The sequence below is a fragment of the Mya arenaria genome, chromosome 10 (assembly GCF_026914265.1).
Source record: "Mya arenaria isolate MELC-2E11 chromosome 10, ASM2691426v1".
In the NCBI taxonomy this organism is placed as follows: Eukaryota; Metazoa; Mollusca; class Bivalvia; order Myida; family Myidae; genus Mya; species Mya arenaria.
In genome coordinates, this window is record NC_069131.1 from 73609516 (window position 1) to 73681604 (window position 72089).

Consider the following 72089-nt stretch of genomic DNA (forward strand, 5'->3'; position numbering starts at 1 on the left):
GTGTCATTCGCGTTGATTCTGTGCGTTTGGGCGGTTTATGTTTGAACTTTCGACAACTGGACTTGCTTCTGTAGATGTGCATATACACTCTGTTATGCACTCATAAACATAAACCCTTGTCTGTTCTGTTTTAGTGGTTTGTTTGTGGTTAGTGTATACCACGCGTAAAAGTTTACTAAACTTTGTATTTGTTTGTGCATTTGTACCTCACTGACTGGCATGAATTACTTTTATTGTGCTATCGCTCATGTTATTCTGAACCTGTACAAAGTGAACATACCCTGATGACTTAGTGCACATAATGTAACCTTAACTCGTGCAATAACCCGTACAAGTAGTATCACGCAACCTCTCCAATAAACATACCCTGATGACGTAGTGCACATAATGTAACCCTAACTCGTGCAATAACCCGTACAAGTAGTATCACGCAACCTCTCCAATAAACATACCCTGATGACGTAGTGCACATAATGTAACCTTAACTCGTGCAATAACCCGTACAAGTAGTATCACGCAACCTCTCCAATAAGCATACCCTGATGACGTAGTGCACATAATGTAACCTTAACTCGTGCAATAACCCGTACAAGTAGTATCACGCAACCTCTCCAATAAACATACCCTGATGACGTAGTGCACATAATGTAACCTTAACTCGTGCAATAACCCGTACAAGTAGTATCACACAACCTCTCCAATAAACATGGTTTGATAACGCAATTCAATATTCAGTAACTAATAAATTGTAAATAAACAGTTTCCATAGAACCAGATCATCACTTGTGTGAATAGAGTCATGGGTTATTCATAATCATGTTAGCGCATATTTCTTATACTTTTTAGCAGTTTCAACAAATAACACGAACTAAAGTTTTAAAACACCACCGGGCTTTGACCCTCATTGGTTGTACAGTCATCATATCTGAAAATCATAACGCGATGATGAAATACATGAATACGTTCATACCTATATTTTGACTTATACAAATGAATCATACACTTGCTAAAAAAAGAGAATAAGGTAGTTAGATAAATACCATTTCGTTTTAAATTAAAAAAGCTTAAATCAAGCGGTGTTAGTAACGATAAATACTTTATGAATGACCCTCGATGTATCCGCGTAACCGAGTTTCAAAATCACGCCATCTTATCATGGTATAGAGTTTTTATGCTTTAAAACCTTATTATTTACAACGAATTAAAAAAACAAGGTCGATTACAGTTTATAAAGTATAACTGTTATGATTTCGGTGAATATTAAGATTTTCTCTAGAAAAGAAACATTAACATTAGCTTTCCATTCTGACCTTGTCTGTCAAAATATTGGTTTCTCATTGAAAAACATTCCATTGCTGTCAGATAGAGGTAAACATTGTCATACAAATGCACAAAAGAACTTGTTTTGTAAAGAAGCATGCAACTATCCCCAATTCAATAACTTCCATGTCCTGTTTTGAGATCGTAGCGATTTTAAAGGCGTATTCATATTATCTTCGACAAAGCGAGTTTTGAGTGTATACAACGACTGTCATTTATTTATACTTTTGTTATTGTATGTTGTGTGGTACTGCATCACCCATTGACAATAACTAGATGTATTTTGTGGTATGCAATTTGAGCATTGAAATAGTTATTTGATTGTCCAAACACAGGCTTTTAGACATAAATATATGCCAATCAAGTCCGACGCATCCGCTTTAATTTCTGGCATTACATTTGGTTTTGTTGACTTCCTTACCATGGACCCTAAAACCGATTATCAATCTGCCTTACTTTTTATATCTTTTATATTTGCGATAAAGCCTTTCCAAAAATCATTTATCGAAACGATAGTTAGATTTTAACAAAGTTTGTTAAACATTACATTGAGGAGTATTTCTTCAATAGATGGATATTCATTATTTTCATTAGGCATTCCAAATCATCATTTTATAATATGAAATTCCTTATCAAAAGAAATAATGACATACTCTTCGGAAAGTTAATTCACAAAGAGGGTTAGTCTATTCGCAAAATTATCTCTTTGCAATAGATTCTCAGAACAGGAATTGTCGTTTCTGTACGTTTTTTAACACTTTTGTAAATTGGCTATGGACATAGCGTTCTGTAATCTAATTGGAAACATATTTAAAGACTATAAAACTATAAACAAGTTTAAGTATGTGTTCTTCCATAAATGTTTGAGATAAGTCCAGGGATTATACTGTAAGAAAACGATCATGCGTAACAATTTTTGAGAAAACAATATCATAAAAATGTCGATTTAGACCAGACTTAGGTTCGAATCTAAATGTGATACCCAAACCACGAAACCGATAAAAAATAGGTAACAATTGCGGTACGGGGATTTGGGTACGTTTGTCTAATACATTATTAAAAGACACACAAATACAACTACTGCAGTCGATGATTGATCAAGTATATGTATTACAGTGCACCAGAACCAGGTTTTAAAATTATCAGGCCAAGACATTTACTTAGTGACCGAATCGCTCGACAGATGAAGCTCGACCCACCAAACTTGAGAATATTAAAGCTGTTTGTGGAGGTTTGTGCTGTTCTTCTATGTTTCTTGTCTGTGATTTTGTGTTCTATGTCTTTGGCGTTTGCCCAGTCCCACTAAACTGGGTTTATGTTAAATCTTTTTGCCACTGAGCTTGTTTCTGTAGCTTTTTGCATACATATTAAGATGTTGCAACACAGATAACTTACTTTGAATTATAATATGAAAACCTTGCTAAAAATCAGAGAAAGAAGGCAAATAAGGCAAGATTTCAAAATAACAAACATTGAAATTAATAGCAAAACACTTAAATGTACCCTTAAAGTAATGCTTGTCTGGAGAAATATGTATTGAGTCCCAAAATGTCAGAGCACTGACGCAAATACGCAATTCAAATAATAGAAAACACAATTAAAACTATTTTTAAGGGATATTCACAGCATACGAAATGATTTACTTGTTGAAAGAGCTAAGCGTATATTATGTTCGGATCTACATCATATTGGAAACATGTTCGCTAATCATAACATATCCTGTCGGAGAAAGATGCAATACGAATGAAGAAAACAAATGAAGAGTCTGCTACTGTACAATACAATATTAAAATGCCGCAATCATGTTTTTATAGACATTATGCTGCGTTTGATATAATTTACGTAGTCTGTAGTTCTTCATTAGAAAAAAAAACATGAATGGAATCATGATGTTGATATTGCCCCTCTAAGCTTATGAAATAAATGTTTGAACAATTAAAATAAATCTTCATTTGCATTACAACCTGTGATACTGTGATTTTATCTATATTAAACATTACGTATTATTATGTTTAACATAAACAGATTTAACACATTACCCATGATTGGAAACCATATTTTGCTCATTTAATCTTTAACATCTGGGGCTTATCAACAAGTACATGAAGAGGAACGGTCGGAAACTTAATATTTTATTTTATTATCTTACCTTATCATATATAATCATATTTCATCATATCTGACCTTATCGTTTTATTTTATCTTATTTCATCTTATATCATCGTATCTTATCGTACCTTATCTTATTTTATATTTCTTTATATTTTCTTACCTGTTAATATTTATACTACAAATAATCTAGTTTAAACCAAATCATCTAGCGTATGAACAGCCATCATTGGTTGAACAAAACTGGCTCCCTACAAAGGGAGACATATTTAAGTAAAGACAATAAGTTTTCTCAGGCAAGTCGCATTGATTCATATTCAGCATAGTGGATAGTTATTTGTGTCAGTGTAAGATCGTAATATATTTCACGGGGTGAGCACCAAAAGCTGTATTTCACGAGTGGCGTAGCCAAGATTGAAATTTATTCTTTGGGTGATCATGAGGTGACATATATTACGAACAGTAAATTATCTTCTTTTTCCTCTGAAAATTCTCCACCAGCAAGCATACACAAAAATGTTTTTTCTTATGACATGACTTATCCGGTTGATACAAATGAACATTTAGAAACTGTCTATATAAGCTATTTTTTATGAAACCAATTGTTTTCTTAATCACTGGGTATACAATGATACAATTATGTTTGTACTTTCCAAATGCAGAAGCTTGGATAATCAAACAAAGGAGTCAGAAATATCTTATTCATTGACAAATCTGGAGCTCTGATATACTCGAGAGATGGTACTTTAATGCTTACGAGCTATTATTCAAATTAAATACTTTATCATGTAACATTACCCTATAAGGTAAAACCAAAAATATCTGTCCATGCAGTATGAGGCTGATTAACATAAACCTTTGCATAAATCTTGAAACTTGATAGTTCGAAAACAGTGTTAATATTTCTCAAAAGATTCGTCCATAAATTTTACTGACTCACAGTAGGATATTGTTACATATATTAAGTTATTTCAATAACATTGTAAAGTTATTAATGTAACAGCGTGAAAATGAACTAATCAAAAAGTTGCCCATTATGCTTTTTAAAGACATTTTATCTAACGAACATAACACATTGTTAATAAATTAAAATTAATATGGGGTAAACGTTTTAAATGTTCACGGCGTGGTATTAAAATACTTCTTAAACAATCTATTTTAGAGAAATTAGATTTCGACGCGCAACTTGTCTACGCTTCAATAGCAGTTCAAAGTTGTTTGAGAATTGTCTCTTCAAACTTGTTTTTGTACCTTGGTGATGAGCATAACTCATTCTCATTTGCAATCGCTTATGTATTTTTTAGTCTGTACAATGTAACGTACATATATGAGTCTACGTAAATTTTGCTTCAATTGGCTGTAAAGTATTCATGGCTGTAACGCATATTAAGCGCTGAGGATAGGAAATCACGTGATCAAGATCAAAATGTGGTTGCATCCTTCACCTAGTTTTTAAATCACGCCATCTTAACATGATCATTTAAAACAGACCGGGAAAAGAGGTTGGTTATAGCCATTTAAGAACTAAAAAAGTCAGTTTTGCGCATGAAAAGAATCCATCAATAATGGAAAAATAAAACACAATATGGCTTACTATACAAACTGACGATTCATATCAAAGTTGATCGTCTATTTTACAATATCGGTTTCACTGCGTAAATTCTTTCCTTTGCTGTCAGACAAAAGTTAAACATTGTCACAAATGAATGAACCAACAAATGAAATATGTTAGACGCCACAATCTATTTGTTATTCCTCGTATTGTCTGAAGGTATTAAAACTACGTTGTACATGGAATGATATTTCATGGAAATCCATTACTGCAAAAGCGTTCGAGGTCAGTCATTTGGAAAAACTTCGTTGAGTGTTGATCAAGTGTTCCGAATGCGAGACGAAAGTTGACACCTGACACGGCTTAACGTTTTCATTATGTTTGTTCAAGCATTCCCATATTCGGTTATGGCCTTTAAAGCTGCACTATCACAGATATACCGTTTGACAACTATTTTTTGTCTTGGCATATTTTTGCGCAAACCAATGATAAAAGATTGCTGACAAAAGATCAGATCAGCTCGAAAATTAATGGTTTATGGCTTAACTAACGGTTTATGAAATGCATAAAACATAAACTTATGATCTTAAATATAACATTCGGCGATCTAATTTTGTCAGCAGTCTTATATAACTTGTTTCCATGCATTTTCGCAAAAATGGGCTCGTTCCAAGACAAGAAATGAAAAGAGAAGTTGCTAAAGCGGTATATCTGTTAGAGTGCAGCTTTAAGAATGGCTATACTTGTTGAAATTCTGGTTTTGTGCTATTTGAAACTACATGGAACATGCCCTATGCATTAGGCATATACCATTCAATTGTAAAGAAAGCTGAATTGCATAATAGTGCCCTAGTAGAAACCTAACGGTCAAACACAAGAAATTATTGATGGGACATGAAACTAATGTAAGGGTCATGTAGCAAGTTTCATATCAATATCGTGAACGGTTCAGTAGTTGTGGGTATCATTACTCTGGAGTGGTTCTAAACTGTTCGTGTTCTTTTTTCCTGGGATCAGGCTCTTAGATTCTGCCTATTTCAAATTTAAACGAAATAGTGTAAGTTGCAATATCATGAAGATGTACTAATACGTAAAAATACCGCAACTAATGTAGCCTGGTGTATGGCTTACATTTAGATTATCGATAACGAATTGACAAAGGGTGAATTAGGGGTTCTGTAACCTTTAAATTGTTATAAGAGGTTCTGTAGAACTTGTTACAAAGATATTTATTTTATGTTATTATGCTATTTGTTTACATGTTTTATCCCACACCATACTAGTTTGTTTGTGCACATATTTATATTTCATTACTCTTTGCATTCAACATGTCAATAATTTTATATGTACAATCACTGAAAAGTGGAAATAAAGAGTAAATATAGGAGGTTTGTAATTAAAATTGGAAAAAAATAAGCATTTATTTGTATCATCGTGTTTGTTGCCACTAAGGAATTGAGAAATACACTTATTAATTATAAAACCAAATGTTGAAAAACTATTAAAATATTTAGATTATTATTAGATATGCATAGCTTTCTAATACTTATATTATTTGAAGGTTTATGCAGGATTTCACAGAATGGTAAATGTGAACGAAAAATGAGAAGACTATAATCTTTGCAAAGGCTTTCATGGAATGCTATATTTAGATAATGCGGTTACTGTGCTATGTCCTTACGTGATTATATGACATAATGGAATGTTTAAATGCAATACAATATCCAACAGGTGCATGCTATTAAATAGACAAAATGACAAATCCTTTTTGAGATTAAATTTATACCCATGATTGTTGATTTCATATGTTTTATACCTTTTAAGCTTATGGGCGCTGTGATGATTAACTTTAAATTTATTGAATCCATGTTCGTGCCCTAATTTCCAAGGCAGCCTATATACTTACTAATCTATACTTGATATGCGAAATGGGAAATATTTCATCCTGATTATCACAATCTATCGTTTTAAAGAGTCACAAAACCATAAAATTGGTCATGTGTTTCCGCTGCCGTTGAAACAAAATAAAACCTTGTCGAGGCTTGCCGAGATACCGGCCACGCAGCATTCCACAGGGTCGTTGGTAAAAGGTGACGTAGAAATTGAACTTTGTATATTTCACATTTGACGTTGTTAACAGACGTCGTCATGATGCGTAGTAACTTAAGATCTATTTGACGTCAAATAGCTCATAGCACCTTTAAAGATTTATTTTTTTATAAATAATCGGAACGTGTGTAACGGAATATCTAAGGACAAAATTGACGTAATTTATAAAATCAAATTGAAAGACAAAATGAAAAAGCGAGTCCATTCTTTTGACAATCAAAGGCCTGAAAGTGTCGAGAGACTGGGGAAAATAATTGAGGAGGTGATTGTGAGATGCTATTATTATAATTACGGCTGTGAAGTCTGTAAACAATAAGTGATATTCACTAACAATCTGTTAATTGACGTAGGTTGTGTTTGATGCTTGATATGAAAGCAATACTTCAGTATGGAAGCAGTTGTTACAGCATGTCTTGACTTACAATTATATATGCACCAAACCACTCATACAAACTCGCCACCATGCTATACATTGTCATGCACACCTCCATCTGCAAATACCAGATTGTTATTGCATATCAAAGGCATCTTGCAATTAATTACCTCTTCAAGGCTTCACGCCATTTAGCTTAGTTTCAACAATCAATATACTATTCCCCCAGGACGGCAAGGATCGAGTCAGCACTGACGACATCGGTAATGAAACATGCCAATTACAACAACAGAATTAGGGAATTTATCGCCTATTTGCACCTGTAATATTGCTTATGAAGTGCCTTTCTGTTCATATCTAAGATTAATATGTATATTCATTTACACACAATCACATGTGTATTTGTGCACCTCCCTTCGTCGTTCTTCCAAACCGTGACAATTTTTATTGCAAAATTCAAATCAAGACAGTTATATTAACTGCATGAAATGAAATGGATAATATTTGTTAATTAGTTGACGCCTTCATTAGTTTTGACACTCATACAATATTCTCCTGCAACCAGCAACCTCTTTGATTAAAGGAGAACAGTCAATCTATCCATCCATCCATCCATCCATAAACCCACCCATCCATACACCCACCCACCCATCCATCCATCCATCCATCCATCCATCCACCCATCCACATATCCAGCCAGCCAGCCAATAATGACATTTACTCAAGCGTGTTACGCTAAGCGCACACTGTAGACATTAGTGTTCAGATTATTATTTTTGTTTTTTTGGGGGGAATCGTATGAGTTTCGAGGCACAGTCAATATTCACGACAAGTAAAAGAAGTTTGTATATGCATATACATCTTAAATCGACGACGGCTGATGGTGTAAATCAAACTGTTGTAGTTGTACATAGAGGAGTTGAATTTCCGTCCGCCAAAACTAACTAACGAATTAGTATTTCTGTTGTTTTGTTATCATTCTTTTGTCTATGTAGAAATAGAATTATCGAATTCTTACCAACTCTTTGTTAGGTGGACCATAATACCTATTCCTATTTATCACACAAAGCCATGTTTTATCGGCATCGGTAAAACAATGGAATTTAAATGTGGAAAGGATGTTTTTGTCATAAAATGACTTTTTATTGGTAAACAGCTCTCTGATTGTTGCTGCGTCCTTTCATAATCCATTGCTTCTCCCTGCTACCTTTGGCACAACTACTGGATATCCTTGGCGTATTGGGTGACAACATAAGAATTCAAGGGTGACAGCAAGTTAGCAAGCACAAGTCATTAAGTACAACCGGAACCTAGTATTCTTACCATTAAACAAAACATGCTAAAGGAATAACTATAGCAGCCAATAAGTACGTCTATTTCTATCAGATACATTCAACAGGCTGATCACCTTTGCAAGATAATGAAAAGAAATGTACACCTGCTTAAAAATGAAAGCTGACAATCGAACCCCAAGATCGAAGTTATTTGGCGTTGTTAGATAATAGCCAGTATCCGGTCTTTTGGGGTCAGATCGTCTCTTTCTGGCCGGCCGGCCAGCCCAAAGAAGTTAAATGTGTTTGTTTTACCCGACGTTAGGGTACAATTTTGATCAAGCAAATATAGCAGTAATTGGGCGGCGCATGGGGATAGCCCGGGATGTCACTGAATGTTGGGGATCAATATTTGTCAAGCTGATCCAAATACTGAAGTTAGTGAGGGGTCTAGATGATTGCACTGTGGTAATACTTTAAGATTTCGGACTCCACCAGACTTATGAACGCAATGTAACCGAAATAACTTTATATCCTGTACAAAAGTGAAATATGCACACTGAAAACGAGGCGTTATCCAAAAAAAATTAGAATTTTCTCAACTTCGGTTGAGCACTATCCTGAGACAATCATCGCCAATATAAATGTTAAATATATATGTTTTCTTTTAACACAGAGTGTGGTCTCTAAACTTAGATGCACTGGGTAGAGTATTGCTGCTTTGTATCACAAGCAATACTATCCAAAACATGTATGTTTTTCATTTCCGATACAGCAAATCGCAGTTCTATATTATTTACTTGTATCGCATGTATCAATAAAACGTAATTGCCCATCAACGAAAGTTTACGGTTTTACAGATGAGAAATAAGATCTTAATTATTAAATTTGCAAACACATATGGTGTTAGAGTTGAGACCCTTTTTCATTTAAAGCGCTATGCATCAAATTCGGACCTACATTCAACCCTGAACACAATGTTATCCCCGGGAGCAGTATAGGTTATGCCATTTAATGTTAAAAACAATGAAAAGTTTAACACTAATGATACTATTTGTTGAAAATTATATATATTTTGAAATGTTGTGCTCCACGGAAACAAAAGAGTCTGGGGCTACTTTGGTAAGGTGATAGAATTAAAGTCTTGGAGCGGTTGAGTTTTTAACGAAGAATATTCTGAAGGTACGCAATAATCTCATAATTGCATAAATATCTTATTTAAGTGATAAAACTTTGTAACATTGGTGTTGCAAACATGTAAGTTTTTGACACATTAATACCTCTTAACATGTTTTGAAACCATTAAACGTAGAGAATACATTATCAAACATGAGCAATAGAAGGATAAAAACATATCGTTTGCATATAACGAGCAAAGCTTAGAGCTAAGATAAACTCAATATTTCATAAATATATAACTAAGACATAAATAATTCTGTTTTATGACTGACTTAAGTGAAATTCAATCTGAACTGGTTTATTTATTGTGTAAAAACATTTTTATAAATTACTGTTTTCATTTATTACTATTTTATATAATTTACTTTGCAAAGCGTTCAAGGTCGTTTATTTTCTAAAATCCGGTTTATAGGACGTGTATATGTCATCTCGTGATATCTGTGCAATACGATACCAAACATCAGAAACTGCTGCTGCTTACCGGCTCAACACGTTTAACCTATTTGATCTTTAAATGTCTTGGTATCAGTGTTTAAATTACGTACTTCACTTAATATTGCATCTTAGTGTGTAAATAATTAGTAATTAAACAACAATTCAATAAGTTGTTTAAAACAGAATACAGGCGAAGTGCAGAGAGCTATGCTGAAAGAATTGAACGTTGTAAATGATGATACAATTCTTCTCTCACACGAGGGTTTAGTGAAACTGTAATTATAAAGGCTTTATTTTGATTATCGCCCATTTAACGCAAACGAGTATGTGTGTAACCGTGTGTGTAAAATTTTAATTAAGTGGTTACTAATATGTTTTCCTAATTTTCCATTCCACACTAAAAAGTTAGATCTGCATTTCAAAATCATACCCATTAAACATTTCCATATTAGTCTTGAATGTTTTCGGAATTGGCGTAATACTATCATAACTTGTAGCTTAGCCAATTTGTTCGTTTTAAGTGTGTTTTTTTGACGATAAAAATTGAAATAAAACTTGAAAACTAAATAAATCTATCTCATTTCTGCACACATATTCTAAGTTCAAGGACTGTTTAGTACACTATGTAAATATTAAACATAACAAGTTTAACGTCCTCTACTGTCCATGAAGTTGTTAGTGGACAACTTTTTACCTTATGTGATCTGTTGTATTATTGTTGAATACATATTTTGTTACATAGCTATGAATGTGTGGATGGAAAAGTTTGACATTGGAACGTGCATTATAACAGAACGTGATCATCATCTGGGCCAAGGGCAAATGTTTGCAGTATCATCGTTCCTAGAAAGAAAACAATGATATTGTTTTCTAAAAATCAGACAAGGATAACTATCGAGTTTCATGAGATGATGTAAACATCCTGTGAATCGTCTTACAAAAAGAGATGGTTGCTCAACGAGCCATGCGAACTGCCGCCTATATATTCAACATCCCCGGTGTATTCGTCGCTTACCTAACTGATTGATACGCTAAGCAAACGACGATTAAAAGTGTAGTATATTGGAATACTTTATCATGTCAAGCGGAAAGCTGCAGGAATAAGTAAGTATTTTTTGTGTGTTTTTTCAATGAAAGTCGAATCTCTTAGATAAGACAATTAGGCTGTTTGCAGAAATGTTATTCTTATTAGTTACCTCAATTAAACAAGGCTTATGTAATACTTTTAGGGAACCTTCAACTATGGTAATATTGTCGTAACGCGCTTCATGAAATTTCAAATCTCGCCCAAGCCTTGTTTTCTTCCTGAACGCACAAAATACGAATTAATTTCTTTCATATACTCAGACTTTAACAGTTGTCATATAGATTTGATTTTTGTTGTTTTGAAACACTTCAATGCCATTTTCGATGCTTTTATTTACTTATGTTGCAGACAAGTCGATGCCATATACTTATAAACACTAAATGATTATCGAAAGACGAATGCCGACCATAAACTAATAAAGAAGCTAAAGAACTCGAATGGGATATTATCACGATAGCTGGTAAAATGGAGGATTACAAGAAAATATTGACAACACCCGGAAGCCAAAACTGGCTTAAGGGGTCGGTGGCTGTGAACATTACAAAGCAAGGACTTGCTTCGTTTGCTTGTAATGTTTGTGATGAAATTCGCACCGAAACGTTAAAAATAGCAATAAAACATCTTGTTCCTGACCTCTGTGAGAACTGCTCCATTGTTGAAGTAATACCGTGCGACCCTAATAACAACATTTGCAATGCAGGACAATGCCGTTTTCACAAGAGTCGTATGTTTCGTCCGTGCCTTATAATAAAATGTAATGATTATCGTAACACTGTTCCCGACAAAATCCATAAAAGGATGGATATAGGTTTAATTTGCAATAGCTGCAGGACAGTAGAAATTGTGCAGTGTAATCCAAGAAATAAAGTCTGCGATTCGGGAAGGTGCAAATTTCACATGGACCAAAATACGAAGATATTAATTCCAACAAGGCCATGCCCAAACAACATTTGTGATACGCTCCGTGATGTCATAGAACAGAAACACAGATTTGGGAAACCATCATGGAAGAATACTGATGCAAGGAAATGGTGTGTAAACGCGTGGGATATTGCCAAGTGCTTTATGCCCCCAGATGGCTACGCAGATGTGGACAATGAGGACGATACTGACTTAAACGGGATAATTAGTGTCTACATCAACTGTAAAGAATTTGAAAAGTATTTTACTGCTGACCTATCCCTTCAACCAACCCATCAACACAATCTATGCACCAAGGTACGTTCAATGAAATGCCTTATTCCTTACATCAAAGTTATAGCGCAATTCATTCTCTACATATTCTTGCCACTGTACTGTATTGATAAATCAAAGTGATGCAAAACATTCGTCAAATTTGGACCTTAATTATGAATTAGTATATAATACGTTACAGAAAACATTGAGATATGTCAAATAGTTCCATTTACGAACTTCCTACCTTAACCATACGTCCATTACTTAATACCCGTAGCTTTCGGTTAGTTCAATCACTTCATCTCTTTTGCTTTATGTCAATTTATTCACTTAATTCCTTTAGCCTTCGATTTATTTACTAATTTAAAACTTTTGCTTTCGGTCAATTTCCGCAATTTATAACTGTTGCTTTCGGTCAAATTACGCACTTTATAATTTTTTAGCACGCCCATTTTGCATTACGTATCGAATCTCACGCCAATGTACACATGTAAACTTGGTATTAATGTGTACAGTGCATTGAAACTTACTAACTGAAGTACCATAGAGTTTACAATTTATTTAAGTTTAGCAGTTATTTCGTGTTTTCCCATTAAAAAAGATTACTGGGTATTTCAACCTAGTAGAATTCATTCCTTATGCGTGATTGGCTAGTCGATGTTATCACGTGATATTACTGTGTTAGGTTTATAGCTTAATTATGTCACCCGAGTATAGTACGCCGTCTAACTCAGTGGAGACGTCATTGGACTGAATTTTGGCGACACGGGTTCGAACCCGGTCTCCGACACATTTTATTTTTTACATTTGGTACTTTTGTAGACAATTATGATGACAAAGCGTAACACATTCTATTAAATAATTGTCCTGAGATTAGTTATAGAAAAAAACTTTTTTTGGTGCCAATCTGGTGTACAGTCCCTTTAAGGTGTATGTATTAACAGTTAACGATGTACGCTATACCTTTATTTCACGAATATACGATAAACAGACGTTTTATCATTAGCGCACGACCATAACCGGTTCAAGTTCCTTAAGCTAGCGTTCGTAAAAAAATAACGAAAGACATTATTTCTTGAACTTACGCCAATAAATTGTTGGCGGACGTTAAAGCTTGAGTCCATTTAAGGTTATTTTCTTATACCATTATCTTACATCTGGCAACAGTTAGGTGGCCCTATAGCTTTAACCACGTTCAATTATGGTCAACGTATTATCATTAGCTGCGTTCATTAACGGTTAACATACCTTATACCTTTGGCTTTCGCCCATAAATAGTTAACGACGGGCGCTTTACCTTTAGCTTACATCAATATTCACAATATAATGATTCCCTTATGCAGGTCCGTGATGTTGGAAGGCATATCCGCCATGCTCCGAAACTGGAGGTTACTGACGATAAATTGAAAGTCTGGTTTACCGACCTGAAGGCCTTATTATCTGACCCAACATTTCACAAAGCAAATCCCCGCGCGCAAAATGCCATAGACCAGCTTGATAAGGTAAGACTTTGTGGAGTACATTCTAGATATAAAGGATCGCTTTAATGTTCGAAGTGTACGTGCACTTTGTGTTCTTCTTTTTTTGTGAATATCGGCGTACACATGTGGTTAGTAATTAATACATTCGGAGCTCCTCGGCCTTTTTTATCGAAACCAACCTCAGATGTATGCCGGGCACACCATTAGAAGTAGCTCGTAAAATTTGGAATTGTATCATTAATTTAATGTAGTGTTTTAGCTTGTAATTGTTGATCTAAGTTTATATTAAGGATTCCCAAGTTTTAAAGGCCTAGTTTATGGAATATTTGGCAAGATAATCCCCTTATGTGCATCTTTTGTTAATTGCACTATGTGTGAGTAGGGGCCAATTTCCTGTGTATTCGATTAATGGCTCAGGGCCATTTAAGGTTGACACTTTGAGAAAAGATTATCGCATTGTCTCACTTATACAAATAAACAATATTCATAGCTAATGTTTTCATTAATTAAACCGATTGGAAATACATACTTCACAAATAAGAGGTATTATTTTTAATTAGTAACATATTATATCCATTTAGATCCATTTTAAATGCATGCCACCGTTGTTATATCCAAATTGTGAAGCATTATGGTAAATCATATTAAAGGGTTGTTATATATAACATTACTCTTATTCTTATTCTAAGGCATTGTAATAATAAATGGTTATTATTTGAAGAAAAACAACAACACTAAAAGATAAGGTGTATTGTCTATTACTATAATTAAACTGCACAACTGGACACTCAGATCGGAAATCTGATAGGCAGCACAAAGCAATTAAGTTTAAGATCAATACACAAAGGTTGTGAATTATACACGGATTGGAGGTTGGGTGTGGGGGTGTCTGGTGTGGATCACTTATAAAGGCTTTAACTAGGTAACTGCTAAATCCGATTTCCGAGAATGTTTACCGTCCATATACATCCGAGGTTGTTTTCGAGGAAAATGGCCGAGGAGTTCCGAATGGAATAAATATAGACATATTAATTATCTTTACAGCTGGAGAGTGACGACTATGTGATTCCACTTTTAGACATCAAAACAGAACTTGAATGGCTAAAGAGGGAAGCAACAGACCTTGGTGACGTGCTTCAGAGCAAAACAGATGAAGGCGTCCGTGCTATACATCATGCTGAAAATAATGCCATTCAAAACATAACATCATTGAATGAATATGATCAGCCGTTATCTAAATCAGGTCAGTGTTTTTTTTTTTATAAAATTAATGTTTTCTGCAAGAAATTTTAACTGAATTTGCTTGCGTGCCTTTTTGCGTTCATACTACGGAATGCCGTTAAGGCTATGTGAATGTGTCGATTTGAAACGCGATACTCCATAGTACGATAAAGAAAACGCGAAATCAAGAAACTACAATAACGAAAATGCGACAGTTCGATGATTTAAACGCGACGGTACGATAATGCAAACGCGATGAAAATAATGCGATATACTATCGTGTTTTCATCATCGTATTGTCGCGTTTTCACTATTGTAGTATCGTCATTTCACGTTTTCGTTATCTTATCGTAGTATCTTACTGTCGCGTTTTCTTTATTCTATTATCGTGTTTTCCTTATCAAACCGTCGCCTTTTCATCATCCAACTGTAGCATTTTCATCATCCTACTGTCACGTTTTCCTCATTGTACTATCGCGTTATCCTTATCGTACTGCCGAGTTTTTAGCATCCTACTGTCGTGTTTTCATCATCATACTGTGGTGTTTTCATCTTCGTTCTGTCGAGTTTTCATCATCCTACTGTCGTGTTTTCATCATCCTATATTCGTGTTTTCATCATCCTACTGTCGCGTTTTCATCGTCCTACTGTCGTTTTTTCATCATCCTACTGACGCGTTTCATCATCCTACTGTCGCTTTTTCATCATCGGTCTGTCGTGTTTTCATCATCCTACTATCGCGTTTTCATCATCGTTCTGTCGTTTTTTCATTATCCTACTGACGTGTTTTCATCATCATACTGTCGCGTTTTCATCATCGTACTGTCGCGTTTTCATCAACGTACAGTCGCGTTTTCATCATCGTACAGTCGCGTTTTCATCATCGTTCTATCGCGTTACTGTCGTGTTCTCATCATCGTTCTATAGGGTTTTCATCATCGTACTGTCGTGTTTTCATCATCCTACTCTCTTGTTTTCATCATATTACTGTTGCGTTTTCATTGTCCTACTGTCGTTTTTTTTAACATCCTACTGACGCGTTTCATCATACTACTGTCGTGTTTTCATCATCTTTCTGTCGTGTTTTCATCATCCTTCTATCGCATTTTCATCATCGTTCTGTCGTGTTTTCATCATCATACTGTCGCGTTTTCATCATAATTCTGTCGGTTTTTCATTATCCTACTGACGTGTTTCCATCATCGTTCTGTCGTTTTTTCATTATCCTACTGACGTGTTTTCATCATCATACTGTCGCGTTTTCATCATCGTATAGTCCCGTTTTCATCATCGTACAGTCGCGTTTTCATCATCGTTCTATCGCGTTTTCATCATCCTACTGTCGTGTTCTCATCATCGTTCTATCGCGTTTTCATCATCGTACAGTCGTGTTCTCATCATCGTACTGTCGTGTTTTCATCATCCTACTCTCTTGTTTTCATCATTGTTCTGTCATGTTTTCATCATATTACTGTTGCGTTTTCATTGTCCTACTGTCGTGTTTTCATCATCCTACTGACGCGTTTCATCATCCTACTGTCGTGTTTTCATCATCCTACTATCGCATTTTCATCATCGTTCTGTCGTGTTTTCATCATCATACTGTCGCGTTTTCATCATAATTCTATCGTTTTATCATTATCCTACTGACGTGTTTTCATCATCATACTGTCGCGTTTTCATCATCGTACAGTCGCGTTTTCATCATCGTACAGTCGCGTTTTCATCATCGTTCTATAGCGTTTTCAATATCCTACTGTCGTGTTATCATCATCGTTCTATCGCGTTTTCATCATCGTACAGTCGTGTTCTCATCATCCTACTGTCGTGTTTTCATCATCCTGCTGTCGCGTTTTCATCATCTTTCTGTCGTGTTTTCATCATCCTACTGTCATGTTTTCATCACCTAATATTGCGTTTTCATCATCGTTCTGTCACGTTTTTATTATCGAACTGTCGTCTTATAATGATCCTACTGTCGCGTTCCATCATCGTACTGTTGCATTTTCATTATCGTACTTTTGTGTTCGTGTTCTCATTACCGTATTATCGTCTTCCGGTGCGCATGCGCATGTAATAATTTTCCCTCCCTGTGACAAAATGTCGGACGCAGAGGTGCGTTTCAGATGTATTTGCAATCTGCCACTATCGGAAATGTACAATCATTATAACGACCAACTTAATGTAAATCATTAAGGCGTTTAACAAACGCCTTGTTAACTCTTCAGTCGTTTGGAAAAACTAACAATAGGGCAGCGTTAGAGCGAATGACAAAGACTGAAGTAAAATGACGTTACGTCAAAATAACCTGACACAAGAGCACTTGTCCCTTTTTATCACTACTACTACTACTACAACTACTACAACTACTACTACTACTACTACTACAACTACCACCACCACCACCACCACCACCACCACTACAACCACCATCACCACCACCACTACTACTACTGCTGCTGCTGCTGCTACTACTACTACTACTACTACTACTACTACTACTACTACTACTACTACTACTACTACTACTACTACTACTACTACTACTACTACTACTACTACTACTACACGACTACTATTACTTCTACTACTACTACTTCTAATACCGAAAATATACGTTGTATTCTTAGAACATTATCGTCCAGAATGATCCACAAGGATTTGTTCTAAGAAAACGACATAATAATGAGTGCTTGCTAGTGACTGATTTAACCAATGAACCAGTAGAAGTTTGAAATCCACATATTTACAGGCGATGGCCTCAACGGCATTCCATATCGTACCGCATGGGCACAAGCTATCAACACCTTTTCATTTAATAAGATGGAATGTGTTGAATACAACATAAGTAGTAAAGTAGTAAATACACTTCAAAATAACTTTTGCATGGTTCGCTGGCTTCGCTACGAGATGATATTCCCGATATTCGCAAGTAAGGTCAAAAGCGCTCGCAGGGAACAATTTGTCAGGCCTTCTAAGCAAGTAATATTCTTTTTTTTGTGATTGAAGCCAATAAAATGTTTTCAATAAAGAACGCTTAAGATGTACTTTAAAAATTAATTGAAAAAAAATATAGTTACATACTTTTAATATTTGACCTACTTACTTTTAACATTGTTAGATCGTTTGACGTATTTGTTGAAAGGGGAGTATTTTGATTAAAGTGACACTTATATTTAAGATAAATACATGCACATGTATAACACACATTTATATTGAGCGATAAACTTTTAAATAACGCAATTATGGAAAATAATTATTACTGAAAACAAGATTGAAACGGTTTAATTAATAGCTGAAAACGTACAAATATTAATTGACTGGTGAGTCGATTAACAGTTATCAACTATATGTATTTATCGTTTTGGTAATCAAAACAGTAGCATGAATTACGTTACATCTTATTTGCGAGTAAGTATGGCCAATGGACTAAATGACCGACAAATAGAACTTCAGTATCAACCCATTAAAAATACGATCCTTTTTTATTGTAAATATTAGTTGCATGTAGCATTGAATAGTTTTGTATTGTTTCAACGTTTGCAACAAATGCATACATCATTCTCTCAAAAATCATTCAACTGTAATAAAAAATCATAAATATGATTACAAGAAAATAGTAAAAGAAGTCTTTATTCATGATTTATGGATCAATATCATCTGCATATCTGCAATGACTTAAGTACTGCGTCAAATAAAGCATACGTATCACAATATACACATTGACTGGACGACAGTAGTTAAGTGGTGTTTGTGATTGACACCGCAACATATTTATAAATGATATTAAAAGAAACCGTATCGCAATATAGCACGTTACGGATACATATATCGCAGTGTTCTTCACGATCGGCTTCTCGGTGTATCATTCCCTCCTTAATTGAACACAAAGACTGGACGAGAGCAGTCACGTGGTATTTGTATTTTACCACGGAAAGAGTCATTAAAATAACCGTATTGCTATATATCATGATACATATATCGCAATATACATCGCAATCAGTTCCTTGGCTTATCTTTCCAACCCTATTTGAACACAAAGACTGGATGAATGGCGTCACATGGTGTTTAAATAAAACCGATAACAGAATATTTAAAAAAACAAACTATTTTTATAATACGTATGTCATTCATTTCCAACGAACTTTACATGCAAACTTTTGGTGCCCTTTTGATGTTTTGCACCAATGGTCTTTCTTTAATTGAAGTGTATATATAAAACTTTTTTTTATTTTACAATACATTCATGTGTACTTAAAAATTTGTGTTGTGGGCAGGGATCTTACACGACATTAGTTATCATTGGCAAATAATGATCTGTTAAGCTGGAATACCTACACCGTCCTCTGGTTTCCATGATTATGATCTGAAGGAGGCTCTTATCGTGTATCACCGGGAAACCGACTGCTTGGTTCATTATTTTACATATCAGAAGGAAGCTCTAATTGTGTGTCATGAAGAAACAACTGTACACTAAGGCTTGGTTCATTATTTTACAGATCTGAAGAAGGCTCTTATCGTGTAGCATCGGAAACAACTGTACACTAACGCATTGTTCGTTATTTAACAGATGTGAAGAAGGCTCTTATCGTGTAGCATCGGAAACAACTGTACACTAACGCTTGGTTCGTCATTTTACAGATGTGAAGAAGGCTCTTATCGTGTAGCATCGGAAACAAATGTAAACTAACGCTTGGTTCGTTATTTTACAGATGTCAAGGAGGCTCATATTGTTTCATCGGGAAACAACTGTGTACACTAACGCTTGGTTCGTGATTTTACAGATGTGAAGGATGCTCTTATTGTTTCATCGGGAAACAACTGTGTACACTAACGCTTGGTTCGTGATTTTACAGATGTGAAGGATGCTCTTATTGTTTCATCGGGAAACAACTGTGTACACTTACGCTTGGTTCGTGATTTTACAGATGTGAAGGATGCTCTTATTGTTTCATCGGGAAACAACTGTGTACACTAACGCTTGGTCCTTTACTTAACATATCTGAAGGAGGCTCTTGTCATGTATCACCGGGAAAACAACTGCTGGCTAAAGCTAGGTCCTTTATTTTACAGGTCTAAAGAAGGCTCTTCTATGGTGTCAACGGGAAAAAAGCTGCACGTAAACGCTTGGTCCTTTATGTTACAGATCTAAAGAAGGCTCTTATTATGTAGCATCGGAAACAACTGTATACTAACGCTTTGTTCTTTTTTTACAGATCTAAAGGAGGCTCCTACCGTGTATCATCGGAAAAACAACTGCACGCTTACGCTTTGTTCATTATTAAATAGATCTAAAGGAGACTCTTATCATGTATCACCGGGAAAACAACTGTACACTAACGCTTTGCCCTTTATTTACAGATCCGAAGGTGGTTGTTATCATGTATCCATGGGAAACAGCTGTAAGCTTACGCCTGGTCATTTTCTTTTACAGATCTCATCAAGTTTTACCGGGAAGACAGACGCTTTCAAACGCTTGGTCATGGCTTAGATTTGGCAGATTCGGGACTTGAGGACATCTATATTCCGCCAAACATTAGTAGGGTTGATCTTCAGTCAATTCATAGCGACAAGACACCAAACGACCACACCACAGAACCTCTCGAGAATTTGAAACAGTTGTTCAGTTCGAAAGGTATCATATTTCTCACCGCAGACGCTGGTGTTGGAAAGACATCATTTTGTAAGTTTTTAGTTTTATCGTGGTGTAAGGTACAAGAGGAATCGGCCGATCTAAAATCGAATGTTAGTGGCACCCAAACCGTTCTTAGCGATATTGAGTATTTGAAAGAGTTCTCATATTTGTTTTACATCAATTGCCATAAAAACCAACGCGATACATTGGAAGATATCATTTTCTCGCATACGGTATCTGTTCATACAAAGTTAACGAAGGGTAATAAAGTCTTTGATGATATGTTATCTAACGAAAACGGTTTGTTCATATTAGACGGCTTAGATGAATGTAATATTATTTCGATAAACCGCCTAGCTTTGGATAGAAAGTATACTGTTCTCATTACATCACGTCCCTGGAAACTTGCAAATATGGTAATGCCAACGAAATATACACATTTGAAAATTGAGGATATGAAACAAGATTTGTCCACAAAACTTGTAAATTGTGCGAACGAATGTTTGAACAAGCATTCCGAAAACGAATATCAGACAGATGATTTCTTTAACGTCATTACAGCTCAAAGTTTAGAAGCTCACCTCCAAAATCCAATGTTAATACTGCAGTTGTTACGTATCTATCGCGTTAAACGCGGTAAAAATACGACATACCAGGAAAACGATGCAAAGTTAGTATCTGATAAGAAGGATTTGACGAACCTTGGTAAGACAAGATCGCATGTATACGCAAATATGATAGAAGTGATGCTACTTAGATCCGAGAAATCACTCGAGTATTGCAAGAACAGTGATCAAACACATACTCTTCCCGATTGTTTTGGTGAAGGAAATAACATGTGCTATGAATTAGCAAAAGTACTTCACGATATTGGCAAGTTGGCTGCCTATTCACTATTAGACGGTAAGAGCTCTTTAATAGAAGAACACCAAATAAGGAAACATTGGAAAAATGAAAAGACGGTACTTCTCAAGACAGGACTTCTTTCGAAAACAAGATTGAAAGATGAATTAGGAGAGAGAAATGTGTACACAGTTTTACATCAGACATATAAAGAGATGCTAGCCTGTGTGTTTCTATCTTCGCAAGATTTTGACAGTGATGTTTGGAGAGAGTTCATTAACAGTTTTCATTCTGTTATGTCACCCGATATGTTGTCTTTTTTATGTGTCATGAATTACGAAAATGGATGCAAGTGTTTAGATATGTTTAATGAAAAGAAACGGGTGTTTCTTAAAAATGGCATATTTTACAAACCCGAACTAATTGCTTATCAATCTACAATTACAATGACCCACAAAGAATGTTTCGACAATGGAATTAAAAAGCCACGAATTACGTTGAAACACGCTCTGCTTGACCCATATTCAGGCATTGGATCTGATCATGCACTTTTACAAGAAAGCGGTATTGAGTTGGAAACACTTGCCATTACCGACTATTCATATACAACAGCAATAGAACCGAACTTGTTCTCAAATTCATTGGCGCATTTATGGGTAAGACGAGTAACGTTCCGCGATGACCATATCGAACTTTCGAAATGTACACATCTCTCATCAATAACTATACAGGACACCCGTTTGTCCCACGTAACCATCAACCCGTCTTGTCTAGAGGAGTTCTGGGTTTACGTAAAGCCTGAAATGATACAAGAAATAACGCCCATGAAGCTGTCCTTTGTTAGCGGGTCGCAATTCTCTTCCAATCTTAAAAAACTCAGCTTAGTGCACGTGACCATGGATGTTCCCCTTGATTTGGCAAATTGTCCGCAATTACAGCAATTAGTTATGAAAAATACCTCATCCGATTCTGTAACAGGTATATGCGTTGTACGTAGCATGCAACGTTGTGATGCACTTCAGAAACTGCGGCTTGACACATTGGCACTCCCTGCAGATACTCACCTTGATCTCAGTGAATTAACGTGTTTGACTGATATATCATTGGTAACATTAATGACGAATATAACAGTTCAGTTTCCACAAAATGTGCATAAAATATTCATAGACGATGTAACCTTCCGCAAAAATACACACCTGGAACTCAGCGGTCTCACACATCTCTCAAAGATAACTATACAGAACATCCGACTGTCCCAAGTAACCATCAATCCGTCTTGTTTAGAGGAGTTCTGGGTTTACGTAAAGCCTGAAATGATACAAGAAATAACGCCCATGAAGCTGTCCTTTGTTAGCGGGTCGCAATTCTCTTCCAATCTTAAAAAACTCAGCTTAGTGCACGTGACCATGGATGTTCCCCTTGATTTGGCAAATTGTCCGCAATTACAGCAATTAGTTATAGAGAATACCTCATCCGATTCTGTAACAGGTATATGCGTTGTACGTAGCATGCAACGTTGTGATGCACTTCAGAAACTGCGGCTTGACACATTGGCACTCCCTGCAGATACTCACCTTGATCTCAGTGAATTAACGTGTTTGACTGATATATCATTGGTAACATTAATGACGAATATAACAGTTCAGTTTCCACAAAATGTGCATAAAATATTCATAGACGATGTAACCTTCCGCAAAAATACACACCTGGAACTCAGCGGTCTCACACATCTCTCAAAGATAACTATACAGAACATCCGACTGTCCCAAGTAACCATCAATCCGTCTTGTTTAGAGGAGTTCTGGGTTGCCGTGAAGACTGAACTAATACAAGAAATACCGCCCGTGAAGTTGTCCTTTGTTGGCGGATCGCAATTCTCTTCCAATCTTAAGAAACTCAGCTTAGTGCACGTGACCATGGATGTTCGACTTGATTTGGCAAATTGTCAGCAATTAGTTATGGAAAATACCTCATCCGATTCTGTAACAGGTATGTGCGTTGTACGTAGCATGCAACGTTGTGATGCACTTCAGGAACTGCGGCTTGACACATTGACATTCCCTGAAGATACGCACCTGGATCTGAGTGAATTAACGTGTTTGACTGATATATCATTGGTAACATTAATGACGAATATAACCGTTCAGTTTCCACAAAATGTGCATAAAATATTCATAGACGGTGTAACCTTCCGCAAAAATACACACCTGGATCTCAGCGGTCTCACACGTCTCTCAAAGCTAACTATACAGAATACCCGTCTGTCCCGAGTAACCATCAATCCGTCTTGTCTAGAAGAGTTCTGGGTTGCCGTGAAGACTGAACTAATACAAGAAATATCGCCCGTGAAGTTGTCCTTTGTTGGCGGGTCGCAATTCTCTTCCAATCTTAAAAAACTCAGCTTAGTGCACGTGACCATGGATGTTCCCCTTAATTTGGCAAATTGTCCGCAATTACAGCAATTAGTTATAGAGAATACCTCATCCGATTCTGTAACAGGTATATGCGTTGTACGTAGCATGCAACGTTGTGATGCACTTCAGAAACTGCGGCTTGACACATTGGCACTCCCTGCAGATACTCACCTTGATCTCAGTGAATTAACGTGTTTGACTGATATATCATTGGTAACATTAATGACGAATATAACAGTTCAGTTTCCACAAAATGTGCATAAAATATTCATAGACGATGTAACCTTCCGCAAAAATACACACCTGGAACTCAGCGGTCTCACACATCTCTCAAAGATAACTATACAGAACATCCGACTGTCCCAAGTAACCATCAATCCGTCTTGTTTAGAGGAGTTCTGGGTTTACGTAAAGCCTGAAATGATACAAGAAATAACGCCCATGAAGCTGTCCTTTGTTAGCGGGTCGCAATTCTCTTCCAATCTTAAAAAACTCAGCTTAGTGCACGTGACCATGGATGTTCCCCTTGATTTGGCAAATTGTCCGCAATTACAGCAATTAGTTATGAAAAATACCTCATCCGATTCTGTAACAGGTATATGCGTTGTACGTAGCATGCAACGTTGTGATGCACTTCAGAAACTGCGGCTTGACACATTGGCACTCCCAGCAGATACTCACCTTGATCTCAGTGAATTAACGTGTTTGACTGATATATCATTGGTAACATTAATGACGAATATAACAGTTCAGTTTCCACAAAATGTGCATAAAATATTCATAGACGATGTAACCTTCCGCAAAAATACACACCTGGAACTCAGCGGTCTCACACATCTCTCAAAGATAACTATACAGAACATCCGACTGTCCCGAGTAACCATCAACCCGTCTTGTCTAGAGAAGTTCTGGGTTTACGTGAAGCCTGAACTGATACTAGAAATCCTCCCCATGAAGCTGTCCTTTGATGGCGGGTCCAAGTTCTCAAGCAAACTAACGGACCTAAGCTTAGTACACACAAAGAATATTCATAGCGTAGATTTATCGGAATGTGTTCAGTTACAAACTCTCAGAACAAGTCACATATTACAAATAGGGACATTAGGCCTTCCACGTCTAGAGGAGGTTCGATTGTTTGGTGCACAAACAGAAGTTTGCAACAATGTTTTACAGTTCATATCTGAAAGCAGTTGTCCTTGTAGAAGAATATGGTTCGAAAACCTATCTCCGGAAATATTCAGTTCATTGACTGTTAGTCGAACTGATACGGAGAAGTTTGAATCATTCAAGTTTCGCTTAATATATTTTGACATAAATGTATTTGATTTTATCAAGATGACCGGTGTGAAAAAGGTTGAATTTGAAGAGGTGAAAATAGTTAAAGCCCAGCAGCTTGTAGCCTTACTGACATGTACAGAGCCTATTCAAGCCTCAGACAACACTGCAGGCGGAATGGTCGAACTGCCCGACGGGCTCCGTGTATCAGATATCAGTTTCTCTGAATGTCCTGTTCTGGGTTCAACAGTTGAGGAATTAGATTCGGCGATTGAATGTTTACGACGGGTTTGGGAGATCAAGGAAGTCAAGATAGAAACACAGCAGTCTAGCATTTCCAACACCGTCTGCGGTGAAGACATTATTAGCGAGAATCACATTGTGTTGAAGAGTTTGCAGCTGAACTCAAATTAACTTAAGTTCGCGTTGGATAGAAATCTAGATAGTGCATCTTTAAAATTAACGATCCAGCGAAATAAATAGTTTTACCAATTAATGTTTGTACATAAAGTTTCGTCTTACACAGTCATATTTCGTTTCATCTTAAATAGTCATATTCCGTATCGTCTTACATAGTCATATGCCGTTACGTCTTACTCAGTCATATTCCGTTACGTCGTACACAGTCATATTCCGTTACGTCTTACACAGTCATATTCCGTTACGTCTTACAAAGTCATATCCCGGTACGTCTTACACAGTTATATTCCGTTACGTCTTACAAAGCCATATTCCGTTACGTCTTACAACGTCATATTCCGTTACTTCTTACAACGTCATATTCCGTTACGTCTTACAACGTCATATTCTCTAACGTCTTACAGCGTCATATTCCGTTAAGTCTTACAACGTCAGGCCTGCTTATATGCGTCTTATAGAGTCGTCCCCTGTTTAATCGCAGAATTGGGTGCCAAAACCTTTCAGATGTTTTTTTTATATATATGTTGTGGATATTTCGATATCACGCAGGACAAATTATGTACAGTGAGCTTTTGTTGTATTTTTACTTTCGTATTTTTTTGTATCTGCCTGTTGAATATATTAAAATTTTGATTTCAAAATAAATTGTTTATTTTAAGAAGCACATAACAGTGGCATTAGCTTCTTTTTTAATAAGCTAAAATATTAATTTCTTGTGTGATTCATCCCGCTATAGAACATGTATTAATATCCCGTTTCAAATATTTTAAAAAGAACGTAAGTAGATTTACGATAGTTTTGTGGGTTTATAAATGTTCAATGTTTTTACATATGAAAACATATATAAGCAGATATTAAAGGGACCAATCAAAAGGGTCAGAAGTTCCCACTAAATATTTATTGTAAATTGTTTTGTTTTTTTAATGACAGGAGATGCTCTTTTTTTCCAAAATAGGAATATTAACGATACTGAAAGTAGATTGTTATAGACTTCAACTTTAAAATTTTGTTCAAATCAGTATATGCCAGCGATCGTTCTTGTGTTCGCGTAATAATATGTATAAGAACTCGATTTCAAGTTAAATAAAATCTTTGAGTGTTTTCTTGTCTGTATATTGTATGTATTGAAAACATTCTGGTGACAAACAAACATTGATAAAAACTGACACCGATTTGTATTTTATATTTTGAAAATCATTTTACTTTAGATATTCCTTTTTTTATATTTCAACACAGAAATATTCATCATTATTGTTACTGTTTGGATCTGTGGAAAAGACATTCTATTTACAGGAGTAGTGTATTTTGTTTATTCGTTGTATTAAAGCTGCACTCTCACAGATTGATTGTTTTGACTCTTTTATTTCTGAAATGAGCAAATCTTAGCCTTTTCTACTGGAAATCAGTTACATAAGACTGCTGACAAAAGAGCAGACCGTTGTTTTTATATTTAAGTAAAATTGGTGTTTTATGACTAAAATTGTTACTAATACTTTAAGAAATATAATTTTATCGGCTGTTTTCCAAACAATTAAGATCATTTCTGTTGTGAGTTATCTTTTATGACTGTATTAAGGCATTGCCACCAACTCAGTTAATTCTGAGGCAAAATAAATAAAATAAAAATCAAAAATTTGTGAGAGTACAGGTTTAAAGTTACTTTGAAATGTTTTACGAAAAGTCATCGTCGGATACCCACGGGAGACCTATTTATCTGTTGCATGGAGTGAGCGGAATGTGTAAGTCGTGGGTCTCCGACGGTGACAAGACTCTGTATAAACAGTTATGTTTGCGACTAGTTTGTATACAGTGTTCATTTCAATGCTCTACTGAAAGCAATAAAAACACTATTAAAATAAAATAAAGATTTACCATCATTTTGAACCCATATTATGTATTGATAATGGACTCAGTATGAATGCTAAAACTTAAGTGGAACCTTCTGTTATATTTTGTCAATCAAGATTCAACTTGCGCTCATGTGTCATAGTTTGTGTTAACTTATATACAGTCGAACCCCGTTGGCTCGAACTCCAAGGGACCGGCGAAAATACCTCGAGCCTCAGAAATCTCGAGCCAAGCGGGAATGCCTTTGTTTAGTATAATATAGAAATCGGTCCTAAACATTCAGTTCGAGCCAACGAGGAATTCGAGCCAAGCGAATTCGAGTCAACGGGGTTCGACTTTATAAGAAAATATTTTGGATGCAAACAATTTAATTCATAATATTGCCTAAACATGCACTATGAACATATATTTGTTACACATGTAAAATGTTGACAAATGTTATGTATATATAATACAAGTTCTTGTTGAGTTTTATATTTATAATAATGTGAAAATTAATGCAACAAGCATTTATATTCATAAAACTTGATAGTTATATTGTGTACTAAACATGCATTATGTAAAGATGGTTTTGTCAAACATGTAGCTATTTTTGCAAATGTTATGTACATGCACTACCAGTTCCTCAGCGGATCGATATTGAGCTCATGTATTGTATATACTCATGTATACTCAATGCAAGGGACATTCGTGTTCAAGAATTGTTTGTTAGTAGAATTGTACATACAATCGATGCAATTCCATGCCTTTATTTTTTCATGGCAATCATTGATAATAATGTATTCTGATAAATTATTTGTTATACATGCCTATGCAAAATATATTTTTTTGCAAGAAATGATGCAAAATAAAATGTATTAATAAATTATCTTAATTGATCTTTCGTTTTTATTCTTCTGCAGTTTTAAAAATTACAAAAAGGTCAATGCTGGATGCTGCTTCTGATTTTGATGATGATGATGATGATGATGATGATGATGATGATGATGATGATGATGATGATGATGGTGATGATGATGATGATGATGATGATGATGATGATGATGGTGGTGGTGGTGGTGGTGGTGGTGGTGGTGGTGGTTGTGGTGATGATGATGATGATGATGATGATGATGATGATGATGATGATGATGATGATGATTATTATTATGATGTTGTTGTTGCTGTTGTTGTCGATGATGATGATGATGATGATGATGATGATGATGATGATGATGATGATGATGATGATGATGATGATGCCACTCAGGGTTGAGTCTTATTGAACCATGTACTTTTATATAGAAACAAGAGCGTCAAATGTCACAAAATACGCCTGGTAGTGATGATTTTTCAAAGGCTTCTAAAGTTATTGATCGGACACGACTGATTATATTTATTTTTTATAGTCAAAGGACGATAACTCCCAAGTGACTAGAGCGATATGGATGGTTATCGAAATGGTCAATGGTTATGGTATGGAAAAATTATCGACAGGGATGCCAAAATACATTATGACCAAATTTGGTTTTATAAACTGACCCACTCAGAGTTAAGCCTAACTGACCAACTCAGGGATGGGCCAGACTGACCTATTCGGTAATGGCCCAAACTAGCCCACATAGGGATGGGCTAAACTGACCCACTCAGAGTTTAGCCTAACTGACCAACTCAGGAATGGGCCAAACTGACCTATTCTGTAATGGCCCAAACTAGCCCACACAGGGATGGGCTAAACTGACCCACTCAGAGTTAAGCCTAACTGACCAACTCAGGAATGGGCCTAACTGACCTATTCTGTAATGGCCCAAACTAGCCCACACAGGGATGGGCTAAACTGACCCACTGAGAGTTAAGCCTAACTGACCAACTCAGGGATGGGCCAAACTGACCTATTCGGTAATGGCCCAAACTAGCCCACACAAAGAAGGGCTAAACTGACCCACTCAGAGTTAAGCAAAACTGACCCACTCAGGGATGGGCCAGACTGACCTAGTCGGTGATGACCCAAACTGACCCACTCAGAGATGGACCAAACTGACCCACTCAGAGTTGAGCAAAACTGACCCACTCAGGGATAGACCAAACTGACCTACTCAGGGATGGGCCAAACGTTACGAAATAACTTTTAAATAGAAGCAAGGAGTCCATCAGCGTTGAGCCAAAACTGGCAAATAAACTTCTATATACGAACAATATGCCCCTCAGGGTTGTGCTATTTCTCACCTACGTATTTCTATTTAGAAACATTGAACCCTCAGGGTAAAAATAAGCTACTTCTCAAAAGTAGCAAGGAGCCCGTCGAGTTAAGCAAAAATTGACCAAAAGTACATATACATCTAGTCCAGATTTACAGATAAATGCCTTATTTTTCAGGCTAGATCAACACCTCACACGTTTCATAGCCTATGTTAAAGTTTTGTGTCAAGACTGACCCCACGGATAGTCTATTTCAGAAATAAGGTCTTGTACTTGCTTTATAACTTGGGGTGTAACTAAGGCACTTGCGCCCCTCCTTCAGAGTGGAAACTATTGAGCTTAAAGTTTGGGCATGTGGGGTGTGTGTGGGGGGGGGTACTCCCCCAATGTAATTTGAACATTTTCTAGTCCGAAATGGGGAATTTCTGGCGTATTTGATTTCTTTTTCTCTCCCATATTGAAATACAAAGTAAAATAATAAAAATGTGTGCGCACCACCCCTGCCCCCTCTCCCTCTGCACCCGCTTGTGGTATCAACACAGTATGATCCCGCGATGAGGTATTTAATGATATTTATTTGTTTTGACATCTGGGCTTTTCTTAACAGTTTTTATTTGAATATTTACAAGAGTCATACGTTTAGAATTAGATGGCAATGAGGTCTCTTACCATTAAAATTGAATCAACATTGAGTACTGTTGCAGACGACACACTGAGTATTATTTGTACCTCTATAACCACAAGCGGATTAAGAGAAGGGGGTGGGGGCTTCAGGTGCGTGAACCCTCTAAAGTCGTCCAATTTTCCTTTTTATGTCATTAGCGTAGAAAAATATAATAAAATACGCTCATAATGAACCTTTACCGACTACGAATTTTAAAGAACATTTTGATGGAGTAACGCCACGCAAACAGTTTAAGGCAAAAGGATGCGCCTTTAAGTGACACCCCCTCTAACGTCAATTCCTGGACCCGCCCCTGATAACTGTTATTTGGAAAGGCCTTATATTCTATCGATCAGCCTAGAGCATAGATAATTGAGGAACAGCCTTTAAATGTTTCCGCATCATTGATTTGTTTTAAATCAATGAAACAGAGAAGTGTAGTTTAAAGTGACTCGCCCATGGTTTGTAAAATGCACTGTTTTAATTACAAAGTATTTTTTTCCAAAAGCTGGGACCCTTCAGCAAATATTGATTTTTGCTCAAATATCGTATTTGAAGACAACAAATTTCATTAGTGTCTGTAACGCGATTGAAAATTAATTACGGATGTGGTGTTGCGTGATTGGTTGATTGACATTATCGTGATGTTATCAATGTATCCTGAACAGGTCAACATATCCACTATTCTTGTTGATGTTCAGGTGAACGTGTGGACCAAAGTTAAATAAACATTGAGTTATGTTGTAGACGACACACTGAGTATAATTTGTACCACTATAACCACAAGTTTATATATAGGGAGTGGGACGCAACCGGTGCGCGCACTCTCAAAAATCGTCCAAGTTATTTTAATATGTTATTTTCGTAGGATGAAATAATAATACGTTCATAATGCACCTTTTCCGCAGTGCCGTAGCCAGACTTAAAAAAACACCGAGGCAGAACGGTCTATGGGTGTCTGGGGGCATGCCCCTCCCCCCAGATTTTTTTTTGCTAGAAGCGATTTCCTACATTCTCGAGTATCTTTGATCAATGGTTTGTGTACATTGAGGTAAATGAAGTAAGTCGAAAAAGGTTATTTCTAGAGATATAGAAATTGTTATATGTACCCCAAAACACCGAGACAGCTGCCTCTTTGTGCCTCAGTGTAGCTACGGCACTGTTCCGACTACAAATTGTTAACAAATTTTTGATGGGAGTTACGACGTGCAAACAGTTTTTGGCAAATTTCCGGTTCTGAGGAAGGGGCGCATGCCAAAAGGTTGCGCCCCTAAGTTTCACCCCCTCTAACGTCGATTCCTGGAGCCGCACCTGACAACTGATATTTAATTAGACCTTATTCAACGATTAACCGTTGAATATTATTACACTGTAAGTACAATCAGGGCGCAGCTAAACACAACTACATCAATTTGGAATGGCCGTGTATTCTATTGAACAGTCTAGAGTATAGAGAGTCGAGGAACAGCCTTTAAATGTTTCCGCACCATTAAAAAATATACTCATTAACTACACACAGTACAATGGGTTGTTTTAAATCAAGGAAACAGAGGAGTGTAGTTTAAAGTGACTTGCTTATGGTTTGTAAAATGCACATTTTTAATTTACGAAATAAAGTGTGCCAAATCATATAAATGAGTGTTAAAACAAAAATACCAAAAGCTAAAACCCTTCAGCAGATGTTGATATTTGCTAAAATAACGTCTTTTCAGAATTCTATTTTCACTAACGTTCATAACGCGATTGAAAATTAATTACGGCTGTGGTGTTGCGTGATTGGTTGATTGACATTATCACGTGATGTTATCAATGTATCCTCAACACGTCAACATATCCACTATTCTTGTTGATGTTCAGGTGAACTTGTGGACTAGCCGACTGCTTTTCCTTGACTTTACCGGCGTGGGTTCGAACCCCATTAAAACCAAATTACTTTTGTATGCAATAATTGTATATTTTTCTGCAATTACGTAATCATTGAGGAAAATAATGATAAAATAACTGTTTTCAGATTATTTATCGGGAAAACTATTTTTTAGTCCAAACAGATGAGCGAGTGAAGAGCGGTTATACGATGTATGGTATGTAGAAGATTTGAACATGTAGTCAAATACTACCTGGAGTAACCCCTTTTTAAAAAAAAGCTTAAGGACGGCTCGTGAATAGTGGTTATATGTTTTGATTTGGGGAGAAGATTTGAACATGCAGATATATTGACGATTTATTCTATTGAATTTCGAACGAGGTGAGGCATTACATGTTTTGTTTTATTTCTGTTCATAGCTGCTCAAACACTTCGAACAACTCAACAGTTTGTTTTATAACATATATTACCAAAACAAGTTTGCTTGATTTTATTGTAATCATTGCATATATAATTAGGTGTGTGAAATGTGCATATAAAATGGATGTGGGATAATTGTGTTGTTGTTTTTTTCGCCTCGAATGCTCCAAAATTGCACCGTTTTGCTTCTAAATTAGAAAGGAATCTTATATGTGTGTGTGTGTGGTGGGGGGGGGTCTAATCCCCAAATCACATATAACCATCGGGCCTACATGATTTTTAGGCCTAGCTACGCCCCTGGTTATCAATTAGGTGATTTCATATTGGCCCAGTTATTTGTCCGAAGTCAGTTAAACATAAAAACAATTTGCAGATTTATGGCATATTAACCAAACTGTTTTTACTATTTAACTCAAGCAGACTGGTAAACGAATCTCAAGCGTTATAAAATGAGCAGGTATATTTGAAATAAGTAGTACTTGTAAAATCAAGTGTATTATCTTGAAAACTGTATGCTTATTTACTTACTGGTTCTAAATTACCACGCCCGGTACTCGTTCAAAGCGCTTTAAGGATCACACAAATTAAAACAAAATAAACAAGCACTCATGAAATGTAGTAAACTATTTGAATTGATCTGACTGACAAATATATACAGTTCAGCTATTCAATCGTATTAATACGCGCATGGTTGCATGTATCAGAAAAGGGAACGTTAGAGAATGATTTTGTTATCTGGTGCGTATCATTCATTGAATAGTAACAATAATTCACACAGAATTAGTGTAAACAAGGTCAAAGAGCAATATTCCAGGGCGCTGCAAGTGACACCCATTACAACAGCCAATTTTCACTCACTCACTCACTCACTCACTAACTCACTCACTCACTCACTCACTCACTCACTCACTTGAAACCTGATCGTGTTAAGCGTCTACATACCCCACCCAAGCTCATTTTCACGTGTGTTTATTCTGTGGCTTGCTGTAGTAGACTTATAGCGTGCAGTTTCGAAACGCCTCTTCTGGTGTTTAGCATGATCCATCCGTACCAGTTTCCGTCCGAGAACGTATGTAAAACGTTACGTTTTTTCCACGTTTTTCTAGTTGCGATATCAGTGTTTATTTTCGTTAGTATTGCGATGGAAAGGCACCTGGCTATCTGCAATTTTGAGGTGGTTGAACTACCAAGGCGAATGCGTGGCATGTGTATAGTGTCTTGTATTATGGGAGTTGTAGTTGCCGTCCCGGCTATATTTATTTACGGAATACGGACTGTGGAAACCGGAGTTCACACTATCAAAGGGACTGAATGCTTTGTTGAAGACCACTTTATACAAACTGATTCATTAAGGCCCAAAATATTTACTTCCCATTTCAATCCAAAGTCTTGCTGATCTCATTTGCTACATGATTGTGTTGTACATTCGGATTGGACGTCAGTTACAGTGGCATCTGAAATTCACGGGACGCTACTCCACAAGGTCCAAGTTTAACCAGTCAACCAAATCAACCCAGTCGGTGTCCATATACCGACAGTTCGCCGACATCAAAGGCCGGAATTATGCTTAAGCTGACTTCTACGTCAGATAGGACCGGAAGTACATTCAGCCTCCATAGGCCCGTGGGGAAGGAGGCGTCCACCGCCATAGGCCGCGTAAATAGAGCCCTCGATGAAATGACCAGCATGTTTTGTTGGTTGACGGCCGATTTCGTGCTCTCTTTCATTCCTCACCTTGCTATTATCATCTACTTAATATTTCGGAATAATTTTGCGCAGGATATGACGTCATCACAGGCTGTGACGTATAACATATTTTTGAGATCGTTTGCTGTCAATAACATGGCAAATCCGCTCGTGTATATCACGTGTGTACGTGACTTCCGACGAAATTTTAGGAATTTATTCAGTAATATTTTCTGTAGCTGCAGGAGATAATGACCGTAGTTAATAGAATGGGACACAAGAAAATGGAGACAGGGATCATTGTAAAAATGTCACACACCTTTAAGTCAATATAAATAGTAAGGAGGTCGCGTCCTAGATCGCTGTATCTTTATTTGAGCTTTTCATATTTGGATAAAGTAAATAAGAGTGGCATTTATCCACACCTCATAAGAAATAAAATGAAAGAAACACATTATTTTAGGTTTGAAATTGCGTTTTTGCCTCCAAATTCCGAACAAATTTAACTGCCGAGAATCGTGTTTATTAATTAAAGGTGAATGAATACAAGGAAATTTGTCCGGAATATGCAAATTTCTACCGCGTAGGTTTTATAATACATTTGCACAAGTACTTACCAGATTGAGAAGTTGTTTGATGTGGTTAACGGGAGTGGTGGGAACAAGAGTCAAGGTCAACCGTTGACGTCACAACCTTACACTTATATGGATTCATATCTATAAAAGAAGTATTCGGAATTGACTAATGCTCTAAAGTTTATGAGTTTGTCCAAATCATCTTAAAGCTGCACCCTCACAGATATACCGTTTTTACAATATTTCTTGTTTGTTTAGCGTAAATATCTGAAAACCAATGATAAAAGATTGCTGACAAAAGATCAGTTCGCAGATTTTAATTTTTTTTTCTCGAAAATTAATGTTTTATGGCTTAAACCGTGTCGAACGTTTTAAGAAAAATGCATAAAACTTAAATGTCAAAATATTTGATCTATTTTTTTCAGCAGTCTTCTTTAACTGGTTTCCATGCATTTTCGCTCGTTCTTAGACAAAAAAAAGTTGTCAAAATGTTCAATCTGTGAGAGTGCAACTTGAAATTAGCTAAAACAATGGCTCAAGACTATCTCAGTTGAATCGAATTGAATTCAGAAAAAACAAATGCATCTAGCAAAGTCCATGTACACTTTATAACTGTCTTCGAAAGTACATGAATGTTTGACAATCTCGTTTAAAAAGTGCAATAATATTGTATGTGTCTGTGTTTTGTAAATGTGTAGGATTATAGCAAACTTCGTTCGAATTGATCATTAATCAGGATTTAATACTGAGCTCATTGTTTTCAAAACACAATCTTATGTACCAGTCGTCTCCGAATGTGCATTCTGAGCCCATATGGATTAACATCTTGAGTAGGTGTCTGCATTCTTGGCCCATATGCACTAATGTTTTGAGTCTGAGAGTGCATTCCGGGCCCATGTGCACTGACATCTTGAGTCTGAGTGTGCATTCTGAGCCCATATGCACTAACATCTTGAGTCTGAGTATGCATTCTGAGCCAATTTGCACAAACGTCTTGAGTCTGAGTATGCATTCTGAGCCAATTTGCACAAACGTCTTGAGTCTGAGTGTGCATTCTAGGCTCATATGCACTAATGTCTTGAGTCTGAGTGGGCATTCTGAGCCCATACGCACTAACATCTTGAGTCAGAGTATGCATTCTGAGCCAATTTGCACAAACGTCTTGAGTCTGAGTGGGCATTCTGAGCCAATTTACACAAACGTCTTGAGTCTGAGTGGGCATTCTGAGCCAATTTGCACAAACGTCTTGAGTCTGAGTGGGCATTCTAGGCTCATATGCACTAAAGTCTTGAGTCTGAGTGGGCATTCTGAGCCCATACGCACTAACATCTTGAGTCAGAGTATGCATTCTGAGCCAATTTGCACAAACGTCTTGAGTCTGAGTGTGCATTCTGAGCAAATTTGCACTAGCGTCTTGAGTCTAAGTGTGCATTCTGAGCTCATATGCACTAATGTCTTGAGTCTAAGTGTGCATTCTGGGCTCATATGCACTCATGTCTTGAGTCTAAGTGTGCATTCTGAGCTCATATGCACTCATGTCTTGAGTCTAAGTGTGCATTCTGAGCTCATATGCACTAATGTCTTGAGTCTAAGTGTGCATTCTGAGCTCATATGCACTCATGTCTTGAGTCTAAGCGTGCATTCTGAGCTCATATGCACTCATGTCTTGAGTCTGGGTATCCATTCCGAGCTCATATGCACTCATGTCTTGAGTCTAAGTGTGCATTCTGAGCTCATATGCACTCATGTCTTGAGTCTAAGTGTGCATTCTGAGCTCATATGCACTCATGTCTTGAGTCTAAGTGTGCATTCTGAGCTCATATTCACTCATCTCTTGAGTCTGAGTGTGCATTCTGGGCCCATATGCACTGACATCTTGAGTCTGGGTGTGCATTCTGAGCCCATATGCACTAATGTCTTGAGTCTAAGTGTGCATTCTGAGCCCATATGCACTAATGTCTTGTGTGTGAGTGTGCATTCTTGACCCATATGCATTAACATCTTGAGTTTAGTGTGCGTTATGGTTCCATATGTACTCACATCTTGATTCTAAGAGGTATTATTCTTATTTTTAAGAACATGTTCAATTTGAGGTGTTTTTTTTCTGAAATTGTGCCATAGCGCCTAGATTATATAATGTAGACCCATCAGAGGATGATTTGTTTATAAAGGCATTCAATTTCATGTATGTCAATTCGGGCAGTAATAAATGATACCAGAAAACAAAATATTGACTATCGGTTTTGACATCAACATACTCATCAAACTCTGCTTTTTAAAATCAAGAATTTGTGCAAGCATTGAAAGCATTGAACTGTTACTCTAGAACGGTTGTATGCTTACAGCCACAAAACGACTGTGATAGATGATCCCCTATTTGGGGAAGGGGGTCGGTAAGCTAAAGAAACACGTACTGTTTTTCTTATGTCTACCTGAAAGAGGGGCACATTACGCATCAGAAACAACACCTTCCATTTTGTATTTGACCACCTCAGTCCTTTTTAAATACTGTTAGGTCTCTCAGTCCTTTGATTTTCGCGAATAAATAGCAACGCTATGTACTTACATATAAGCTATGTACTGAACCTTGTCCCTGGCAACCTAGTACAAAACAGTTATTACTGCTACTACTCACATGACTAAAATTATAAAACACGAGGACGCGACCTGTTTTTCATTAGCTCGGAGGGAGGGTGTTCTATCTTTTACTTTTTTAGTCGAGTAGCAGAACTAAGTATCATCTCTCAATAGAACAAATGGTCGATATCATGAATAATAAGATTTTGACTCAATGTATCCAATGACAGACCGAGGGTCTGTTTTGTTGGTATGAAAAGCTCAACACTCTGTATTTGGTTTGGTTTGCAGCCAACTGTTCACATGTTAAAATGCAACACTTACCTCATTCGCACGAACACTGACAAAATGCCAGCTTCTACAGATAAAAATAGTTTACATAGATATTCCTCTCTCGCCCGGAATGAGCAAAATAAGAAAAAAAGATAATAATTTCGGAAAGAGAGTGTGAACACCACACCGTAAACAATTACTTTTAAAGTCACATTCTCAATTATTTATAAAATCAGAAAACAATCAGTGTTTATTATTATTGCTATTATTAATATTTTTATTATTATCATTATTATTATTATTATTAGTAGTAGTAGTAGTAGCAGTAGCAGTAGCAGTAGCAGTAGCAGTAGCAGTAGCAGTAGTAGTAGTATTTAATGTCGTTCGCAAGGGTGCTCCGCAGTACACAGAGCCTCGATAATAGAAACTACGCATGCATTTAAACATTTAAACATGTTTGGAAGGCTGGATTATTATAATATGTTTTAAGAGATGAATGGTTTACACCCTGAATTATGCAGCAACTGGACACAAATGTCAGTCAAAAGTTAACAAATCGTGTGTATATACATTTGCTTCTTCGGAATTTACATGGTCAGTGTAAATGAGTTTAGGAAATTGTTTATACTCTAATACGATCAATGTTATTGGGTCGATATGATTCGATATCAGCGTGTAGGGTATAAATAATCTATAAAATAGTGAATGCGCAGAGAAAAAATAGTTCCTTATTTATGTGTTTAATTTCAATATTTTCAAGGAAAAGTATATTTTTTTACAACGTATTATAACTGTATTACAGCTAGAAAAATAAACTGGAGTTATGAAAAAATGACAAAAATCGCCACCTACAAAGATCTCATTAAATCCCGCGATAATACGCGATTCTAGCGTTTGTTAGTCACAAAGTTTTCAAATTGGAGAGAAATTCCAATTTACTTGTTGAGCGTTATGTTGAAGGATCAGTTGGTGTATGAACCATGTAATGGAATACGGTGTTGGACAAATCAGCAAGTGCATTGTCATTTCTTTGGAAGATAACATCGGATGAAACGACAGTTGCGATGGGTTGGGTAATGTGTTTAGCAATGGGATCTTTCGTGGAAGGAAAGCCATAGGACGCGAGAAGACTTAGTGTTGAACTGATCTCCTGTTTTGGACGTTGCTGGGTGCACTACGAGTATGTTTTTGGTTCATTTCCTCGATTTCATGTTTTTGTCAATTTGTTTTACCAAATTTCAATTCCAAATTCCGAAATAAGTTGTCATCATTGTCATTTAATAAATCGTCATTTATATTCTAAGAACTCAAACGTATCCTCTCAAGGCTAAACAAGTATGAAGAAGTGTGTTTGCATTTCACCAAGATGTGGGTTATATGCTTGAAATGAAAGAATGTGTGTGTGTGTGTGTGGGGGGGGGGGGTGTTCAGGAACAAAAGATTGGCCAGGAAATGTGTACAGTCGAGTATTAACCATAAAGTTTGGAAAATAGGTATATATACATACAAGCACAGTTACAACATTCACAGATATGCCATATTTGTAGAGACAATACGAAAAATAGAGGATAAAATCAACACGTTTATTTGTAAATATTGCCTCCTAAGCCACAATCTGTCCAATAACTCTTTTATCTTTAAAGTTATTATACCAAACTAAGACTGTTGATCGAAGAGTGTGTTTCGCCACATACTGGACGCATACATTGTTCAAAATTTAAAGAAAAAGTCCACTTACCAGGCAAAAGTTGGTATCTGAATCGGTACTTTTCATTCTAAATCCGCCATTTTGCTTGCCATGGAATATTTTTCTCACTTAATGTTTACATGAAACGAAATTACGTTCTCCCACTTGATTAAAGAGAAGGATAATTATATCCATGCACGGAGTTAGCTTTATAATCAAACAGACTTGCCAGACTTAACAGATCATTAATAATAATTGGAAAAGTGTGTATTTACACACGAAATGCATCTGCGAATGTTATTCAAAGCCAACTCATGTGATGGGCGGATCTACATTTATGTTTCAGTGTGTGAATACCACGTGATAAATTGCGTCACAAATGCTACGTCGGATAGCAATATTTTGCATCGAATGAAGACTTTAAACCAAGATAATATCACTATTTTTTTCACCATTTTAAATGAAATATAGCGCTGTCTAAGCCGCTGACGGAGCCACGCATTTGGTCTTTTACCGGAGTTTGATTGAGAGTTTATTTTCTTATAACACTTCGACAAACCGTTTCACAAAACGGCCGTCTGACGGAGCACTGTCAAAACATTATTAACAGGTTTGTCAAAGTGTTAGTCTAAAAAATAGACGTGTTATACGGGATTCCTCCAATCCCTAACGTCTAAACGGGAATGTGCAAAAAACGGGGGTGTTTTAAAAATATTGAAATTGTTTTAAGTGAAGTATTTTATGGTTGAAATTGATCATAAAGAGTTATATTCATATTTTACCACGTAAGTGAAATGTTATTTTGCACTAAACAAGTATTTAATGCATTAAAACAAGTTGTTTACCTTTCCAATAAAACGAAAGTTGACTGACACTGACAACAATTATGCGAAGGGGAACAACTCGATACAATCGTAATTACTCGGCCTCCTCCGACAAAGCTTCGAGATAGACCTCGTTATACAATCGTAACAACTCGGCCATGGCCGAAATGTTCCGAGCGATTTAAAACTGTACCCTGAAGCCTTGAAGGTGCCCTTCATGTATATATCGTTATGTTTTGACAGAATGAAATAAAGAAAAGCCGTCAAACTCATAATTATAAGTTGGATATTTATTTTTTTGTGTACGGAACTAATATAAAATATCATTATCTGGTAATATTTCTTGTTTTTATGATATTTTATAGACGCTATATGCTTTAACCCGGAATCCTGATCGGAACAACTACCCACTTTTGATACTAAACAATTTGTACGTGAAGGATTTGCCATATCAAAAATCTAAAAAAAATCCGTCAACGTACAATTATTTGGACTAGTCAAAGTGTTTGATGAAACTAATCACCTTATCACACTCCGGTAATAAAACGAAAGCGGTGCTTTTTAAGCTGCATAAACTACCCTTTGTTTCATCTAAAATGGTGTAGTAAAAGACGCGTTAGCTTTGTTTTAAATCTTCATTCGAAGCTAAATCTTGCCTTCCGACGTATCATATATGACGTAATTTAGAAGATTTAGACAAAAGAAAGGCAATCAATCAGTTCCATAATTTTTGACTAGCATGAGTTGTCGTTCTTACATTTATACTCGACTGCGGCAAAGAAGGATATTGGGCGCAACATAGGTAGGAAATACCAAGAAAAACATAACTACGGTCGAATAACAAACTAGACAGAGACAAATCGAACAAATAATTGTTTTGTTTTTTCTTTCTTATCGGAGTATAGGATATCTGGCTGGAGAAAATATTCTCATTTTAGTTTCTTCGTGACACTGGCCCCAGCATAATAGCTAAATCGTGTAAGGATACCCCTCGTGGGCACTGAATACTGCTTTATGTTCTATTTAGATCCTACCTTACAAGTCAGGGGCGTAACAAGACTATAATGTATGTACAGGCCCTGTTTTCTATGGAGGATCCGGTACATGCTTTCCCAGAAAATAGAGAAAATTGCAATGGGACTACTGTGATTCAATATAATAGTCAGTAAACTAAAAATGGTGAACAGAAGTTCAAGTGTTCATTTTGTTGTTTTATTTCGCTTTAAATATTTGAATATTTATGCAAAAAGCTACAGAAACAAGCTCAGTAGCAAAATGTTTAAACTTAAACATAGATCCGGTTTAGTGGCACTGGGCAAACCCCAAAGACATAGAACACAAAATCACAAACAAGAAACATGAAAGAACAGCACAAAACTCCACAAACAGCACAGTACATACATACGTACGTACGTACGTACGTACGTACATACGTACATACATACATATATATATGACCTGAGTTTAGAGAACAATTTTTAATCTGCACACCAGGTCTTCTCATATAAATGTAAAACACGGACGGCTGCCAGAGTTGCTATGTGTTATTTTTTTTTGTAAATGTAATATTGTTTAGCTGTGGCATGTGAACAATGTGTAAACTCGAACAGTCCCGAGACAGGTGAAGCCTCGTTGTCTGTAATATTATCCATAATTCTGGTTTAATTACACAATTATAATGAAAATGCACATGTTTAAATACAAAGGCAATGACAATATGGTATTCAGTTACTAAAAATGCATTCATAAACACTTACACTTTGCATCTTTTGCATAAGTTAATCCTAATGTATGTAGATAATTTTTATCTTAATATTATGTTTACTTTAAGCGATTTAATATTGGAATAAGTGTGTGCCAACTTCAATAAAACAAAGGCACAGATTTATCCTATATCGAACATTGGGTCCCGGGTCTAGGCAGTACAAGGCTTGGGTAATAACACTTACAACAGATGCGCGTTATCTTTCCGCTAGATATAAATAGCGTTCTGTCTTGGCTATGAAAGAAAAGTTGAGTATGGACGCGTGGAGTCGCCAAAACAAAAATGGCCAAAGATTACGAGGCGGCTTTTTATATGGACTACTTGAATAAATATGATATAAAAATGAATAAGAATGATAGAGATGATACAGGTGCTCGTTCTTTGCATATAATTTGACTTAACATTACACTGTATCCCTAACATTCATCTAGATTAATATATTTCAAGCATAAAGTTAAGATGAGTTTTGCCTTAAATCGTGTTATTTATCTTATTAGCATTTGTACATTAATAAGAATTTTGGGTATATAGTATAATTGTAATTATTTTTTTATGATATTTTTGCAAGTGCAGGTGCAGTCAACAATAGAATAATTATTTACAACTTTTTAATCTAATATGCATGTGTTTTATAAGATCAGAAGCAAGTTGTGACATTTGACACGATTCTTATTTGATAAGAAATCAGTTTCATACGTTAAAGTCCCAGAATTTGAAATTGAGAGTCACAACAGTGCGTATAAAACTATGCTAGAGTGTCAGATAATGTCTGATAAAACCCCGATGTCCACAAGATGCTTTGTTAAACAGAAATGTATGGAAATGTTTGGAAATGTACAACGGTATCACTGACTCGAATACTCATTCTCAGTTCATATGGGCGCTAAATTTAAAATATACTTTCGGTTTGTTGAATGTTAAATGTAATTGCGATAAATAAATATGAATATCTTTTCTGGGTTAATGAAATATCAAGAGGGTTAAGAGAAGTTATTTGTATATAGATACGATTTGATAAAAAATATTGGGTCTTTAAGAAAGTGACGTGATATGCAAATTAGGCTTTGACTTTGTGCATGCTTAATTCAGAATAACCTTTCGATTGTGTTGCATGTGTGTTTTTGCAATATATGCATTTTTATCAAACTGGGGGCTTAACAATGTAAAAAAGGTTTTAAAAAGGGAAGTGATCTGGATGTGCATACACTTAGAAAAGTTTACACTTCTTAAACATGCTGGGCATTGAAAAGCTTTGAAACATTTAATGCTGCACTCTCACGGATATACCATTTTTGCAACTTTATATATTTTTGTCTTGGAATGAGCAAATTTTTGCGTAATTATCTGCAAAACAATGATAAAAGATGTCATCGCAGATTTGCATATTTCCGTTCGAAAATTATTGCTTTATGGCTTAAACCGTTACTAACATAATTTTTTTAACTTAAATATAAAGATCTGCGATCTAATTTTATGTCAGCATTTTTATTTAACTGGTTTCCATGGAATTTCGGAAACATTTGCTCGTTCCAAGACAAAAAATAAAAAAAGTGTCAAAACGTTCGATCTGTGAGAGTGCTGCTCTAACATGAACCTATTCATACAATTTTGTTTCCCATCCGATGTTACGGAATAAACTGTTTTTGTTGGAATACAAGACAAATGTGTGACTCTAGATGGTCTTAAGTTATGAAGAATATGTCTGTACATTCACATTTTTCGGTAAAATGTCTAAAATTGAACTCATGAAGGCTGTTGAAAATAACAATGAATTGAAATTTAGCTTATTTTAACATTTTAATATGTTAACATGATGTTTGTCAAATTTATTTATCTTTTTTTTCATATCAAATATTTTGAATCTGTTATATTATTTTTATTACAAACATGTATTCTGTATTCTCACTGAGATGTTTTTGCAGATGAAGAGCTGATTGGATTTCTTATTACAATTTTTAGGGTTATGGTTTTCTTTGGTTTAGTAATTCAACGAATGTTTAAAAATGATTTGCAATCATATTAAGAAGGCTTTGGTACTTAAAATTCTAGTAATAAATGCAATAACTCTTGCTTTTAATACCCTTCTGTGCGATCAATATGGTTATGTAGCAAAATTGTTCAATTTCCGTTTGTTACACATTCTTCAGATTCACTTGTGTTATTCATGAAATGCAAAGTTGCTCTATTTGAGTTCAAATAAGAAAAGAACTCAATTTTTGATCGTGCAGTTTAGATATTTCAATATATTTTCTCACTTACATAGTGCAGTCAATATCTATCTACTGATGACACCATCAATTCTCAGTCATTATTATTGTGGTAATATTGAGCTTGTTTACTGATCTTATCATGCATATTGGGGTCAAACATTTGGTAACGACCTTTTACCAAGTAAAAATAACAATTTAATCGTTTTCTACGTTAAACAATTATCCTGTATTGACACACACACACATAGATTTATAATCTGGTTCCGAAAATCAGTACTGACGGCATTGTTTATTTGAATATTGCGTTTCGATTGGATTAGTGGGACCTCATTTAACCAATGTTATATCAAGCTTCAAAAATCAGCTACTTTTTCTTCAAACGTAGTCATTTACATTTGGTTACGAACAAATATTCAATTGCAGAAGTAACTGCTTATTTTACATAGCAATGATTCTTTATTTTAAATGTAAATATAAGTATTGATCGCAGAAAGAATGTGATTAATCCTTTAAGGTTCCTAAAAACTCTTCAGTTATAATGTTAAATTAAAAGTTGATAAATACCTAGTGACCAAATGTTTATTAGTATTGTTTCGTTGTAATATCCAGCTATGAATAATGGCATCTTTGCAAAAGTAATTGTTTAAACCTGTTAAAATTATACCCATGTAAATCAACAAAGCAGATAATGGTACTGCAATTTAAAAATTGTTGCTGTACTTTACACCTACAAAGGGTTCTAATACATACTATGTTAAGTGTGATGAACGTTTAACCTTCAACATATTTTAACAATATATAATCGATCAATAAAACATAATTACTATGCTTTTTTTGTTTTTGATATGTTAGTCATAAAACAGTCTTTTTTTTGTTTGTACAGGATTTTACAGTTGGCCAATTTCATTTTTAAAATTATTTAAGGAAAATGTCGCAAAATAATGGTGTATTTTTCTTTAGATTTAAAACGTCTAGCAGGAGTGCCACTCACCCAATCTCTTAATGGGGGTTTTGACAATCGATAACTACAGCTCCTACTGGGGGCTTTTGAGTGTCGCTCACTCCACCTCCTACTGGGGACCTTTGAGTGTCGACCACTCCATCTCTTACTTGGGGCCTTTCAGTGTCTCTCACTCGATCTTCTATTGTGGGCCTTTCAGTGTCGCTCACACCATCTCCTAATGGGGGGCCTTTCAGTGTCGCTCACTCCATCTCCTAATGGGAGCCTTTGAATGACACTCACTCCATCTCCTACTGTAGGCCTTTGAGTGTCGCTCACTCCACCTTCTAATGGGTGCCTTTGAGTGTCGCTCACACCATCTCCTAATGGGTGCCTTTGAGTGTCGCTCACTCCACCTCCTAATGGGTGCCTTTGCGTGTCGCTCACTCCATCTCCTACTGGGGGCCTTTGAATGTTGCCCACTCTATCTCCTACTGGGGGCCTTTGAGTGTTGTTCACTCCATTTCCTACTGGGAGCATTTGAGTGGCGCTAATTCAATCTCCTACTGTTTTTTTAGTATTCCTTTTGTATGTATATGGCATTTGTACGAGTGAAGGATTATTCTGGGCTTTTTAGAATATGGCCCATGGTTTATAAACTAACTGGATATTTCATGTTTCATCATATACTGTTTTGAGTTGTATTTTATTATAATGTTATTCATTATGCAATGTAATATAACAGCTTTATTATTCTATACGATCCAAGAAAGTCATGCGAAAACGCGTTTAGATATCATTTACAAGTGGTATACAATTTTGGAAAATGTTACCTGTTACCTAACCTTATACCTTGGTTAAATATTATTCATTGACCTTAACTAGCGTCAAAATATGTTTAATAATAATACAGGTCAAAACCACGGAGTTAAAGTTGGAAACATTTGTTTTGATTATTATAAATAGAACCTCATTTAAATATCTCAAAACTCCTCGAAATAAGAATCACCACAAACTATACATAAACAAAAATAGTGTGCTAAGTTTGATCGTGATGTAAGAGTGTTCGGGAATTTTGGGTCTGTAATTTGCGTTAGGTACTTAGTTCTGCAATGTTTGTATAGTGGTAATGGGTTGCAAGGAACATTATGAAATGCCAAAGTCGAGGTTAAAAACTAAAGTTAGTTGAACAGCCTTGTTAAAATTGGCTTATGGATGTTTCAAGATCCACTTTCTTCCACAAACTTGACGAATGAAACGGTCTGTTAGACAGTGCCGCTGAGAACATACAATCCTGCCATTTTCAGACGGGACACGTGGATCGGTTCTTCGAAATTTCAAACAAGATTTAATCCTAATTGACGTTGAAGGTCTTTGACAACGTTGATGCCGCAAATGCAAAGCATGGTGCTCCGCCATTCTTTACAATATAGTTTTGTTGTTGTCAAATCATGAAGGTGACCTAACTGTTGTCGGCATTTGAACATAAACAGAGGAGGGTTATTTTGTAAATGTTAACGTCTTACCAAAATATGTGCGCTAGGGATAGACAAGAATGTTATTTGAAATCAATTATTTCGAAGTTGGTATCAGAGTTACGAGCTAATGATATTGCATATGATATAAAACTAGAAGAATCGGACTTAATAATATACAAATATGTGTCGCAATACTTTTTGCTGAGCATATATTGATTCATATGCAATCGATTGCCGCACCTTTTCTGCATTGCGTATTATTGTATATGCATGCTATATTGGTTTGATGTCTAGAGATATCTGCATTGATATATAAGCGATGAGGGTTGTTGTAACATTATTCAAGCACAAATGTTAGAAGAATGCTTAGAGCGCCATTGAATGAATAATAAAACAAGAAGAATGATAATGGCAATTCATTTCACCACACTTCCTATCTACATAAGTACATTTTCTGTGCTTTTGCTTTTGTTTTTCACTTAATATGATTTTTAGTTATCATAGTATTTTTTGTAGTACTAAATGGTTTTCATTCGTTTGCAATCTACGTCTAAAGGAGTGTGTTTTGTACTTGACTTTCTATATAGGTAGCATTAATACTTTTTGGTCTTCACTTCTTAAATATTATAATCAGCACAGTTTATTTTGTGTTGTTAAGTGGGTTTCATTCGTAAGTATACTTCGTATAAATGAGAAAATTGTGAACATGAATACCAGTTATAACAACCATGCCTGTAGATGTATGTACTTTTTGTTAATGGCATAGGTTCTCGATCTAAGCGCGAAGAAGTTCTAAGCTGGTTAAAAACAAATAACTTTTCAATATGCTTGCTACAAGAAATACATTTTTCACATACAGTAAATAATGTTGATGACTGGAAGAAACCTTGGGCAGGCCAGTGCTTTCTTAGTGGAGACAGTACAAATAGTAAGGGCGTGGGAATTTTCTTAAATACAAACATCAATTACACAGTTGAAGAATATAAAGAAATAATACCAGGCCGATTACAGCTTCTAAATATCAAAATAAATGATATGAGTATAATAGTTATTAATGTTTATGGTCCGAATTCAGATGATTTAGAATTTATACAAACTTTAGAAGAACATATTGACCTCTACAAGGATAAAACTCTTTTAATAGGTGGTGATTTTAATACTGTTTTAGACCCTAAAGTTGATAAAGTTAACGGCAACATAATGACGCATAAAAATTGCAGGAGACAGCTTAATATGATACTAGAAAGTTATGATATGTGTGATATATGGCGCGTCAAAAATAAAGACAAACGGAGGTACATATGGCACTCTAATAGAAAACCAACAATTTTTTGTAGACTTGATTACTTTTTGGCATCAAATGAACTCTTCAATAAAGTTATCGCATGCAAAATAAAACCCGGTTCTAAATCTGACCACCCACTAGTAAGCATACAAATTAATTTAAATGAAAATAACCGAGGTCCAGGATATTTTAAATTTAATGACTCAATCCTTGCAGATAACAACTTTCAAAATCAAATTAAGCGATGTATAACAGAGATCGTAGAATTAAATAGAGAATCAAACCCAAATACCCTATGGGAAATAATTAAAGGCCGCATCCGTGATGAATCTATAAAGTATTCAAGCAATAAAAAGAAAACAACAATAGAACATGAAAAAGAAATTTTGAAAAGCATTACTAAAATTGAACAAGAACTTCTGGAATCGAACAACGCCGAAATACTGGATAAACTTAATCAAGAAAAAGAAAAACTCGATAAAATCAATGAAGAAAAAATAAAAGGTATATTACAACGGTCTAAAGCAGAATGGATAGAAGGTTTTGGAAAGAACACAAAATATTTCGCTAATTTAGAAAAGAAACGTGCACAGCATAAAACAATCACACAATTGAATATTGATGAAAATATTGAAACTGATAAACATAAAATATTAGAGTATGTAAAGTCGTATTATGAATCTTTATACAGACAGGACGAAAATATAGAAGAATCTATTAATTCACGATTTCTGACAAACATTACAAACACTATTACTGAAGAAAACATGCATTCCGAACATTTATCAGAAACTGAATGCTATAATGCTCTTAAAGATATGAAACTTGATAAAAGCCCAGGGTCTGACGGTTCGACTGCAGAATTTTACAAAACGTTTTGGAATGAAATAGAATCTTATCTAAAAGCCTCACTCAATTTTTTATTAAACAACGACAATCTTACTCAGCTACAAAAACAAAGCGTCATAACACTTCTTCCAAAAAAAAAGACAAGGACACAAGTAACATCAATAACTGGAGACCTATTTCCTTATTAAACATTGACTATAAAATAGCTTCAAAAGCAATTGCTAATAGGATAAAACCCCTGCTAAATAATATTATCGGTACTGAACCAACAGGATTTATAAAAGGAAGATATATTGGGGAAAATGTTCGTATTTTACAAGAAGCTATTAATTTTGTAAATGAAAATGATATAAATGGCCTCATATTTTTTCAGACTTTAACAAAGCATTCGACAGCTTAGATCACAAATTTATGTTTGAATGTCTTAGAAAATTTATTTTCAGTGAAAATATAATTAAATGGGTTCGATTATTTTATAAAAATGCAATGGCTTGTGTTACCAACAACGGTTATCTTTCTGACTTTTTCAACATTAAAAAAGATGTACGCCAAGGATGCCCGTTATCTACGTACTTATTCCTTATCTGTATAGAAGCGCTTGCTGTTGAAATCAATACAATCAAAAATATTAAAGGTATAAATATACATAATACAGAACTGAAACAAACCTTATTTGCTGATGATGCCAGTTTCTTTATGGATGGAACACAAAAATCTTTCGAAATGCTTATGATTAGTAAACGATTTTGGAAAAGTTTCAGGGTTAACATTAAATAAAGCTAAATGTGCAGTTTTACGATTAGGTCCACTTAAATACGCTGACATACCGTTTTGTTAGAAATATAATTGGCAAATCACCCAAACATCTGCGCTAGGCATTACATTTACCAATTGCACAGTTGAGATTGAAAAAGTAAACTTCACTGATAAGATTTTAGAATTTGAGGCATGTCTTGAAAAATGGAAAAAAATGGAATCTTTCGTTACTTGGCAAAATCACTGTTAATCAAAACTTTTGCGTTCCCAAAACTTCTGTTCCCACTAACTGTCTTTGAAACACCATCTGAGACATGTTTAAAAATGATACAAAACAAAATGTACAAATTCTTATGGAATGGAAAACCCGATAAAATATCAAGAAATCAAAAAATTCAAGAATATGAAAATGGTGGTTTAAAAATGCTCAATATATCTATTTTTGTCAGGGCAATTAAAGCAAGCTGGGTAAAAGGAATTGTTTTAAACAAACAATCTATATGGGTTAAATTATATATGCAATTGACCAAACAGTTTGGACAAGATCTAATTTTTAAAAGTTGTATGGATCCGAAAAGCACTCAAAATCTTAAATTAAAATCTGTTTTTCTCACAGAAGTCATACAATCATGGGCATCGTTTACATATAAGACGGATACTGCGACCGTAGCAAAAGAAAATATATGGACAAGCAGCAAAATAAAACTCCCTAATAATAAAACATTTTTTTTTACAAAGAATGGCATAATAGGGGTCTAAAATATGTCGAACATTTGTATGACTACAGAAAAAAAACTTTTTATGACTTTAACGACTTATCGAGACTATACGATCTTGGTACACATGATTTTTTGAAATACCATGCTTTAATCAGCAGTATTCCTGATGACTGGAAAACCCAGTTGAAAAATGAAGGCATATCATATAACACACCAACTTACTTTGTAGATAAAATGGAGGAAAATACAAAAATTAGTAAAATAGTCTACAAGAATCTTATTACACAACTTAAACCTGATAATAGAACTCGAGAAGATAACTGGGAATCTCAATTTGATCTTAACTCTATACAATGGAAAAATGTGTACACACAGGCGCTCAAACTAACAATAGATACGAAACTTCAGGAATTCCAATATAAATACATAATGAATATCCTTCCAAACAATGATAAGCTTGACACGTACAATATTGTTGCATCAAGGTTGCTGTGATTTTTGTGTAATGAACATCGACTCAAACATCCATATGTTTTGGGAATGTCATATTTCGCAGACGTTTTGGGGTGAATTTAGAACATTCATAACAAATTCATTCAATGAAGTGAGCTTTAGAGAACTATCATATAAAACCATTACTTTTGTGAACAAATAAGTATTGATCCATATTTTATGATACTTCTAGGAAAATATTTCATTTTTAAATCAAAATGTGAAGGAAAAATACCAACATGTGCCATATTTGTCCAATATCTCAATAAACGACTAAAAATAGAGAAAACAATAGCAACAATGGAGAATAAAATCAACACCTATAATAAACGATGGCAACAATTAGAACACTTATTATCTTAGTAAAACAGCTCCAGTATATGGTAGTATTGTAAAGCGCATTTGAATGAAATATCAACCAAAGAACTGTACTTAATAAGCTCCATTTTTTTTTAAAGCAAGTAGGTTTTTTAAAGTAAGTAGGTGTTACGCTAATAGGAGTTTTCAAACAAAGGGTTAGATCAATATTTATTTGTTCACATTGATATTATTTAGTATAACGGTTTGTATTAAATGGTATACATATATAATTATGTCATTTATAAATGTTTGTATGAATGAACATTTGGGCAATAAAAAAAACACCAGAATATCACAAGCCCTAACAGACACTCGACTGAAGACAGATACATGATACCACAAGGCCTAACAGACACTCGCATGAAGACGGACACATAATATTACAAAGTCTAATAGAAACTTCTGAAGACGGACACATATTATCACAATGCCTAACTGACACTCGACTGAAGACGGACCCATAATATCACAATGCCTAACTGACACTCGACCGAAGACGGACCCATAATATCACAAGGTCAAACAGACACCCGACTTTAGACGGACACATAATATCACAAGCCCTAAAAGACACTCGACTGAAGACGGACACATATTATCAAAATGCCTAATATACACTCAACTAAAGACGGACACATAATATCACAAGGCCTAACAGACACTCATCTGAAGACGGACACATAATATCACAAGGCCTAACAGACACTCGACCGAAGACGGACACATAATATCACAATGCCTAACAGACACTCATCTAAAGACGGACACATAATATCACAAGGCCTAACAGACACTCAACTGAAGACGGACACATAATATCACAATGCCTAACAGACACTCGACCGAAGACGGACACATAATATCACAATGCATAACAGACACTCGAACGAAGACGGACACATAATATCACAATGCCTAACTGACACTCGACTGAAGCCAGATACATAATATCACAAGCCCTAACAGACACTCACATGAAGACGGACACATATTATCACAATGCCTAACTGACACTCGACTGAAGATGGACGCATATTATTAAAATGCCTAACTGATACTCGGCTGAAGATGGACGCATATTATTACAATGCCTAACTGACACTCGGATGAAGACGGACACATATTATCACAATGCCTAACAGACACTCGACTGAAGATGGACACATATTATCACAATGCCTAACAGACACTGGACTGAAGAGAGATACATAATATCGCAAGGCCTAATTGACACTCAACTGAAGACGGACACATAACATCACACGGTCTAATTGACACTCAACTGAAGACGGACACATAACATCACACGGCCTTACAGACACTCACCTAAAGACGGACACATAACATCAAAAGGCCTAACAGACACTCAACTGAAGACAGATACATAATATCACAAGGCCTAACAGACACTCAACTGAATATGGAAACATACTATCACAAGGCCTAACAGACACTCAATTAAAGACGGACACATAATATCACAAGGCCTAACAGACACTCAACTGAATATGGGCACATAATATCACAAGGCCAAACAGACACTCAACTGAATATGGACTCATAATATCACAAGGCCTAACAGACACTCAACTAAAGACGGACACATAATATCACAAGGCCTAACAGACACTCAACTAAAGACGGACACATAATGTCACAAGGCATAACAGACACTCATCTAAAGACGGACACATAACATCACAAGGCCAAAAAGACACTCAACTAAAGACGGACACATAATATCACAAGGCCTAACAGACACTCAACTGGATATGGACACATAATATAACATGGCCTAACAGACATTAACCTGAAGATGGACACATAACATCACAAGGCCTTACAGACACTCAACTAAAGACGGACACATAACATCAAAATGCCAAACAGACACTCGACTGAAGACGGACACATATTATCGCAAGGCCAAAATGACACCCGACTGAAGCCTGACACATAACTTCACAAGGCCTAACAGACACTTATTGAAAGAACATGGCCTAACAGACAATCAATGGAAAACAGACACATTACATCACTATGCCTAATTGTAAATCAATGTAATACGGACACCTATCATTACAAAACAAACACTTATTGAAAGAACAAGGCCTAACAGACAATCAATGGAACACGGACACATTAAATCACTATGCCTAATGGTAAATCAATGTAATACGGAGACCTAACATTACAAAGCCTAACAGACACTCAATGAAAGACGGACACATACCACAGCAAGGCCTAACATACACTAATTGGAAGACGGACATATAACATCACTATGCCTAATTGGAAATCAATGTAACACGGACACCTAACATTAAAATGCCTAGCATACACTCAATAAAAGACGGACACATACCATCGCAAAGCTTAACATACTCTCAAAAGAGGACGGACATATAACGGACACTTAAATGCCTAACTGACAACGTAATACGGACACTTCATTATACATTGCTTAACAGATACGCAATTTAATACGGACACATAACATTACAATGTCTAACTGGTGCAATGTAACATGCATTCCATGGACGACTAATAAATAACTTTACAATGCCTATTGAAAGACGGATACAAAATATTATAATTCCTAACTGACACTCAAAGGCATACGGACACATAACATTACAATTCCTGACTGACACTCAATGTAATACGGCCATATAACACTGCAATGCCTAACGAAATTCAACAGAAGTTGAACGCATGCCGTCGCAAGGCCTGGCATAAATTAAACAGAATATGAGCACATACCATCACACGGCCTAACGTATTCAACGGAAGTTGAACGCATGCCATCGCAAGGCTTGGCATAAATTAAACGGGAGATAGGAACATACCATCACACTGCCTAGCAGAAATGTATTAGTAGATGAGCACATACCATCACAAGGCCTAACAAAAATTCAACGGAAGATGCACAAACCATCACAAGACCGATCAGAAATTCGACAGAAGTAGAGCACATACCATCACAAGGCCTATCAGAAATTCGACCGAAGTTGAGAACATACCATCACAATGCCTACAGGAACTTCAACGGAAGTTGAGCACATACCATCAAAAGGCCTAACAAAAATCAAAGGAAGTTGAGCACATTCAACGGTAGATAAGTACATATCATCACAAGGCCTGACATAAATTCAATGGAAGATGATCATACCATCACAAGGCCTGACATACATTCAATGGAAGATGCACATACCATCACAAGGCCTTGCAAAAATGTATTGGAAGATGAGCACAAACCATCACAATGCCTAACAGAAATTCAATGGAAGATCAGCACATACTATCACATAGCCTGACATACATTCAACGGAAGGTGAGCACATACTATCACAATGCATGACATACAGTCAATGGAAGGTGAGCACTTACTATCACAATGCCTGACATAAATTAAACGAAAGATGAGCACATACTATCACAATGCCTGACATACATTCAACGGAAGGTGAGCACATACTATAACAATGCCTGACATACATTCAACGGAAGGTGAGAACATACTATCACATTGCCTGACATAAATTAAACGAAAGGTGAGCACATACTATCACAATGCCTGACATACATTCAACGGAAGGTGAGCACATACTATCACAATGCCTGACATACATTCAACGGAAGGTAAGCACATACTATCAAAATGCCTGACATAAATTCAACGGAAGGTGAGCACATACTATCAAAATGCATGACATAAATTAAAAGAAAGGTGAGCACATATCATCACAATGCATAACATACACGCAACGGAAAACAGACACGTCACGTCATAATACTAATACTAATACATAATCTGACAGTCAGCATGTATATTCAAATTCAGGCAGTTGAAATGCAGATAAAGAAATTTAATTTCTTAAGAATTTATTTTGAAAATGTGTTTAAATCATAATGAACATAAATAAACGTCCTCACAAGCGAAAATTTATCTTGTAAATTATAATGGACATCCCTTGGTTTGAAACATCGATTGCAACACCATATGGTGAAACAAAAACATCTTCATATTTTATTCAATCCTTTATATCAAATGCAGTGTTCAGTTATATTTTAACCACATATACAGAGTTTTAAGGAGAATATAATCATGTAAGTAGTTTGCCTGATGTAATGTGCGAAGTATTCCTTTTATTAAAACAATGTATACTTTAGAGTGATTCTACCTATGGCAATTACGGTAGACAACTAGATTTGTGAATAAATTATACTTTAATGTTGACTGACGTACTTGCTATTTTCATTTTCAATGTAATGTATGCTATCCTTATTTTATGGGTTAAGCCCAACATTTATTCGTCAAGTTATGTATTTGACCAGTGCAATTGAATTGCAGCAACGATTAATCACGAAATTAACACGATGTCCTCGCAGAGAATGACGTTACTTTGCACGGTTCTAATATTGTCATACGCAGTACAGTGTCTATCACTTCCGACAAAAACTTATGCAACACAGACAGATGTCGTCAACAACAAATTTGGGATGAGAGCGGGAAGATATCCAAACAATGAGGCTCCCCAAAACACTGCTACGATCAAGCGCGATTTCATTATATCGTATATTGGTCTAGGAGGAGGTGGAAGACGTTAATAGTGGATCCCTCTTCAATGACTGTCAATGTTTTCATGACCGCTGTTGTATTCGTTGTACTTTACGTGGGTCTCTCTTTTGGAATGTTTTGTATTCTTTATGCGTTTATAACTTGCTGACATGTGTGTAATTTCCTTAAAGATGGAAGTCATTCATATGAGTTATAATTCAACAAAAGGCATCCGTCAAAACAGTCAGTACGATCCAAGTTCTTTGTAAAGCTTTAATCACTGAAATATCTATGTTGTGTTTTTATGAGGCAATACATATATTGAATTGAGATCTGCTTGTTTTTGTTGTTGTTTTTATATGATATGATAGGTGTTATTTCAATGTGACAGTCCGGCAATCAAACACTGGACAACTGGTTGCATGTTAGACGCTCTACCAATGGAGCTAACTGCTCCGGATACCCCACTAACTCGCTGAATTAAGCGACTCAGTATTTTATTATAATATGATATTAATTAATACTCATTATAATATTAATGGAACATATTATCGTCATCGTCATTCTTTCAATGGTATTGTTATATCATGATTACTCTAAGATCGAAGCTATGATGTCGTAAGTTACTTTCGCACTTACCTTATCAATGAAATTTTGCATGATTTCGTTCCAAACTTAGCTGGCTTTCCAACATTTATTTGAAAAAAACCTCATGCTGTATCTCTGAACCTGCCATCCAGGGTAATGAAATAAACTCTATAGATATTTTCTTCTCAGTGCTTTGACACACTGTCTTGAACGAGCTTGTTTAAGTCATGTGGTTCCCGTGGCGGAAGTCACCCTGGTTTGGCCTGAACGACGAGTTGGATGGTCCGAACTATTAAATCTTTTACATGCACTGCGCTGAAACCTCCGTGCGCTTTCAATCCCGCTTGATATCCTTTGTGATGTCTAAAATTATATATAACGTATCACATTAACTACTTTGTTAACGATATTCTGATGGGTTAAAATAATCTCCCAAATTCGTCATTTCCGAAACGTAAATTTACTGAAGAATAAAAAAGCAAACAGTTCACAACATTTTATCTGTTTCGTAAATTATCAACCTGGATAATAATCCAACTTTAAGCAAACTCATTTTCAGCAATTTTGTTTGTTCCGGTAACATAAAGCTAAACTCAATTCATACCATAAAAATAAATTGACACGTCTTTTGCAAACATTTTCAATCACAGAAAACCGCAAATGTTTCATCTACAGTCCAGATTTCAAATTTATCTTTCATGTTGGTCACTCTCCAATATATTAAACACACGCTCAATTTTTTCTGAATGTGCTTTCTTTGCACTGTAATAATTTAAAAAACAACAACAAGACTATCATTAGAAACAATTTGTGCTACTCGATAGAGGTTACACATTTGGAAAAAGAAAGTGCAACTTGACAAATATTACTTTTCATCTAGTCTATTGGTTGTGGACAGAAGCACGCTTATCAACACTTCAGTTCAATGTTAAATGGATTTGTGTCAAGTGATTTTGAAATAAAACGAGCAGAAACCAACAATTTGGAAGAGAAGTGCAAATTGGACATATAGCAGTCACATACTGCCATTTCCCACGTAGAAATAAGAAGTACAATTAAACGTAACTGTTTAATACAAATGCTGGAAAAGTAATACTTCAGACACAATAAGTAATTCAAATAGGCAAAGGGTAATAACTTCCATTCTAAAAACAAAGATTTGGTTCTTGTTAATTTTGTCTATGTATGAGGTTTGACGTCCTAACCTTAAAGACCGGCAAACAAATTTAAATGCTATAGTCCAAATGTCAAGAATTAATATTTCAATTCCATCAGAACATTTCATGTACATTTTCAGTCTCCTCGGTGTTACGTTACTATTTGCTTACTCGCGTACTACATATTAATGAGCAACTGGTCAAGAAATACAAATACTCTTATTTTAACATTCCGTTTATAACATTTCTTATTAATCGCTGTGTTTTCACCCATACCATTGCCAATAATACACAAAAGAGGACATCAGCATAAACATTCTGGTTCATTCTTAGTTCTGTATACTTTTGTTTTGTCTTAACAAATATGATAGCAAAAAATGTTATATTATTTATAGTTTGGATTGCTTTGGATTGCTGTATTGTTGATATGCATCATATATATTCGTTACAACAACAATATTTTGAAGGATGGAAGCATGTACTTTGAGTGGACGAGCGGATGGTATGTCATAAAACCGACATAGTAAATGTTTATCAGGTATATGTATTAGTGTTTTAATGCAGATTTCTGTGCATGAATTGCCAAAGGATACCAGCTGTGTATCTCCTGAAGTATTTAAGCTTCAATTTGTATCTTTATCAGATCACCTTCTTCTCACTGAGATATGTTGTCCCAAACTATATCTGTGTATAAAACAATTGGTCTGACATAAGATCATTTCAAATCACCTCCAATCAATTCTGGACTTGCATTGCCTCAGTAAATTCAGTATTTAGACTCGATGCCATGCATTCTTTTCTAATTGTGATAACGCATACATAACACATAACATTACAATGCCTTACATACACTCATTGAACGACGGACATATCATAACAATGCCTTAATGACACTCAATGGAATACAGTCACATAATATAACAATGCCTTACTGACATCCAGTGGAATACGGAAACATAACCTCACAATGGCAAACTTAAACCACTCAATGAAAGACGGACATACAACATCACAATGGCTACTTGACCCTCAATGGCATATGGACACAAAAAATAACAAAGCCTAACCGACACTTAACACAATACCGACACATAACATTACAATGCTTAACCGACACTCAACACAATACCGACACATAACATTACAATGCCTAACTGACACTCAACACAATAAGGACACATAGCATTACAATGCCTAACTGACACTCAACACAATAACGACACATAACATTAGAATGCCTAACCGACACTCAACACAATACCGACACATAACATTACAATGCCTAACTGACACTCAACACAATAACGACACATAGCATTACAATGCCTAACTGACACTCAACACAATGCCGACACATAACATTACAATGCCTAACCGACACTCAACACAATACCGACACATAACATTACAATGCCTAACTGACACTCAACACAATAACGACACATAGCATTACAATGCCTAACTGACATTCAACACAATACCGACACATAACATTACAATGCCTAACTGACACTCAACACAATGCCGACACATAACATTACAATGCCTAACTGACACTCAACACAATAACGACACATAACATTACAATGCCTACCTGACACTCAACACAATACCGACACATAACATTACAATGCCTAACTGACAGTCAACGCAATACCGACACATAGCATCACAATGCCTAACCGACACTCAACACAATACAGACACATAGCATTACAATGCCTAACCGACACTCAACACAATACCGACACATAGCATCACAATGCCTAACCGACACTCAACACAATAACGACACATAGCATTACAATGCCTAACTGACACTCAACACAATAACGACACATAGCATTACAATGCCTAACTGACACTCAACACAATAACGACACATAACATTACAATGCCTAACTGACATTCAACACAATAACGACACATAGCATTACAATGCCTAACTGACACTCAACACAATAACGACACATAGCATTACAATGCCTAACCGACACTCAACACAATAACGACACATAGCATTACAATGCCTAACCGACACTCAACACAATAACGACACATAACATTACAATGCCTAACTGACACTCAACACAATACCGACACATAACATTACAATGCCTAACCGACACTCAACACAATACCGACACATAGCATCACAATGCCTAACTGACACTCAACACAATAACGACACATAGCATTACAATGCCTAACTGACACTCAACACAATAACGACACATAACATTACAATGCCTAACTGACACTCAACACAATAACGACACATAACATTACAATGCCTAACTGACACTCAACACAATAAAGACACATATCATCACAATGCCTAACTGACACTCAACACAATAAGGACTCATAACATTACAATGCCTAACTGACACTCAACACAATACCGACACATAACATTACAATGCCTAACTGACACTCAACACAATAACGACACATAACATTACAATGCCTAACTGACACTCAACACAATACCGACACATAGCATCACAATGCCTAACTGACACTCAACACAATGCCGACACATAACATTACAATGCCTAACTGACACTCAACACAATAACGACACATAACATCACAATGCCAAACTGATACTCAACACAATAACGACACATAGCATCACAATGCCTAATTCACACTCAACACAATACGGACACATAGCATCACAATGCCTAACCGAAACTCAACACAATACCGACACATAGCATTACAATGGCTAACTGACACTCAACACAATAACGACACATAACATTACAATGCCTAACCGAAACTCAACACAATACCGACACATAGCATTACAATGGCTAACTGACACTCAACACAATAACGACACATAACATCACAATGCCTAACCGAAACTCAACACAATACCGACACATAGCATTACAATGCCTAACCGAAACTCAACACAATACCGACACATAGCATCACAATGCCTAACTGACACTCAACACAATACCGACACATAACATTACAATGCCTAACTGACACTCAACACAATAACGACACATAACATCACAATGCCTAACCGACACTCAACACAATAACGACACATAACATCACAATACCTAACCGACACTCAACACAATACCGACACATAGCATTACAATGCCTAACCGACACTCAACACAATACCGACACATAACATTACAATGCCTAATTCACACTCAACACAAAACGAACACATAGCATTACAATGGTTAACCGACACTCAACCCAATACCGACACATAGCATTACAATGCCTAACCGACACTCAACACAATACCGACACATAACATTACAATGCCTAACCGACATTCAACACAATACCGACACATAGCATTACAATGCCTAACTGACACTCAACACAATACCGACTCATAGCATTACAATGCCTAACTGACACTCAACACAATACCGACACATATCATTACAATGCCTAACCGAAACTCAACACAATACCGACACATAGCATTACAATGCCTAACTGACACTCAACACAATACCGACACATAACATTGCAATGCCTAATTCACACTCAACACAATACCGACACATAGCATTACAATGCCAAACCGACACTCAACACAATGCCGACACATAACATTACAATGCCTAACCGACACTCAACACAATACCGACACATAGCATTACAAGGCCTAACCGACACTCAACACAATAACGACACATAGCATTACAATGCCTAGCTGACACTCAACACAATACCGACACATAGCATTAGAAGGCCTAACTGACACTCAACACAATACCGACACATAGCATTACAATGCCTAACCGACACTCAACACAATACAGACACATAACATTACAATGCCTAACTGACACTCAACACAATACCGACACATAACATTACAATGCCTAACTGACACTCAACACAATAACGACACATAGCATTACAATGCCTAACCGACACTCAACACAATAAGGACACATAGCATTACAATGCCTAACTGACACTCAACACAATAACGACACATAACATTACAATGCCTAACTGACACTCAACACAATACCGACACATAACATTACAATGCCTAACCGACACTCAACACAATACCGACACATAGCATCACAATGCCTAACTGACACTCAACACAATAACGACACATAACATTACAATGCCTAACTGACACTCAACACAATAACGACACATAACATTACAATGCCTAACTGACACTCAACACAATAACGACACATAACATTACAATGCCTAACTGACACTCAACACAATAAAGACACATATCATCACAATGCCTAACTGACACTCAACACAATAACGACACATAACATTACAATGCCTAACTGACACTCAACACAATACCGACACATAACATTACAATGCCTAACTGACACTCAACATAATGCCGACACATAACATTACAATGCCTAACTGACACTCAACACAATACCGACACATAGCATCACAATGCCTAACTGACACTCAACACAATGCCGACACATAACATTACAATGCCTAACTGACACTCAACACAATAACGACACATAACATCACAATGCCAAACTGATACTCAACACAATAACGACACATAGCATCACAATGCCTAATTCACACTCAACACAATACGGACACATAGCATTACAACGGCTAACTGACACTCAACACAATACCGACACATAACATTACAATGCCTAACCGAAACTCAACACAATACCGACACATAGCATTACAATGGCTAACTGACACTCAACACAATAACGACACATAACATCACAATGCCTAACCGAAACTCAACACAATACCGACACATAGCATTACAATGCCTAACCGAAACTCAACACAATACCGACACATAGCATCACAATGCCTAACTGACACTCAACACAATACCGACACATAACATTACAATGACTAACTGACACTCAACACAATAACGACACATAACATCACAATGCCTAACCGACACTCAACACAATAACGACACATAGCATCACAATACCTAACCGACACTCAACACAATACCGACACATAGCATTACAATGCCTAACCGACACTCAACACAATACCGACACATAACATTACAATGCCTAATTCACACTCAACACAAAACGAACACATAGCATTACAATGGTTAACCGACACTCAACACAATACCGACACATAGCATTACAATGCCTAACCGACACTCAACACAATACCGACACATAACATTACAATGCCTAACTGACATTCAACACAATACCGACACATAGCATTACAATGCCTAACCGACACTCAACACAATACCGACTCATAGCATTACAATGCCTAACTGACACTCAACACAATACCGACACATATCATTACAATGCCTAACCGAAACTCAACACAATACCGACACATAGCATTACAATGCCTAACTGACACTCAACACAATACCGACACATAACATTGCAATACCTAATTCACACTCAACACAATACCGACACATAGCATTACAATGCCAAACCGACACTCAACACAATGCCGACACATAACATTACAATGCCTAACCGACACTCAACACAATACCGACACATAGCATTACAAGGCCTAACCGACACTCAACCCAATACCGACACATAGCATTACAATGCCTAGCTGACACTCAACACAATACCGACACATAGCATTAGAAGGCCTAACTGACACTCAACACAATACCGACACATAGCATTACAATGCCTAACCGACACTCAACACTATACCGACACATAACATTACAATGCCTAACCGACACTCAACACAATACAGACACATTGAATTACAATGCCTAACCGACATGCAATGAAAGACGGACACATAACCTCACAATGGCTAACTGACCCTCAATGGCATACGGACACAAAAAATAACAATGCCTAACTGACACTCAATGGAATATAGTCACATAACATAACGATGCCTAACTGACGCTCAACCCAATACGGACACATAACATTACAATGCTTGACTGACACTCAATGTAATACGTACATATAGCGTAACAATTTCTAACTGACACTCAATGACATTCGGACACATAACATTCCAATGCCTAACTAACACTCAATGTAATACAGTCACATAACATAACAATGCCAAACTGACATCCAGTGTAATAAGGTTACATAACATATATACAATGCCTAACTGACACTAAATGGAATACGGACACATAACATTACAATGCCTAACTGAAACTGAATGGAATACGGCACATAACATTACAACGCCTTACTGAATCTCAATTGAATATGGGCACAAAACATTACAATACTTACCTGACACTCATTGGCAAACGGACACATAACATAACAACGCCTTACTGGCACTCGATGGCATACCGACACATAACATTAGAATGCCCAACTGACACTCAATCGCATCCGGACACATAACATTTCTATGCCTTATAGACACTCAATGGAACACGAGCACATGAGATTACAATACCTAAATGATACTTAATGGAATACGGACCCATAACATTACAATTACTAACTTACACTCAATGGAATACGGACGCATAACATAACAATGCCTAACTGATGCTCAGTGATATGCAGACACATAACATAACAATGCCTAACTGACACTCGTTGGCATACGGACACATAACATTACAATGCCTAACTGAAACCCAATTGAATACACACATATTATATCATGATGCCTTACTGACTATCAATGACATACGGACACACACAATTACAATGCCTAACAAATACAGTCAAATAACATTACAATGCCTAACTGACACTCAATGGAACACGGACACATAACATAACGATTACTAACTGACACACAATGGAATATAGACACTTAACATTACAATGTCTAACTGACACACAATGGAATATAGACACTTAACATTACAATGTCTAACTGACACACAATGGAATATAGACACTTAACATTACAATGTCTAACTGACACACAATGGAATATAGACACTTAACATTACAATGTCTAACTGACACACAATGGAATATAGACACTTAACATTACAATGTCTAACTGACACGCAATGGAATATAGACACTTAACATTACAATGTCTAACTGACACACAATGGAATATAGACACTTAACATTACAATGTCTAACTGACACGCAATGGAATATAGACACTTAACATTACAATGTCTAACAGACACTCAATGGAACACGGACACATAACATAACGATTACTAACTGACACACAATGGAATATAGACACTTAACATTACAATGTCTAACTGACACGCAATGGAATATAGACACTTAACATTACAATGCCTAACAGACACTCAATGGAACACGGACACATAACATAACGATTACTAACTGACACACAATGGAATATAGGTACTTAACATTACAATGTCTAACTGACACGCAATGGAATGCAGTCACATAACATTACAATGCCTATCTGACACTCAATGGCATACGGACACATACCATTACAAAGCCTAACTGACAGGCAATGAATTGCGGGTCATAACATTACAAAGCCTTATTGACACGCATTGGATTACGGAACATAACATTACAATGCCTAACTGACACGCATTGGAATACGGAACATAACATTAGGATGCCTTATTGACACTTATTGGAATACGGACACATATCATTACAATGCATTACTGAGACGCATTGCATTACGGAGCATAACATTAAAATGTCTAACTGACACGCAATGGATTGCGGGTAATAACATTACAATGCCTTATAGACACACATTGGATTATGGACACATAACATTACAATGCCTTACTGACTCGCATTGGATTTCTGAACATATCATAACAATGTCTAGCTGACACGCATTGGAATACGGAACATAACATTAAAATACCTTATTGACTCGCATTGGATTACGGACACATAACATTGCAATGCCTTACTGACACGCATTGCATTACGGAGCATTACAATACAATGTCTCACTGACACGCATTGGAATACGGAACATAACATTACAATGCCTTATTGACTCGCATTGCATTACGGAGCATTACAATACAATGTCTCACTGACACGCAGTGGATTACGGACGAATAACATTACAATGCCTCACTGACACGCTTTGGAATACGGAACATAACATTACAATGCCTTACTGACTCGAATTTAATTACGGACACATAACATTACAATGCCTAACTGCTACTAATATGAAGACAGACACATTACATCACAGGGCCTTACAGAAATTCAACGAAAAATGAGCAAATACCATCACAAAGCCTAAAAGACACCCAACGAAAGATATACACGTAATATCACAATGCCTTACGCAAAGACAATGGGACACGTAACATTACAAGAACAAACTTTCACTCAGCATGTTAACTCAAATTCAGACATTTGAGGTGCAGATACAGATATTTAATATCTTTATGATTTATTTTGCAAATATATCTTATATTGATCATTATAAGATGAACGTCCTTTCAGTAAAACATAACTCATGCACAAATTATAACTAACGGACATTTCTCGGTTTGAAACATCAAAAGCAACACCATATGGTGAAACAAAAACTTTATATTTAATTCGTTATCGTTTAAATCACAAACAGTGTTAAGTTATATGTTAGACAGACAGAGAGAGTGTGTTTCAAGGAGGATACAATTAATATGTAAGTAGTTTTCCTTACTGCCCCGGATGCCGCACATACTCTTTGATCTTTGCGACCCAGTACATTATTATAATATGATAATAACTAATACTGATTATAATAGGAATGAAAACCATAATCGTCATCGTCATGCTTACAAACGCATTGTTATATCCTTATTACTATCGGGTCGCAGTAATGATGATGTCGTAAATTAAATTTGGGTTATACTTTCGCACTTACCTTAGGTCACACTGTAATTGGCTGAACGACGAGTTAGATGGATTATTTAATCAGTAGATATAAATGAGCTGCTGAAAATTCCGGACGCGTTAATTTCCAGTCAATTAATTGACAGAAAATTATTTGAATCAATAAGAACTTTATTTTACAGAAACATATTCGATTTTGAAATTCAATCTTACCTTAATGTGCAGATTTTTTTTATTGTTTTAAATAGCTGCGATTACCATCATATTATTTAAATAAAGATGTTGGTAGGTGGACTAATACAGGGTTTGAGCTAAGAAAGTGTATTCATTTTAATATATTAGAAGTGTCATTTCCATTCCTGACTTATTAGAAATTACTAATCACTATCATACCTGATTATTTTTGCCTATACATGTGTGCTTGTTTATATATGTTGTTAAATGAATTTCAATGCAAACCGGCTTTCAAATATTAAAAAACTTAAATGACCATGGTAAAACAACCTGTATTCATGTAGACCTGTTCAGTGTATGTATACCACGCGATAAATTGCGTCATAAATGCTACGTCGAAAGGCAATATATTGCTTCGGATCATGACTTTAAACAAAGATAACTTTGACCATTTCTTCACCATTTTAAATGAAGCATAGCACAGTCTACGCCGCTTACGGAGCCCCGCCATCGGTCTTTTACCAGAGTTTGATTGAGATTTTAGTTTCGTAAAACACTTCGACAAACCTTTTCACAATACGGCCGTCTGACAGAGCACTGTCAAAACATTATTTGGGAAACAAGTTTGTCGAAGTGTTTGATGAAACTAATCACCTTATCTTTAAGCGGCATAGACTGCCCTTTGTTTTTGTTTTTAAATGGTGAAGTAAAAGAAAAGTTATCTTTGATTTAAGTCTTTATTATAATGGTGCCCTCTGAAGTAGCATTTATGACGTAATTTATCACGTGGTATACACGCACTGTTATTATAATGTCCTGAAATAAATGGTTGTGGTGTTGTATTGTTGTAACTGATAAACCATAAAACAAGACAAAATCTAAATCCCCTACTACCAACTGGTTGGTATCACCCGGCCCCAATTTTAGAACATTCCTACCCCGTTATATAACAGGATCAAGCGAAGCCCGCTGGTTTTGTTTTCAATGACAAATAATATGTAGTTTCCTCCTTTTACAATTTGTTGATAATTTTAAAAGAAGGTAGTTTAAGAATATACTATTAAGATAAACTATTTCATGTTGTGAAAAAAATTATGTTGCAGCATAATATGATTTGGCTAAATAAAATACTTAAACCTGTTACGATTAAGATGTTTCGAGGTATTTTGGCATGTACTGGTATTTGTTTAACATAACAATTCGATCCATTCTTCTTGTTGTTATGTTTAAACTATAACTTATAGTGTAAACAAAGGCGCATATCATGATACTCGCCATCACTGTCAAAAACGTTATAATGACAGCTTTAATCGGATGTGTATACAAGCTTGCGTTATCTGTATCACTTGGGGTCACCATATTCGCTATACTGTGTTAAACATGTGCTAAGATGTGCATTAAATATGGATGTTTCTTCCTTAGGTAAGATATGGTAAATTTAATTTTGGTGATTTCGGAGTGAAAGAGAGATGATATTGAAAAGGATTGCTTATCTTGTTGCGTTTTCGACACTTCCGTGAATTTACCACATTCTATAAACAACTGTGTTCGGATTGGCGATGTCATGTTTACAAATATGACACCTTCATGTATAATCGTCGTTGTTTTTTTATTTGTTTTTTTTTTGTGTGTGTGTTGCTGTGTTCTTTCTTTCTGTGTTCTTTGTACATTATATATTTCATATTTTGACCTGTCAGACTAGGTTATAAATATTTGCCCTTTTTCATATAATTTTCCAACTTTATTTCCAGTTTTCCCTGTGATTATTTACATTTCAGAGTGTGATCTCACAGTTTTGATTAATTTGAGATTCTGAAATCATTTTACTAAGTTTTGCTTCACACACAATTGAGTACTTTAATTATTTATTGTTCATAGTTACTGTGTGAATATAGCTAAACCAGGTGTATTTATGGTAGTTGTGTCATAGATTAAGTAGAAGAAGTTATGTAAATATACTTGGTACTAAAATATTTAGGGAACACCTTTTGACCTTGTTTGACCTTGAATTGTGTAAACTTAGACTGGTCCCCAGCCATTAAACTTATCACTTGTATTATTTATACATTTTTAACGGATCTGTCCTTTGCTTTGTCTTTGGCCTTTACAATTTAAATTTCATAAATTTAATTCAAATTAATTTATTTGTCATTTGAATTAAAGTTTAACATTAACATACATCAATAGGATAAGTTCAATTTATCAATTTCAATAAATCAACTTTGAATTTTTTTTCATCATAATTAATTAAACTTAATTTAAACACATCAAAATTTAATTACACTTACAGTACAAATATAGTTTTACACATCCGTTGATTTTTTTAATTGGAGATATACATTTGCATTTGTTAATAATTCACTGGTGAGCATAGCACACTAATACACTCATAGTCACACACAGTGTAGTGGATCATAGCCGCTTTCTGTTTTATTATTTTATTTTTGTTTTATTTGCCTTTTGTTTTCTACTGTATTTTCTGTACATCATTTCTTCATTCTGGGTTTGTTATACCTTCTGTTGTTATTGCTTTCCGTCACCATGAGTGACGAAGAAGCCCCCATGTCCGAGGAGAAGCTTGGTGCAGTTGGTGTTGATGTGTCATACCCATCTGATGCTGAAATGTTACTGTTGCTGTCCAGCAAGTATAACATTACACCTAAGCTTGCCCCACCCGCTTTTGATGTTAAGCCCAAAACTCTTTCAGGTTCTAATGTCAAGACTAAGCCCCAACCATTGATGTCCCTTTTGACCCAGCCTTCCACGCCCCCATCTCATTTTGCTTTTACACCTTCTTCTTCTATGGCGACTAAGGCACCGATGATCCCACCGTTCTCTGGTGATGATCCTACGCCGAAGTCAGTGATCAATTTTAATGAGTGGCGCCATGAGGTGCGGTGCCTGAGGAAAGACGCTTCTTTGTCTTCTTCCTTAGTGCTGCAAGCTATCAGGTCTCAGTAGACACGGTACTCCGGAAGCTTGAAGTGAATTATGGCGAGCCGTCTCAAAAGTCCTTATCTATGAAGGAGTTTTTCAATTTGGCTCAGAGACCAGAGGAATCGGTCACATCTTTTGGTTGTCGGCTCGAGCCGGCTTTGACACAAGTTTTTGACAGCGGCCGCATCCCATTGACAAATCGTAACGAACTGCTTTGCGAAAGACAATGGCCTGGTTTGCGTTCAGAGATGTTGCGCACAAACACACGCCACAAGTTAGACGCAGCAGCAGATTATGACGCGTTTCTCCGGGATGTCCGGCAGGTTGATAAAGAGCTGTCCCTTTCTTTACCAAAGTCCAAATCCCCCATGCTTCTAGCCAACAGCAATCTATGCCCCCAGTTCTCAGCACCCCAACTTTGATAAGAAGCTTTCTGACTTCGAGCACCGGCTCAATTCCCGGATATCTTCTCTCCAGTCTGGTGTTGATAAAAAGTTTTCCACTATTTTACAGCTCCTAGACACTCTCACACTTTCGCCTGATGTTAGTGTACCCCCACCCCAATACATTCCTCCTTTGTTTTCCCCTTCCCAGACGGCACCTCCCAGGCCGCATGGTTATGGCCCTCCGACACCCAATTTATACTCTGGTTGTAACCGTGGTTCCCGGCGTGGTAGAGGTGGTGGCCATTCTTCTTTTGGTCAGTTCCCTAGTCACCCAATCTTTTAGCCGCCCCTGCCAGTGACACCCATGCGTTGGCGCCGTTTTCCGCCAGTCTGTTAGTGTTTCTGATCTTGTTGGTGCGTCCAATACGTCCAATGTTGTCGTTGATTCAGTTCCTGCTACAGGTCTGATAGACAGTGGTTCCATGGTCACTACTATTAGTGATACTTTCTTTAGGTCTTTGCCTAGTAAGCCTCCTTTGAAGGAATTGTCTGATTTGAATATCGACATAAATGTTACTGTTGCCAATGGTAACAAACTTGCCATTTTGGGGTATATTGAAATCACTCTTGCTGTTCCTAATTTGAATTTTGAACTTGATATTCCAGCACTTGTAGTTCCCGACACTGGCAGTCATCCAGTGATTGTGGGCACCAATATCATTAGACGTTGTAAGTCAGCGTCCACTACACCCGCCCGTCCATTGCCTGATTCTTGGCAATCAGCTTTTGATGCCCTAGTCTGTGAACCTATAACAGTAAAGTCTACTAATGAGCATACTGTAGAACTTGGTCCTTTTGAGTCTGTTACCTTAACAGAATTGCCAGAGGTCTTAAACATGATGTTCAGAAGATTGTTACTGAGAACATTTCTCCTGATAGCCCATACCTTGTTAGAGCCCAATTTTGAAGGCCCCTCATCATGGTAATTATGTTAAGGTCGCGGTACGGTTGTGCAACATGACTGCCAAACCCGTCCTCATCCGGCCAAAGTCAGACATATGTGTTGTAGACGAGGTCAAGGTCGTTGATAATCTTGTTTCTTCACTTCCTTCTTCCTCTTCTTCTAGTCTAGACCCAGTTGACGATCTTGGTGTCAAAATCGACATCGATAACTTGTCACCAGATTAGATTCTGTGGGTTCGCCAAGTACTTGGTAATTGGCGTCATACCAGCGTAATTGGCGTTTTCAACCAGCCCTACTGATCTTTGCTGTTCCAATATCGTCAATCATAAGATAGTTCTTACCAATGACACGCCCTTTAAGCAACCATACCGCAAGATTCCACTAGGAATGTATGAGGAGGTACGACAGCATCTTAAAGATATGCTTGACTGCGGTGCGATTCGCGAAAGTGATAGCCCGTACTCCTCTATTGTAGTCCTTGTGCGAAAGAAAGATGGCTAATTGCGTTTTTGTCTGGATTTCCGTATGTTGAATTCCAGGACACGTAAGGACGCCTATATGCTGCCAAGGTTCGATGATACCGTCGACACTTTGGTAGGTTCGAAGTTCTTCTCCAAACTAGACATACGCTCAGGTTACTGGCAAGTCGAAATGGAAGAAGAAGACAAGCACAAGACCACATTTTCTGTACGCAATCTTGGCTTCTTTGAGCGCCTTTCGGGCTGACGAACAGTTGCGCTACATTTTAGAATTATGGAAAAATGTATGGGTGATTTAAACCTCAGATAATGTTTTGTTTTCATTGACGATATCCTTATCTTCTCTGACTCTTTCGAAGAACTTTTGTCCCGTCTCGAATTTGTTTTTCAACGTCTCCATTCTCATGGTCTAAAACTAAAAGGCTCAAAATGCGAGATTTTATAAGTCGTCAGTTACCTACCTTGGCCATGTTATCTCGGCCAATGGTATTCCACTGACCCGGACAAGACTTCTGCAATTTCCGATTGGCTCATCCCTAAGAATGTCCAGGAGTTGCGTAGTTTTTTAGGGACTGCTGGTTTCTACCGCAGGTTTATCCAGGGTTACTCTAAGATAGCCCATCCCCTTAACCAACTCCTTGAAGGGCACGGTTCCCCCATGTCCTCTAAGAATTCTAGGAAATCTAAATGAAATT

The 72089-nt window shown here is 36.2% G+C and overlaps 2 protein-coding genes and 1 long non-coding RNA gene across 3 annotated transcripts; all 3 read left to right on the forward strand.

Annotated features, from left to right (window-relative positions):
• The first annotated feature begins 11334 nt into the window (after window positions 1–11334).
• On the forward strand, window positions 11335–25894 carry LOC128205022 (uncharacterized). The gene is made up of 9 exons (XM_052906416.1): window positions 11335–11452; window positions 11784–12653; window positions 13955–14113; window positions 15137–15335; window positions 20748–21209; window positions 22959–23279; window positions 23469–23780; window positions 24990–25216; window positions 25541–25894. The coding sequence occupies exons 2-9, from the start codon at window positions 11901–11903 to the stop codon at window positions 25892–25894; spliced, it is 2787 nt and encodes a 928-aa protein (XP_052762376.1). The 5' UTR covers window positions 11335–11452; window positions 11784–11900.
• Window positions 25895–33788: 7894 nt separating this feature from the next.
• On the forward strand, window positions 33789–34812 carry LOC128205023 (vasopressin V1b receptor-like; the record flags this gene model as incomplete). The annotated part of the gene is given in 4 exon segments (XM_052906417.1): window positions 33789–33867; window positions 33870–34233; window positions 34235–34428; window positions 34463–34812. Coding segments are annotated over 4 exon segments (987 nt in total), but the record flags the coding sequence as incomplete, so codon positions are not given.
• Window positions 34813–55270: 20458 nt separating this feature from the next.
• Window positions 55271–56243, forward strand: LOC128206980 (uncharacterized). The gene is made up of 2 exons (XR_008256626.1): window positions 55271–55460; window positions 55705–56243. It is a non-coding gene; the product is annotated as an uncharacterized LOC128206980 (long non-coding RNA).
• The last annotated feature ends 15846 nt before the right edge of the window (window positions 56244–72089 follow it).

What these genes read in the sequence shown, in the direction of transcription:
- LOC128205022 (XM_052906416.1), top strand. Translation starts at nt 11,901, where the DNA reads ATGGAGGATTACAAGAAAATATTGACAACACCCGGAAGCCAAAACTGG. An exon ending in AACACAATCTATGCACCAAG is followed by an intron (nt 12,654 to 13,954) that starts GTACGTTCAATG and finishes TCCCTTATGCAG; the next exon opens with GTCCGTGATGTTGGAAGGCA. An exon ending in AACTAACGGACCTAAGCTTA is followed by an intron (nt 25,217 to 25,540) that starts GTACACACAAAG and finishes GATTTTATCAAG; the next exon opens with ATGACCGGTGTGAAAAAGGT.